We start from the raw sequence: 72,089 nt of genomic DNA on the forward strand, positions 1-72,089 counted from the left end.
GGAAGCCAAACTTTGGGAAATTGAGTCTTTTGTTCTAGGATGTTTGCAGTAGGATACACCATTGGTTGTGGTAGGGGTTCAGAAATTTTTGACGAAGGTTTGAAAGTGGGTAGATTTGGCTCAGGTAAGGCTAAGGTTAGGTCTAAGTTCATCTGAGATTATGAGGATGCCATGTATTTCTTAGCTTGGGAAATGAAAGGAAGTAAGAATGATTTGGTTTTCAAAAGCTTGGAATTGATTGTGTTCTAGTGTGTATGTGATGAATTTTATTTATAGAAACATGTGTTAAACTGTTGGGTCATTGGATCCTTGATTCTGGTTGTTTTCAAGATAAATATCACAAATTTTATCTTGTCTAATATGTATTACACTATCCTCTTTGATGACGAAAGTCAAACTTATTAAATGTTGTTGACAAAGGAATCACTTCGATTGATTTTGTGATCCTAATTTGAACATGGAAACAGTTTGTGAATTGTTGAATGAATCGAGGTGATGAATGTTAATTACTGAATTAATCTGTAGTGTGAATTACTTTCGGCGATTAAATTATAGCGTTCATCTACATTATTCTAAGAGTAAGTTAATGCATTTCTTGTATGAAGTGAAGACAGAGTATTATTGGTATAGGTGTTGAAATGTGACACGCCTATCTTGTTAGATATGTGGAAAACATTTTGCGTGAATGGGGTGGTGGATATGTCAATTAAGACTTTTCCCATGTTTTATTCAATGATAGGATATTAAGCTAAGTATGTGAATTTCCTAGTGGCCATAGTTATTTGCATTCTAGCATAGTATCAATACGCCCCTTATTATTTTTTATACATTTGTAAACAATTTTGATTTTTAAATGTTTTCTTAGAGAAAGAATGAGAGTTAGGCTTTTCTGAACTGGTACCTAATGGATGGCCTATCTTAATATTTCTCATTCAGGGCAAGAAGTCGGTTTTGACAATGGAAGGTTTTCACAGAGACTTGGTTTTAATGACTAATCTTCATTGGCTATTCATTTGATTTCTATTTATCCAATTTTTTTATGCCAATAAACTCTTTATTGAAAAAGCTTATTGCTCAATATACCCTCTATCATCAAGGTATAACCAGTCAATTACATCTTCTTTAAAATTGACTGTAAAAGATGAATCTCATGGATGTTTTCATGATGATTGTCATTTTCTCTTCTTGCGTTGTGTGGTATGTGTATAGAAGTATAAATGATGAGGATTCCTTTGTATTTTTGTATACATTCATTGTAATTTATACTCTTCTTATAGCTCCTTTTCTTTCTTTTCATATTGTAATTTACATGTGAGGTGTTTATACATCCTTGTCTTTTTGTATATGATAAGGATTACAAGCCAAGAATGAGTTTCGTTTTTCCGAGGTGAAACTAAGTGTTGTGTATAAAACTTTGTGCAGTGTGATGTTGTTCTTTTTATTAGTAATCGTAATTTTTCTTCTCCGACTATCCAATTTATTTTGAAATTTCGAGCAAATGAGTATATGTTCACTTCAAGCTCATGAAATTCATGTGTATGTGTATGCATGAGATTTACTTACTGAGTGTTAGCTCATTATGTTATTTTCCAACATTTTTCCAAGTGTGGCTTTAGATGTTGAGCAACTTGTGGAGCACGGACTCAGTAGCAATGCAATAGTGGTTTAGGGTTTTTCATATTGCTTCATTTAAACTTAAAGTATTCATACGTGTAATAATTTCTATTAATAAGTTTATATAAAAGTTTTAAATTTTTCTGTATTTCTTAGTATCATTTTATTTAATTCATTTGGTCAAGTGCTTATCATACTCGTAAACCTTGGAATTTCGAGTATGTTGCAAACGTACCCTACCTTAGGGACGTCACATTTGAAATAGTTGATTTTCATTATGAAAGAAATTAATGAATGAGCAACCGTGTTTCTAGATTTGATGAATGAGCAAGTTAACTATTTCTTTTGAATAATAAAGCTAGTTGTTATTTTTGAAATATACTTGTTCAACCTATTTCATCAATGAGCATAAATGATAATTATGAATTATAGTGCAAATCATAGATTTAGTAAGACATCTTATTCCAACCACAATTAAGTGAAACATAAATGTGAATTTATTTTTGAGATTGGCTTGTAAATTAATTAGATACATATAACAAATAAAAGACAGTCTTTTATTACAACCATTCAATGGTTCTCTCCATGTTTATATAATCTATTAATTAAAGGTAACCAAAAGGGGCTTTCTCTAATAAAGGCTCAAAAATCACATAATCGTTTTGCTAATACATAAAGATGTATATTATACCTTATAATGTTCAAAGCTAAAATAAAAAATAAATAGTAAGTCAATATTGATTGACATTTATTTATGAAATGTTTAAACTTTGATCAAATGAAAAGAAAATTTCAAAAAAAAAATCATGCAACATTCAAAGTAAAGTCACTTAGAGGCTTGTTTGATCTGATCAAAAGGAATTATAAACATGAACTTGGAATTCAAGTAGTTTGCATGTGAACTTGTAATTCAAATTCAACTCACATACAACTAGAATGCTAAGCGTAATTAGTTTTTTGGAAAAGGAATATAATCATATTAGATAAGATTAAGTAGATAATGAGTAGCCATTATCAACTTTATTATTTCTATAACTTTAACATTTGTTATACTTTGTACATATTTGATTGTACAACATCAAATAATTAGAAGTTGGGATTCATAAGTAGTTATGTGAATAAATTGAAAATTTTCTATGAAGTCATTTAGTGAAATAGTTTAATAATCATAAACAATTACAAAAGAGTTTGTATCTCTTTAAATGCTACTTCAATGAAGCATGATTATTATAATCACTGTATTTTCTAGTTAAGTTATACTAGAAATAATGACTTCAAGTCAAGTAAGCAAGTTACTGATAATTAGCAATTAGAAAACCAAAGAATATCACAAATTTTGTAAAGCATTGTTGCAGTGGGAGCATTAGTTAGTAACTACTCCATTACAAATGTAAATGTAGTTAAATTATGTGTAACACAATCTAACTATACTTCTTTCACATACTAGTATATGACATGAAAAAGGTTTTTACATAAAATAATGGTTGAAATACCATGAATCAAGAAACGGAATTTGGAATTCTATGACATCTGGATTCTTGAACATCCAACTAAAGTTCATTGAGCTTCAGTTTGAAACATGATATTCAAGATGAAGAGGAGAACAAAGGAAAGTACAGACCTTTTGAAGTTAGGTTAATTGTCATAGGCTATGAATAGAGAGAAAATTTTATTACTTGAATAGATGTCTTCTACTGTAACCAAACTTTAATCTTTTTACATACTCTTATCCACTGCTTTATGCATGGATTATGAGATTAATTTAAATGGATGTCTAAGTAGTCTTTACTGAATGGCTGACATGACAAAATCATTTGAAGATCTCGACCAGAAAGATTCTGTTGTGATTCTTATTCTTAATATTGAAAACATTATAATCATTGGGAATGATGTAAAGATGTCGTCAATAGAAAAGGAATGGTTAGCTGAACATTTCTAAATATTGGATTTAGAAAAGCCAAGAATGTTCTATACATTCAATTCTATAGAGAATGAAAGAACAACCCTTAGACTTAAATACTTTAGTTTACAAAAATCCAAGAAAGGATTTTTGCCTTCCCGGTAAGGAGGATGTATTATCTAAATAATAAATGTTCATTTATTCTTTTACTAGAAAAGAGGACATGAGAGAGTTATTCATACAACTCAGTGATAGATTGTTTAATGTATCGAATGTTATATTTTTTAATTGACATTTGTTAAACGGTGGGAATAGTCAGTAGTTATTAATCCATTATCGACTGACTCATTTAATAATTATAAGGATTTAGTTTTGACAATCTTAAATATAAGAGATTATATGTATGTGCATTTAGGCAGAGACATAAAATCCCAAAGGATGGATTAATTTTTAAATCTTCAAAGATTGATCAGCTTCCATAATTATGGAGCAGACACATTAATTTGGAAATGTGTTAGACATTTCAGATTTAAATGTTTCACCACAAAAGCCGAAATGTGACAGCTACGAGTAGTTAAATAGGCTATTTGATTTAGTTGAGTTCTGAGTCATTCTGGAAAGGGTTTCAAACTAGAATAATCAACTAGTATCTCATTACGAAAGCAATGGAGATGCAAGTATTCTAGAAGAACTAGAAATCATGAGAGGATAAAGCACATGAAATAAGGTATCATTTAATTCAAGACAATTTTACTTAATTGATGTAATGATCTTGAAGATAACTTCAATATAGTTCTTACAAAATTGTTATAAAAACTTTGTTAGACAAATTCGGTCATGAGAATATGATTGACATATTAAAAGAGTTGCCTCAATTTGCTTTAGGGCAAGTGGGAGATTGTTGGGAATAGTGCCCTTAAAGCAATTATAGTTGACAAATGTTTTAAATGAAATAAATAATTGAATTGAATTATTATACATATAGGCTATGTCCGATATTATATGATAATATTAAGTGAATATCATAAAATTCCAAAGTTTATCTATGTGGTTTTAAATTCATATTAGTGTGGGAGGATCAAGATTAAGATATTAAACTTAAATAGTTCGCAATGAAATAAAGTTATGGAATCGTTAGGATAATTACTACTAGTACGGTCCACAACTATTATGAATGCATGTGACCTAGTGTAACGACCCAAATTTACTAATAAGGCTTAAGGTCCTTGATTAGTGTACCAGGAGGGCATAATTGGAATTTATGCGATTTAATGATTAAAAGAATGTTAAATGACTATTTGAATATCTGAGATGCATGACTATGAGTATTAGTATGCATGTAGGCCCTAATTAGGTTAGAAGGGCATAATTGTAATTTTGGCCCGTAGGGGGCATAATTGTATATATATGTGATAAATTGTCGATACCACATTATTATGTGGATATATTTGTGATCTGTGATTCGAGACGATCCTGGTGAGCGGGTTAGCGAAAAAGTCACGGCGGGGATTTATACTCGGCTCGGGGTGAGCCTGGGGTATAAATGGGAATTTAGAGAATATGTTGGGGTCAATTTTGGCATTGAGGAATATAATTTGTGAATAATTAGGTGACGGGAAGTAAGCGGAAAATAATAGAGACACTCGAGGAATTAGCAGGAATTGGGTGAAATGACCAAAATGCCCCTAGGTGGATTAAAAGGTTTAAGAAACTATGGGAGGGTATTGTGGTCATTTGGTTTATAAAGGATAGGTATTATTAAGGCTTTATGCCTTAGTGGAACTTGTAGAAAAAAATAGAAGTCTGAAGGAAAGAAAAGAAAGAAAAAGAAGGGAAAGAAAGGGGAAGGAAAAGCAAGGCCTTTCCAAGGTCAGTTTGAGACCTCTTCATCATTTTCATCTGGGGGTTTGAGGCTAGAATCAAAGGAGCTTCAGGATGAGATTGTGAGCTTGAGGTCTTGATCAGATTGGGGAAATCTAGCTGGGTTTATTCATCAGTTGAGGTAAAACTTTGAGGTTTTCTTCTGTTTCTGGTTTTCATGTTGGTCTAAGATGTCTAAGCTAAATTTGATGGGATTTCTAGGGAATTCAAGCTAAGGGTTTGAGGAGGAATAATCCAAGGAGGTGTAGAGGCTAACCTAAGGTTGAATCCCCATTGAAGGTATGAAATTCTAGCTCTAAATTCTGAGGTTTTGGTTGTTTTGCTGAAGTTTCTGAGTTTGAGGTTCAACCATGGTGAATTTTGAGATTGGGAGTGCATGTGTTAAAATTTTATGTGGTTGGGATGCTTTGGATGAGTTAGACATGTTAGGAAGCTTGATTCTAAGTTTGGTTGAAGTTTGGAGAAGTTTTGGTTAGGTTTGGCTCGGGGAAAATCGAAGGAGGGAAAAACAGCATTTGCTGTTCTGTGACTAGCGCTACAGCGCTAGCCTTTGGGCGCTGTAGTGCTAGGCGAACCCTGGGATGATTTTGGGCTTTGTTAGTAGAGCTGTAGCTCCCTCCTTAGAGCACTATAGCGCTACCCTGTTTCCAGAAAGGGGTTTTTGAGTTATTTTCAAGGGTATTTGCTCGAGGGTTCGGGGTTCGATTCCACCACCCCATTTCGTGGGATTATAGCCTCCTGAGGGCTGGGGATTGGTCCTGAGGCTAGGTTTTGGACTTGAGGTTTGGTGATGATTTTGATCTATGGTTGTGACTAGGTGTGCGCTAGGGCTCAAGAGGGATCTTGCTCAATGATCCAAGTGAACAAAGCTAGCGAATCTAAAGGTAAGAAAACTACACCTAGTTATGTGTTTGTGATGGGACTAAGTGCTCCCGATATCTGTATAATTTCAAAGATGGTATTATTCCATGGGACATGTGATAAACGACCTAAGAGTGTCGTATACAATATTTGCGCACAAGGCGCGGCTTGGCCACTGGTAGCCGAGGACAGCTTAATATTCAATGAGCTCGGTTTAAGTGGGCCGGAGTCAGTGGGATAAACAGAGGGTGCGGCCTATGGGTGCTAACCCTAGTTATCATTTGTGAATTGATTATTGATATGCTTGGTATGCTGAGTACCTGATCGTCGTGGATGCTTAGTCTGTTTAGAACATGCTTTTGTGATATGAGATATTTGATTGTTTGTTAATTGTTTATGCTCTGGTATTGTGTTTTCTTGTTGGGCCATGGCTCATGGGTGTCGTGGTGCAGGTAATGGCAAAGGCAAGTTGGACCAATCTTGAGATGGAGGGCTGCAGGGCTGAATGTACATAGTCAGTTGTTGGGCCGCAATGGTCGATGAGTGGATCAGGACAAGGAATGCCTAACAGTCTGTTTTGCCTTAGAGTGGCTAATTATTGTATTTAAATCTTGAATCTTTGTAAATGATTCTAATCTTGTTATTTTTGGGATCCCGTGTAAACAGAAAATGTTTATTTAAAAGAAATGTGGCTCTTCAGACTAAAATATTTTAACCCTAGTTCCACTATAGTTCTAGTAACACGTTTTTAATTAAATGACTTAATTAGCAATTCTAGCACTTTTATAAACACACAGTGTAACGGTCTTGGCTATCCAGGGTGTTACAACTTGGTATCAGAGCGTCCTGGGTTTAAGGGTTCCTGAAGACTGGCTGGACATGTACATTCGTCGCGAAAGCCAAGCTCGACTCAGGGTTTGGTAAATTGTGTATATATGACTATGTGCTTAAATGATCTGAATTAGATATGATTGTTAATATCTGTTTGATTAATAAGGAGCATGAGATACTGATAGGGCCTGGCCCTTGACTATTGCATGATGATATTGAGGTGTACTTATCAACCCTGCTATGCATGTGAATAAATATATGGATGAATATTTGGATAAATTGCTATGAAATCGATTGCTTGTGAATGATTGGAGTTCCAGTGATGGATCATGAAAGGATTATTACCCTGTCATCATAGTCTGATTGCCGAGTCGTTGATTGTAGATTGACTTGGATAATTATGCGTCCAAGAAAATCTACGCGACTAGCCGGCAGGTCTGAGACTAGAGATGGTGATCAGGGCAAGACCCCTATGCTAGTCCCTAAGAACTGGCAGCAGCTGATGGTAGATTTGTAGGCTCGGCTGTAGAGCCAAGACGAATAGATCCGAATTCTGCGGCAGCAGGCTCCATCTGAGAGTGTTGCCCCCATTGTGCCACCAGCAGTGATACCTGTTGTACAGCCAGTTGAGGTTGGGAATAGATGGGAGTCGTTGTATGAGCGGTTCAGAAAGCAACAACCCCCAATCTTTGAGGGAGGACCTGATCCACTGAAGGCTAAATATTTGATGACTATGATTACTACCATCTTGGAATTTATGAGGGTAGAGGGACATGACAGAGTGGCATGTACCGCATATATGCTGAGAGAGGATGCCCGAATTTGGTGGGAGGTGGCATCACAGAACAGGGATGTTACTGCTTTAACTTGGGAAGGATTCAAGGACCTATTCAGTCAGAAGTATTATAATGTTGCCATTAGGGCAACGAAGATAAATGAGTTTATGGGGCTGGTTTAAGGCAGCATGACAGTTACAGAATATGCCCTAAAGTTTGACAGGCTTACAAAATTTGCACCGGATCTTGTGCCTACTGATGCAGCTAGGCAGGACAGATTTATCAGAGGGCTTAATGCTATGATTGCACGAGATGTGAGAATTACAACAATACCTGGAGGGACAACTTATGCCCAGGCTGTAGAGAAGGCTCTTACCGCTGAGCAAGCGGAGAATAAGATATGGAGAGAGAGTGTAGTGAGACGGGAGGGTCGCAGGATGGTGCCTCCATATGCTGGCTCTGGTAGGGGGCGGAGCCCCCAGTGATTTGAAGAGGAAGACTCCTGATGCTTCAATCACTCCTGGTCCTGGTAGGAGAATTCGGGGTAGTCAGGGTGGCCGTCAAGGAGGCGGTGATTCATGGAGGAATTATCCTGAGTGCACGAGGTGCAGAAGATGCCATCCGGGCGAATGTCGGGCTAAGGCTTGTTATGTGTGCGGGGTGGTGGGACACCTCAAGAAAGATTGCCCAACAGTGAAGAAGGGAGATGCGGGGAAGGTGGGAAGCTTGACTGCAGCTCGAGTGTTCACCTTGACGCAGGGGGAGGTCGAGGCTAGTCCCTCGGTAGTGACAGGTCAGCTTTCTAGTGCTGACACTTCTTTTACTGTGTTGATCGACTCTGGTGCTACACATTCTTTTGTTTCTAGTAAGGTGATTGATAGACTGTGTAGACCTAGTGAGTATTGTGTTTCAGGGTTTGGGACTATTTTGCCTACAGGGGAACTGGTAGTGTCTAGGAGGTGGATTAGAGCACTGCCAGTGATAGTTGATGGTGGAGAGTTGTCAGTAGATTTGATTGAGTTATGTATGGAGGACTTTGATATGATTTTGGGTATGGATTGGCTAGTTAGATATGGAGCTACCATTGACTGCAGAAAGAAGATGGTGACTTTTGAGCTAGAGGGCGAGGATCCCTTTGTTTTTGTGAGAGCGGTGAATGGACCCCACTTACCCAGGATATCAGCGCTGAGAGCCAGAGGTCTGTTACAAGGAGGGTGTATAGGTTTTCTGGCTAGTGTGGTGGATACCAACAGGGTTTCGCCAGCAAGACCAGAAGAGACCAGATTGGTTTGCGAGTTCTTGGATGTGTTCCCTGAGGACTTGCCGGGGTTGCCGCCGTGTAGGGAGATTCAGTTTATCATTCAGTTGGCGCCGGGGACAGAGCCAGTGTCGAGGGCACCGTACAGGATGGCATCGGCAGAACTGAAAGAATTGAAGATACAATTGCAGGAGCTTCTGGATTTGGGGTTTATCAGGCCTAGTTACTCGCCATGGGGTGCTCCAGTTTTATTTGTGAAGAAGGACGGAACTTTGAGAATGTGCATAGACTACCGAGAATTGAACAAGTTGACTATCAAGAATAAGTATCCCCTACCAAGGATTGACGACTTGTTCGATCAGCTGCAGGGTAAGACGGTGTTCTCAAAAATTGACCTTCGATCTGGTTATCACCAGCTGAGGATCAAGGATGAGGATATATCAAAGACGACCTTCCAAACGAGGTACATGAACTATGAGTTTCTGGTCATGTCGTTTGGTTTGACCAATGCCCCAGCAGCGTTCATGGATCTAATGAACAGGGTGTTCAAAGACTTTCTGGATCAATTCGTTATTGTCTTCATCGACGACATCTTAGTATACTCCAGTTCAGAGGTAGAGCACGAGCTTTATCTTTGACAGGTTCTTCATAGGTTGAGGCAGCATCAGTTGTACGCCAAGTTTAAGAAATGTGAATTTTGGTTACCAGAAGTGACATTCCTTGGACATATTGTTGGTGTAGATGGGATTAAGGTGGATCCGTCTAAGGTGGAGGTAGTTGGGGATTGGCCGAGACCAAGGAATGCCTCGGAGGTGCAGAGTTTTCTTGGTCTAGCGGGTTATTATAGACGGTTTGTGGAAGGTTTTTCGAAGAGAGCAGCACCGATGACAGAATTGACACATAATAATTTGAAGTTTATTTGGTCAGATAAGTGTGAGGACAGTTTCCAAGAGCTGAAACGACGACTTATTTCTGCGCCTGTGTTGAGTCTTTCTTCGGGGGAAGGAAAGTTTGTGGTCTATTGCGATGCATCGAGGTTGGGTTTAGGCTGTGTGTTGATGCAGAATGAGAAGGTCATAGCTTATGCATCACGACAGCTGAAGGAGTATGAGCAGCGATATCCTACCCATGATTTGGAGCTAGTAGCAGTGGTATTCACACTGAAGATTTGGCGACATTATTTGTATGGGGAAAAGTGCGAGGTATATACTGACCACAAGAGTCTGAAGTATTTCTTCACACAGAAGGACCTGAACATGAGACAGAGACGTTGGCTGGAGTTGGTAAAGGACTCTAATTGTGATATTCTTTACCATCCGGGGAAAGCCAATGTGGTGGCAGATGCATTGAGCCAGAGAGGCCCAGGTCAGTTATATAGTTCCATTCAGATCTCAAGGGAGTTAGCTGATGAGATGGTCAGAGCAGGGATAGAATAAATAGTGGGTCGGTTGGCTAATATTACTCTGCAGTCGACCCTGCTAGAGCGGATTAAAGAGGGACAGTTAATAGACACTTAGTTATAGGAGGTTAGAGAGAATGTCTTAGCGAGAGTAGCTAAGGGCTATTCTATTTCTGAGGCTGATGTGCTTCGGTATCAGGGACAGATTTGTGTTCCGCCTGATAAGGGGATCAGATGAGAGATACTGGATGAGTCTCATACGACGCCGTACTCACTTCATCCGGGTACCACGAAGATGTACCAAGATCTATGGATGTTATATTGGTGGCCCGGGATGAAGAAGGATGTGGTGGAGTACGTAGCCAGATGCTTAACCTATCAGCAGGTGAAATCTGAGCATCAGTGACCAGCAGGGTTGCTTCAGCCTTTTGGTATTCCCGAGTGGAAATGGGAGGATATCACGATGGATTTTGTGGGAGGTTTACCCAGGACTGTTGGGCTTCATGACTCAGTGTGGGTGATAGTGGACAGATACACCAAGTCAGCCCATTTTCTTCCAGTAAGATCGACATACACTGTGGATCAGTATGCTGAGTTGTATGTGAGAGAGATCGTACGTCTCCATGGGGTTCCTATGTCTATAGTGTCAGACGGGGATCCCATCTTCACTTCCAAGTTTTGGAGTGGTTTGCAGAAAGCTTTGGGGACTCAGTTGAAGTTCAGTACAGCCTTTCATCCTTAGACTGACGGACAGTCTGAGAGGACGATTCAGGTGTTGGAGGATATGCTCAGAGCGTGTGTGATTGACTTTGAGGGTTCAGGAAGTAAGTATCTTCCGTTGATTGAATTTTCGTATAACAATAGTTTTCAATCAACAATTGGAGTGGCTCCCCATGAGATGTTGTACTGGAGAAAGTGTAGATCACCCATTCATTGGGATGAGATGGGTGAGAGGAAGTTTTTGGGGCCAGATATGGTTCAGAGGACAAGTGAAGCTATAGAGAAGATCCGAGCTAGGATGCGCGCCTGTCAGAGCAGACAAAAAAGCTACGCCGATCCTAAGCGTAGGGACGTGGAGTTCCAGGTTGGGAACCACGTGTTTCTTCGAGTTTCACCTTTGCGAGGGGTGAGAAGGTTTGGAAAGAAGGGCAAGCTATGCCCTAGATTCATTGGACCTTTTGAGATCCTAGAAAGGATTGGTCAGGTGGCTTACAGATTAGCCTTGCCACCATCGTTGTCTGGAGTCCATGACTTATTCCATGTTTCTATGCTCCGGAAGTACGTCTCAGATGTAACCCATGTATTGAGGTATGAAGATTTGGAGTTATAGACAGATTTGTCTTATGAAGAGCAACCGATTCGGATCTTGGATCGAAAAGATAAAGTATTACGGAATAAGACGATTCCTCTTGTTAAAGTGTTGTGGAGGAATAATAGGGTCAAGGAAGCGACCTGGGAGATTGAGACAGCAATGCAGGATCATTATCCCGAGTTATTCAGGGAAATTTCGAGGACGAAATTCTCATTAGGAGGGGATAGTTGTAACGACCCAAATTTACTAATAAGGCTTAAGGGCCTTGATTAGTGTGTCGGGAGGGCATAATTGGAATTTATGTGATTTAATGATTAAAAGTATGTTATATGACTATTTGAATATCTGAGCTGCATGACTATGTGTATTAGTATGCATGTAGGCCCTGATTAGGTTAGAAGGGCATAATTGTAATTTTGGCCCGTTGAGGGCATAATTGTATATATATGTGATAAATTGTCGAGACCACATTATTATGTGGATATATTTGTGATCTGTGATTCGAGACGATCCTAGTGAGCGGGTTAGCGAAAAAGTCACGGCGGGGATTTATACCCGGCTCGGGGTGAGCCTGGGTATAAATGGGAATTTAGAGAATATGTTGGGGTCAATTTTGGCATGAGGAATATAGTTGGTGAATAATTAGGTATCGGGAAGTAAGCGAAAAATAATAGTGACACTCGAGGAATTAGTGGGAATTGGGTGAAATGACCAAAATGCCCCTAGGTGGATTAAAAGGTTTAAGAAACTATGCGAGGGTATTGTGGTCATTTGGTTTATATAGGATAGGTATTATTAAGGCTTTATGCCTTAGTGGAACTTGTAGAAAGAAATAGAAGTCTGTAGGAAAGAAAAGAAGGGGAAGGAAAAGTAGGGCCTTTCCAAGGTCGGTTTGGGACCTCTTCATCATTTTCATCTGGGGGTTTGAGGCTAGAATCAAAGGAGCTTAAGGCTGAGATTGTGAGCTTGAGGTCTTGATCAAATTAGGGAAATCTAGCTGGGGTTATTCATCAGTTGAGGTAAGACTTTGAGGTTTTCTTCAGTTTCTGGTTTTCATGTTGGTCTAAGATGTCTAAGCTAAATTTGATGGGATTTCTAGGGAATTCAAGCTAAGGGTTTGAGGAGGAATAATCCAAGGAGGTGTAGAGGCTAACCTAAGGTCGAATCCCCATTGAAGGTATGAAATTCTTGCTCTAAATTCTAAGGTTTTGGTTGTTTTGCTGAAGTTTCTGAGTTTGAGGTTCAACCATGGTGAATTTTGAGATTGGGAGTGCATGTGTTAAAATTTTATGTGGTTGGGATGCATGGGGTGAGTTAGACATGTTAGTTAGCTTGATTCTAAGTTTGGTTGAAGTTTGGAGAAGTTTTGGTAAGGTTTGGCTCGGGGAAAATCGAAGGAGGGAAAAACAGCATTTGCTGTTCTGTGACTAGCGCTACAGCGCTAGCCTTTGGGTGTTGTTGCGCTAGGCCATATACCCTGGGATGATTTTGGGCTCTGTTTGTAGCACTGTAGCGCCCTCCTTAGAGCGTTATAGCGCTACCCTGTTTCCAGAAAGGGGTTTTTGAGTTATTTTCAAGGGTTTTTGCCCGAGGGTTCGGGGTTTGATTCCACCACCCCGTTTGGTGGAATTAAAGCCTCCCGAGGGCTCGGGATTGTTCCCGACGCTAGGTTTTGGACTTGATGTTTGGTGATGATTTTGATCTATGGTTGTGACTAGGTGTGCGCTAGGGCTCAAGAGGGATCGTGCTCAAGGATCCAAGTGAACAAAGCTAGTGAATGTAAAGTTAAGAAAACTGCACCCGATTATGTGTTTGTGATGGGACTAAGTGCTCCCGATCTCTGTATAATGTCAAAGATGGTATTATGCCATGGGACATGTGATAAACGGCCTAAGAGTGTCGTATACAATATTTGCGCACAGAGCACGGCTTGGCCACTGGTAGCTGAGGACAGCTTAATATTCACTGAGCTCGGTTTAAGCGGGCCGGAGTCAGTGGGATAAACAGAGGGTGCGGCCTATGGGCGCTAACCCTAGTTATCATTTGTGAATTGATTATTGATATGTAATGATATGTTTGGTATACTGAGTACCTGATTGTCGTGGATGCTTAGTCTGTTGAGAACATACTTTTGTGATATGAGATATTTGACTGCCTGTTAATTGTTTATGCTCTGTTATTGTGTTTTCTTGCTGGGCCTTGGCTCACGGGTGCTACGTGGTGCAGGTAAAGGCAAAGGCAAGTTGGACCAATTATGAGATTGAGGGTTGCGGGGATGAATGTACATAGTCAGCTGTTCGGCCGCAATGGTCGAGGAGTGGATCAGGACAAGGAATGCCTAACAGTCTTTTTTGCCTTAGAGTGGCTAATTATTGTATTTAAATATTGAATCTTTGTAAATGATTCTTGTACGCCCTGGTTTTTGCACGGGCTGTTTAGCAGGACGAGCCTCGGACTAAACATGATTTAGTCCGAGGCTCCCACAGGCCAGAGGCTCTATTTTCAGGATGGGCCATTTCTAGCTCGAGGGGGTCCTGTTTCCAGCTCGCTCTTGTTGCACCAGGAGCTGGGAACAACATCCGGCGACCACTGACGGATCAGCTCGGGTTATGGATTGCTCCGGTAGCGAGCTTCTGAGGAAGCTCTGACCCTATGGGAAGTCTACACGCAAGATAAAAGTGCATAATCCTGCCATCACGTGTCCGATATCCCCCTGACTTCTCGGACATGCAGCAGGAACGTGCGTATTCAGACACCCACGGACGGGTTGGGCCGTGCGGCCCATTATCTCCTTCCATACTGATTAGACCACACTTGTGTGTCAGGTTTAGGAATTAATCATGAATATTACAGACTTGATATGACAAATGGTAAGTTCACGGGATGACCTCCCTACCAACTTCCAGGTGCCTTCTCCTATAAATATGGAGACCCTGGGAGTTGATAGGGGTTGGAAAAAAAGTCTTGTAAGAACTATATACTTTGTAAACCAATTACCCAGAAAAGATCAATAATATTGACTAGTGGAGTAGAAGGATTTTAACCTTCGAACCACTTAAAAACGTGTCTGGAGTCACCCAGTTCTTTCCACAAAGATTTCATATCTGTGACGGTTCTACTTTTAAGTACTAATCTCTTTCTCTTCTTCTCTTAATTATCTGTTGCCGAAGAACCGCGTCAACAGTTTGGTGCTTTCATTGAGAGCAAGTCCGATTAGTACTACCACAAACATACAACTATGGTGACCACTCGATCCAAACATGGCAACGAGACAGAACAGCATGATGGGCAGGAGGCCCGCCATGTTGCCCTCCCTGATGAGCAAGTTCCTGAAGTCCAGCAAAGGCCAGGAAACCAGCCGGCCGGCCAAGACGACACTGGTAGTTCGGCGCCCCAGCCGCCTAATCCGAATCCATGTTATTACACTGCGGTGGAGATGGAGAATGCTCAGCTGAGGAGCCAGCTAGCAGCAGCTGGTCAGCAAATCCAGGATATTCTGAGTCGACTACCCCCTCTCACAACCAACGGTAACGTTGGAGAGAGGCAAGGCGAGGCTCCTAAGTCTCGCCGGAGTAATCGATCCAGGCATAGCCGTTCGGGTAGACTCCCTGCAGCCAACTCCACCCCTTCAACGCACCATCAAGAGGCGAACTTCAGGGAAATGCCTCAGACCGAACAGCAGCAGTACAACCGTTCGGTTAGGACATCAACCCCTAGCTCTCAGCCTTCCTCGAGGACGCCCATAAGAGATCAAGGGAATTCCCAAAGGAGGGCCGAGGGGATCCGGAGACGTCAGCCCGTCCCCGAAGAACGTCCAGTTCCTCGTCCAGCTCGCCCAGCGCGAAACCATCAAGTTGGCAGGGCCAAGAGGGCCCCACCAAATTTAGTCCGTCCGGACGGCACTAGGATCGCCTCTCCGGTCAGGCATCCTCCTTCTCCCATCAGATATCCGTCTCCTCAGACCGTCTGAGACATCCCGACCTACGGAAATAGTAGGAGAGACCCGCCATCGGCCGGGCCTTCCCGGCGCAGCAGGGTGCCGGGGGAAGGATCAGGTCGGAGCCGCCAAAGACGCACCTCGTGCCTGTCCAGCAGGAGTCACTGGACCGGTAGTGCACGGAGTGATCTTTCGGGAGGAGACCTGCGACAGCCACTAAGTTCAGCACAAAGTCACCATACGACCCAGGGAGGCGACCTTCGAGATCGCCTCAACTCTCACAGAGAGGATCGAGTTAGGGATGGTAGCCAGGCCCGCTCAGTTGGGGTCCGATCCGAAGTACGTAATGGCGGGAATGCCCCAAATGACCTATCTCCAGATAGGAGGGGCAACAACCCGCCTAATATGTACAACGGGTCCGGAGCTGTTGAACAGCCCCGGAATAACCCAGGATCTCAGGACAAAACCCTAAAGCGCTTAACTCAAATGGAGGAGCTGATGAAGAAGCTCCTGTCGGAGAAAGAAAAAGACGAATATGATTCAGGGGATGAGATGGAGCTCTTCGCCCCCAACATAGCAGCAACGGCATACCCTTTTGGCTTTCGTATGCCTCACTTGTCAAAGTTCAACGGGGATGGAGACCCATCTGACCACTTAGGGATGTTCAACACCCTAATGATGGCTCATAACATCGGGCCAGAGCTTCGTTGCTTGATCTTTCCTTCCACCCTAACTGGACCTGCCAGGCAGTGGTTCAAACAAAGTAAAAGGCAGTCAATCAGCTCCTGGAAGACCTTTTCGGCTGACTTCAAGAGGGCATTCTGCGCCTCTCAGGCCGCCAGGGTCCAGGCCGACTCCCTAGCTAACGTGAGACAGCAACCTGGAGAAACGCTAAAAGCCTACTTGAGCAGATTTGCAAATGTCGCTGCTCGAGCCAGAGACGTCGACGACAGCTCCAAACTCATGGCTATGAGGACCGGGATCCTAGTAGGCGGAGATCTGTGGAAGGATATTCAAAGGAGGGGGGTCAGCTCAGTTAGTGAATTCCTTAACAGAGCCCAAGAGTGGATAAACTTAGAAGAAGCTGAAGCTTCAGCCGCGGGGACCAGCCAGGTCCTCGAGAAGCCCGCTGGGACGGGAACAGAGATCGTAGTAGCGACTCCCGACGTCACGCAGAGTAACCAGCCCGGTGGCGGCAAAAGAAAAGGGAACGGTGAAAACATCCAGCACGGTCAAAAGAAGAATAAGTCCGTGGATAAATTCAAGCCCGTGTTCACAACGTATACCGAGCTCACCCAAACCAGAGAGAATATTCTCCTGGCCAACGCTACGCGAGTCCCCTGGAAAAGACCGGAGCCAATAAAGCACCCTAAGGGAAAGAGAGACGCTTCCAAATTCTGCCGTTTTCATAACGACGTCGGGCACAATACCGACGACTGCAGGCACCTCAAAGATGAAATCGAGACTCTCATCCGAGCAGGTCCGTTGGCGCAATACTCGCGGAACAGGGTCCCGACAAGTCGCTCCGCTCCGGAGATCCCAGCCAGTCAACCTGGACCTCGAGTAGATCAGGACGTCCTTCCCCCCGTGGTCGAGGGAGAGATTTCCACCATCTCTGGGGGACCACACATGGCTGGCACGAGCAGAGGCGCCCAGAAGAGGTACATAAATGAGTTGAAGGCCCACAATGGAGGGGAGTTCGTCCCGGAACAGCGTCAATCAAAACAACAAAGATTAGAGAAACAACCGATCACTTTCACGGAGGAAGACGCGGGCCATGTCCAATTCCCTCATAACGATCCCTTGGTCGTAGCAGTCCAGCTCGCCAACCGGAGAGTAAGGAGGGTGTTAGTGGACAATGGGAGCTCGGTGAACCTCCTATTCCGTTCCACCTTAGAAAAAATGGGTCTGACCGTCTCCGAGCTGAAGGCAACCTCGATGATGCTATATGGTTTTTCAGGAGAAGGGTCAGCAGCGATAGGAACGATTGAGCTGGTGATCACCCTAGGCGACGAGTCCCGAACAGTGTCCAAAATACTCGAATTCGTAGTCATTGACTGCTCCGCTGCCTACAATGCAATTTTGGGCCGACCTACGCTCGTTGCTTTCGAAGCTATCACGTCCATCCGGCACCTCGCCATGAAGTTCCCTACTTCAACAGGGGTCTGCACTATTAAGGGCGATCAGCTCGCTGCCAGGGAATGCTACAGCATTTCCATGAAGGGAAAATCTAAACCCGGGCAGGTGACGATGGCCATTCAGGATGAAGAGGAATCACAGGGACCCAAGGCGGCCCCTGAGATTGAAAAACCTCGGGTTTCCGAAGACGAAAAGCTCGCCCTAAGCGAGGACATTGACCCCCGAGTAGGCGAGGACAGGTCCGAGCTCAAAGCTATTGAAGATCTCGAGGACGTAGGCATCGATGAACAAAACCCGTCACGGACGGTTAAGCTCGGAAAGAACCTCTGCGATAGAAGAAAGGCGGAACTGACTGCGTTTCTGAAAAAGAACCTGGACGTATTCGCATGGTCGCACGAGGACATGATAGGGATCAGTCCAAGCGTAATCATGCACACGCTGCACCTAGACAAAAGCGTCCCTGCCAAGTCTCAAAAGCAGAGGCGATTAGGGACGACCTGAGCCGAAGCCCTTGAAGAAGAAGTGGCCCGGCTCAAAAAATGTGGCTTTATCCGCGAAGCCAGATTTCCCATTTGGGTTGCTAATCCCGTGTTAGTTCCAAAACCCAATGGGAAGTGGCAGACCTGTATCGACTTTTCCGACCTGAATAAAGCCTGCCCCAAGGATTGCTTTCCGTTGCCGAGGATCGATCAACTGGTGGATGCCACGGCGGGGCACGAGCTCATGTCCTTCATGGACGCGTACTCGGGCTACAATCAGATCGCGATGAATCCAGCAGACCAGGATCATACCAGCTTCATGACCCCGACTAATGTCTATTGCTATAAGGTCATGCCGTTCGGTCTTAAGAATGCCGGGGCTACCTACCAAAGGCTGGTAAATAGAATGTTCGCGGATCAGATCGGGAAAAACATGGAAGTGTACGTCGATGATATGCTTGTCAAGTCAAAGATTGCCGGCAACCACGTCACCGATCTGGAAGAATGCTTTAACATACTGCGAGAATATGGCATGAGGCTCAATCCTCAATAGTGCACTTTCGGTGTCGCATCGGGGAAATTCTTGGGTTTCATAGTCAATACCCGAGGAATCGAGGCAAACCCCGACAAGATCAGATCATTGCTCGAGCTTCCTTCCCCCAGGTCGCGGAAAGATGTCCAAGGCCTCACAGGAAGGGTGGCAGCACTGAACCGGTTCATTTCCAAATCGACCGACAAGTGTTTACCTTTCTACAACCTGCTCTGCGGAAACAAGAGGTTCGAATGGACAGTAGAATGCGAAGGCGCATTCCTCGACCTAAAAACGCACCTGGCTGAGCCACCTGTGCTGTCAAAGCCCAAGGTAGGAGAACCTCTTTTCCTCTACATGGCCGTCACTGAGGACGCAGCTAGTGCCGTTTTGGTGCGAGAAGAGGACCAGGCTCAGAAACCGGTTTATTACATCAGCAAGAGACTCCTCGGAGCTGAGTCAAGGTACCCGTTGATGGAAAAACTGGCGTTCTGCCTAATCACGGCCTCGCGAAAACTCAGGCCATACTTCCAGTCCCACTCTATACACGTCATAACCGATCAGCCTCTACGGCAGGTTTTGCAAAAGCCTGAAGCCTCGGGATGCTTGCTAAAGTGGGCGGTCGAACTCAGTCAGTTCGAGATTTTCTATACTCCCCGAACTACCATAAAAAGTCAAGCCTTGGCCGACTTCGTGGCAGAATGCGCGGGATTCCATGAGATCCCATCGGAAGACTCACATCAGCTCACCTCCTCAGGTTCAGCGTGGAGGATCTTCGTTGATGGCTCATCTAACGAGAACGGCTCCGGGGCCGGAATCATTCTGATATCACCAGAGGGGCATAGATTCCACTCGGCGCTGAGGTTCGGGTTCAAGGCGTCTAACAACGAGGCAGAGTACGAGGCCTTGTTAGCTGGACTTAGGATAGCCAGCGAGCTAAAGGCAAGCTCTGTCTAATGCTTTAGCGACTCCCAGCTCGTGGTGAATCAGGTCCTAGGCGAGTATCAGGCGCGGGGTCCCAAGATGGCCTCCTATTTGGCTAAGGTAAAATCCGAACTGTCTACGTTTGGGCAAGGGTCGATCGAACAGATACCTCGGGAGCAGAACGCCAATGCAGATGCTCTCGCCAAGCTCGCCACCTCGGGAGAGACAGAAACCCTGGGGTTGGTGCCAGTTGAGTTCTTGGACAAGCCCAGCATAGACGGAGATCGAGCAGATATTGGGATGATTGACATCAGGCCGACCTGGATGACTCCCATTGTTGAGTACCTCGTCGAGGGCAAGTTACCCGAAGGGCGCAACGACGCACGGCGAGTCCTTTATCAAGCTCCGAGATATACGCTAGTCGAGGGGGTGTTGTACCGACGTGGGCATTCCTTACCCCTCCTCCGGTGCGTTCTTCCAAGTGAAACGAAGGCCATCCTGCAAGAAGTTCATGACGAATTCTGCGGAGATCACACTGGGGGGCAAAGCCTGGCCTTGAAGATCCTTCGGCAGGGTTATTACTGGCCGACTCTGTCCAAAGACTCGATCTCATATGTAAAAAAGTGCGACAAGTGTCAGCGGTTCGCCGCGGTTGCCCGAGCTCCTCCGACCGAGCTAAAAATGATCTCGTCTCCCTGGCCCTTCGCCATTTGGGGGATAGATCTAATAGGCGCCCTGCCCACCGGAAAGGGCGGGGTCCGTTACGCCGTGGTAGCCATTGACTACTTCACCAAGTGGGCCGAAGCAGAGCCGTTGGCGACAATAACATCGAAAAAGGTGCTAGACTTCGTGGTTAAAAGCATCATATGTCGATTTGGCCTACCCAAAAAGATCGTCTCCGACAATGGCACTCAATTTGACAGCGACCTGTTCACCGAATTTTGCGAAAGGCACGGAATTGTGAAAAGCTTCTCGTCCGTGGCCTATCCCCAGGCGAACGGCCAGGTCGAGGCTGTCAATAAAACTCTGAAGGCAAGCCTCAAGAAGAGGCTAGATGAGGCAAAGGGGATCTGGCCAGAACAGCTCCCCCAAGTTCTGTGGGCCTATAGGACCTCACATCGGACTCCCACGGGTCACACTCCTTTCTCCCTAACCTTTGGAAGTGAAGCTGTCCTCCCCGTGGAGGTGAGGGTCCTGTCGCACAGGGTCCGGTCCTACGACCAAGACGAGAACCACGAGCTCCTATGCCACTCCTTAGACTTAGTGGATGAAAGGCGAGAGGATTCACAACTCCAGCTCGCCTGTTATCAACAGAAAATCACTCGCTACTTCAACACTAAGGTCAAAAGACGTGCCTTTAGCGTCGGCGATTTGGTCTTGAGGAGAGTTTTCCTGGCCGGGAAAGATCCCAAAGATGGGGTTTTGGGACCAAGCTGGGAAGGACCATACCAGGTCATCGAGGTCATCAAAGAGGGAACTTATAAGTTAGCTCGACTTGGTGGAGGGGCGGTCCCGCGGACTTGGAATGCTATCCACCTAAAGAAATATTATCAATGAACATTTGTAAGGCCTAGAAGGTCACCTTCCATGTATAAATAAAAATCAAATGTTTCTCGTTATTTGCAAGTGTAATTTTAAAATAACAACGAAAGACCCTTTCCCAGTTACTTGGGGGGCATATGGTACCCGGATATCTCCAGGTCTCCTTAACGACTTAGGTGTTAATTTTTATCTACGGATAAGAGTTATCACAAACTAAGTCCTATCCTGGTCTTAACCAGGTCATAAAACTTAGAAGTTAACAAAAATTTGTTGACCGCGGTTCTTCTTTAAAGAGCCCGGGATACGGATAAAAGTTGACGCGAACTAAGTTTTTTCAAAATAAGTTCCTGGTCTTAACCAGGTCATAAAACTTAGAAGTTAACAAAAATTTGTTGACCGCGGTTCTTCTTTAAAGAGCCCGGGATACGGATAAAAGTTGACGCGAACTAAGTTTTTTTTTTCAAAATAAGTTCCTGGTCTTAACCAGGTCATAAAACTTAGAAGTTAACAAAAATTTGTTGACCGCGGTTCTTCTTTAAAGAGCCCGGGATACGGATAAAAGTTGACGCGAACTAAGTTTTTTCAAAATAAGTTCCTGGTCTTAACCAGGTCATAAAACTTAGAAGTTAACTAAAATTTGTTGACCGCGGTTCTTCTTTAAAGAGCCCGGGATACGGATAAAAGTTGACGCGAACTAAGTTTTTTTTTCAAAATAAGTTCCTGGTCTTAACCAGGTCATAAAACTTAGAAGTTAACAAAAATTTGCTGACCGTGGTTATTCTTTAAAGAGCCCGGGATACGGATAAAGTTAACTCGAACTAAGTTCATAAAAATAAAGAGATGAATTCTGACCAAATGCATAAAAATATATATGTAAAACTGGCTGAGCAAATTGTCTCGAGGCGGAAACGCCTCACATAAAAAGAAAATTACAATAGAAAGAGTTCAAAATTCGTAAACAAGAAGTGTCCTAAGCCCCATCAGTTGGCCCTTTGGAGGTCGCGGTCTCATCCTGCTCCGCCGCGGCAGAGGCCTCTCCAGTCTCCGATGGAGGGACCTCCTTATTCAGCCGAGCTTGAAGCTGCGGCAACAAGAATGCCCAGAGGTCCGGTGGCATGAAAGAAAAGTCCGCGTCCGGATTGTGGGACCAGCAGTGATAGAACAGGTTTTGTAAGGACTGCTCCGACACGACCCGCTCGTCTTTCAGGGCGGCCTGGGAGGCCTGGGCTTCGGCCTTCGCCGCCTCAAGATCTGTCCGCGATGCGGCCAGGGAGTTTTTAAGCTCCTGGTTCTCGGAGCGGATCTTCTCTAGCTCGGACGCGGCCAGGGAGTTTTTAAGCTCTAGGTTCTCAGAGCGGATCTTCTCTAGCTCGGCTTTAGAGGCCGCCAGAGCGTCTCTCGCCTCCTGAGACTCCTGGAGGGCGGTCTGGCGATCAGCTTCCAAACCCTCGAGCTGGGCCTTGGTCCTAACAATGCCTCTATAGGCGGCAGCCATGCCCTGCAAGAAAAGAATGATAAATTAGCAAACTGGAAGGGAAAAAGGCGGCATGTGAGTGTTAAAGCCTTGAAAGAAGGGGGCACTTTACCGTTAAGGTCATGTCCATAGCAGACTCTATAACTCGGACCGGGCTCGTTGTTTCGATGGCCCGGAGCTCCTTCTCCCTGATATTGTAATAGTGGCTGACGGTGTAGCTAGCCGACTCATACACCGTACCCCGGAATGCTTCGGGCATCTTCTCCAGAGCCCCGAGGTCGACCGGGATACGCACGTCCGGGGCTGCCGCGGCCAGATTCCCGACCTCTATTACCCCGTCCTGGGCGGCCAGTGGAGATCGTTGGGGTGGCGGGTGCATGAGTCCTGTCCTGGCGACGGGGAGGTTCGCCCCCGCGACCTGGGATGGCGGGGCTTTCTCCTTCTCCTTAGCCAGGGATTTGGTGGAGGCCCCGGCCGAGCTCTTGGACTCGCGAAGCCTCTTTAACCTCGGCCCCGCTGGGGGATTCCCACCGAACACAACGCCCCGCAGACTATTCCCGGGCTGAGACATCTCTTCTGCCAAGAACAAAAAACACGGTTATTAGCAATCATACAGAAATAAAGACAAAAGGTCCAAAGGCAATAAGAAAGCAAATACTAAGGGAGCCCTACCCCCCGAGCTGGAAGAGCCTAGGACGATTATCTTGCGAACTGGCGAAGGTTCTAGGTCTGGTTCTGAATCGGGGCTGGACTCTTCTACGTACTGCCTAATCCCCGGAGCATAGATGCCCCTCTGGAGCGCAGGCCACGTGCGTAAATTGGTCCCGTACTCCTCAAAAATGGCCGACCTAAAGGCTAGGGTATTATCTACTACTACGGTACCCTTAGGCCGACTCTCTTGGTTGTCCAGCACGAGTTGGACAACGCAGTGGAGCAGGAGCGTGTCCAGGTCCGGATTCCTTGGGTGACGATGGACGAGCTGCCTAGGGTTGAACCTAACCAGACGGGGGTCTGCAGTGGCCCTATCTACGTTCTTAAATAAGTAAGAGTTACCTTGACAGGAAGGACCCGCGGCTACTCCGGATTGGGCCCTCTCCTCGCTCATCCCCTGGGCGACCTCTAAGGTCCTCTTTCTGTTCCTCACCAGAGGAACTTCCTCACCTTCTTCCTCGCCTTCGTCGTCTGCGACCTCCTCCGCGACGATCGGTCTGTTGTCGCGAGCTGGGGGAGGCCCCCGGGGCCTTTTCAAATTCAAAGTCTGATTTGGGAAAATCAGCTTGCAGAATACCATCGTCTCGTCCGTCACGAGCGCGCGGTAGTCTTTCTCACTGGGGGGCAGGTTCGCCAGTGTATTGTATTGACCCCCAAGGGTCACAGAATTTTCGGTCCTCGCGTAAATGGCTGCAAGGTTGGTTGAAATCAGAAGTGGAATAAGGGACGAGCTAAAATAAGATAACCGTTAAAAGGCGAGCTAAATCAAGGATCACTTACGAGGGCGGTTGAAATAGTGATGATCGCAGTTTCGGAACCCAGTTGACATAAAAAACTGGTCTTTGAAGTCGTTTGGATGGGTCGGCAGCTCGATCACTGCTGCTGTGTTAGGGAAGCGGGTTAAGTAATAGAACCCGTCGCCTCGCCCCCGCTGGTCCGGGCTGGCTTTGAGGCAAAAGAAATATAGAATATCAGCAGGAGTGGGGACCTCCCACTCATGCTTTTGGAACAAATACCTCAGTCCCGCCAGTAGACGGTATGAGTTGGGGGGGAGCTGAAATGGGGCCAACCCCACATAGTTCAGAAAATCAGCAAAATACTGATCCAAGGGGAGGAAGGCCCCTACCTTGAAGTGTTCCCCGCTCCAGGCCGCGAACGACTCGTCGAGCGGCATGCAGCTCCGCTCCCCATCCGCAGCAGGTCGGGCGATCACGGAGGCCACCCCCAGGGGAATGTTGTGGTTGAGGAAGATTTTGGTGATCTTTGCCTGGCTGGTTATCTTCGAGACGATTCTCTCCGCCTCGAAAAACGCGTCAGGGGCCACCTCGGCTTGCTTCTCCACCGCCGGCCCAAAGTGAGGGATTGGCGAGCTGGTCACCACCGCCTTTCCTTTATCCTGCTGGGAGGACGAACTTACCACATTCTTCTGTGGCAGATTTCTCTTTGGAGCCATCTGGTCGCCTATCGAACAAAAGAAAACACTTTAGAAAAGGCGACCCAAGCAGGAGGGTGAAGCAAGTATTATGTACACGAGCTGGGGTAAGCCCAGCCCGTGGAGAGTGGTGCCACGCGTTCCAAGGAACACGCGCCTATGCCCTCAACAGATCCCAGATTACTCGGAATTCGTGTGTCAGAGGACTTAGAGTCAAAAAATTGCCTTGGGGGGAAAGTTTCAACAGGCAAGGCGTGGCAAAACCGCTTTTAAGGCGTATTCCCTAAGCTACCCGGTTTTTGCACCCAAAATTTCTAAGGACCCTACCCAGAAATTGTTCCTAAGAGAGAACCATGGAACCCATATTCTAGGACGATGTCCCATGGCAAGTGTGCCCTAATCTAAGAAGGGCTGTCACCCTCCATATCCGCGCGACCCAGAAAACCTCTGCATGTGGCTACAGTAAAAAATTTTGCCTAAGCTACAGTGGCATGCTTTCAAAAATAAACAAGGACAGGAGACTTACAGTATATGGTTAGATGGTGAGTGAGGTTGCTGCGCTGGTAGGAGCTTCGTTGGCACAGTGGTCTCCGAAGTTTTAAAGGAACTCGTGCGCTTAAGCTTCGTGAACGAAGAAGATGAGAGCAATGGAAATGAGGGTTTTGTTCTTCGGAAGGTCAGAGAAAACAAGGAAAGTTGAGAGGTTTGGAATGGTAAGGTGGCCCGTGCGTGGCATGACCACCCCTTTTTATACACGGGAGGGATCACGTGTAAAAGGCCCTTGGGAGACCCCCCACTCGAAATGTGAAACGACGGCTGGACAGTAGGCTAGGCCATTTAATGCGGTTCTCGTAGAGTGTACCGTCGCCACCCACGGCATTCCACGTATCAGACGCATGCGAAAAGCATGGAATGCAAAGGGTTGTGGGAGAAGCCTAAAAGCCCCTACTGTGGTCTCCCATATCTGACGTCATGAACCACGAGCAGGAGCTTGGGGGGCAGATGTACGCCCTGGTTTTTGCACGGGCTGTTTAGCAGGACGAGCCTCGGACTAAACATGATTTAGTCCGAGGCTCCCACAGGCCAGAGGCTCTATTTTCAGGATGGGCCATTTCTAGCTCGAGGGGGTCCTGTTTCCAGCTCGCTCTTGTTGCACCAGGAGCTGGGAACAACATCCGGCGACCACTGACGGATCAGCTCGGGTTATGGATTGCTCCGGTAGCGAGCTTCTGAGGAAGCTCTGACCCTATGGGAAGTCTACACGCAAGATAAAAGTGCATAATCCTGCCATCACGTGTCCGATATCCCCCTGACTTCTCGGACATGCAGCAGGAACGTGCGTATTCAGACACCCACGGACGGGTTGGGCCGTGCGGCCCATTATCTCCTTCCATACTGATTAGACCACACTTGTGTGTCAGGTTTAGGAATTAATCATGAATATTACAGACTTGATATGACAAATGGTAAGTTCACGGGATGACCTCCCTACCAACTTCCAGGTGCCTTCTCCTATAAATATGGAGACCCTGGGAGTTGATAGGGGTTGGAAAAATAGTCTTGTAAGAACTATATACTTTGTAAACCAATTACCCAGAAAAGATCAATAATATTGACTAGTGGAGTAGAAGGATTTTAACCTTCGAACCACTTAAAAACGTGTCTGGAGTCACCCAGTTCTTTCCACAAAGATTTCATATCTGTGACGGTTCTACTTTTAAGTACTAATCTCTTTCTCTTCTTCTCTTAATTATCTGTTGCCGAAGAACCGCGTCAACAATTCTAATCTTGTTATTTTTGGGATCCCATGTAAACAGAACATGTTTATTTAAAAGAAATGTGGCTCTTGAGACCAAAATATTTTAACCCTAGCTCCACTATAGTTCCAGTAACACGTTTTCACTTAAATTGCTTGATTAGCAAGTCTAGCACTTTTATAAACACACAGTGTAACTGTCTTGGCTATCCAGGGCTTTACACCTAGAACCAGGTTACTAGTGTATTAGGACACTTTAGTGGAGGTACTTTGCATCCTGAGAGTATGTAGAACTGGACCAGATGTGCTTTGTTAATACTTGTTTAAACTTCGTTTCATAGTATTAATCAAATGCATCAAACTATGATCATATACACGATGATCTTAATCATGAGGTTACTATGAACTCATATATATGTCATCTGATCCTTTGATTCATGCGTTAAGGTTTGTCAGAATGATCAGGCTAAGAACAATTGTTTTGGGGACTCAATGGTGTATATGGATGGGGACGTAGTTTAACAGATATGGATTTTATACCTTCTTATAGATTGAATAATGGTTCCCTATTGGGTTGGCTTTCGGAACTAAAAAGGTTATGAGCACTCACGTCGCAAACTTGTTGTGACACAACCTTCACTAGTAAAGTCAATGGTACTCTTGGAACAAGATATAGCTAAAAAGGTAAAATAGTAGTTTTATTCCCTTTTAATTATGAACCATTAAAAGAGGATTAACGTTGTATGTAATGATTATAACAATGGACACTTTATTCTTTAATAAAGTCTCAGTAAATATATGTCTATAATTATCAAGAGTTCAATGTCATATTTTTAGTGTAGTAATCATGAGATTAATAAATATGATTATTAATTCGCCTGACGCCACGGTCCAACACCTCCTGCCGAGCCAGTTAGAAAGCACCACGTGGCCTCCTTGTCCCCTACTCCACCAACAACCACTTTTCCAAAGCCAATCTGAGCCTGACAAGTGTCCCACTTGTCCCATTTTCATTAGCTTTTTGAGCCATTTTCCCATTTCTTTTGTGCACGATTTTACACATTTTGGGTCTTATTTCCACTATAGATAGAGAGCCAAATGTAGGGAAAGATCATAAGATTTTAGAATGGAAAAATACACTTTGTTATTTTGTTGCTTTTCTTATTTCTAGCTTACTTTTGATTGTTTTTTGTGACAAAAATGAGTGAACTATTTTAGAAATATTGGTGAGGTTATAGTGTAGTTTTTGTACTTCTCATTCCTAATATTGATATTGATTCTTCTTATGCGGCATATCAATATCTCATTAATTATTTTGTTTCTCATCTTCTAATTTCTTTTCTAAAATTATTTAGCATCTTTTACATAAGTTCAGTCATGTTTTTCTTATGTAACTTAGATTGTTAATTTATTTTAGTATATTTGTTATATTTTATGTCTTTCACTTCATTCTGCCAGTGGTATTTTGTCACTCTTGGATATATAATATGATATGATATGAAATTAGGAGTTAGATTGAATTTAATCTAGATTATTTAATTCGTGCTTTTAACATATACATCTTCCAGTTGCAATTAATGGTGTAGAATTTTAACTGTGTGTTGAATTAATATCAATATTAGAATAGGATTTATAGCATTGCATCTTTACCTTGCCATGCTCTTTATCTGATCAATTTCTCTAATCTATCATTTTAATTTCACAAAATCCATCTCTTCAATTTTACTTTATTTTTATCTTTAACTTTACTAATCTAATCTTTAGTTGTGTTTGCCTTTCTGTAGATACAACATAGCCCGATTACTACTACGATCGCTTAGGAGTTTATTGGGTGATATCAATTTTTGGCGTCGTTGTCAGGGAGGTGATTCTACAATTAAAGGTTTGCATAGTAATTTAATTTGTTTTATTTTAGAAAAAAAAAGTAGTATAATTTTTCTAATTTCTCTTTTAATTTTTTTTTCCTTAGTAATTTTTAATTTTAGTTTCTTTTTTATTTATATATATTTATTTATTATTTTATTTATTTATTTTACTTGTAGGTTTAGAATTTTATTTTCTAGATTTTGGTCGTTTTTGGAAAAAACACATAAAATTTTGAATCATAAAATTTTAAAGCATAGAAAAACAAAGTATGGAGTACATTTGTTGTACCACCCTGGTTACTCCAAGACAATTACTGTGAGCTTTGAACCATGCTTAACTCGCTAATCGAGTTGGTTATAAATGTGCATCTAGGTATTATTAATAGGTTAAGGTAGAAAACCAATCAAAAGGAAATGATACATCATATTTAAAATATAAAACGTACATGGGCCCATAAAAGCGTTTACGAGTTATTTACAACACAAAACAGTCATTACATTGTAAAATTTACAACCCGCCGACCTAAGCGGCAAAAATAGGGTTAACCCCCTAGTTCCTCCGAGAAACTCCTTGGCCGTGGTGGTCAAGCGGGCGCATATGTACACATCACCACCTAAGCTCTCCACTCAAGGTTGGGTGAGCTTTTCTTTTCCTTTACCTGCACCACATAGCACCCGTGAGCCAAGGCTCGGTAAGAAAACTCATTACTGCATGTATATAAATCAAATGATGATCATGATAATTATACAAAGCTTCTCGCCCCAAACAAATGAGTAACAGATGTGTAAGTTACTAATGTGGGTTCCGCACCCTTCACAAATGAGTGACCGAGTCACTAGCTTAAACCAGATGAGTAACTGATGAACAAGTCACTAATGTAAACCAAATGAGTGACCATGGAGTCACTAGTGTGGGTTCCGTACCCTTAACCATGTGACAATGCAGTCACCTGGGCCTTCTAGCCCTGGCTCTGAGTGACTAGTAATGGAACTAGACAAGCGCTTTTAGTTTTCATCGAAGTTGGGGTCGGTCTGGCATTAATGATCATGGTGAGTCATTCAATGCGGATGTCGATTATATCTAATCTTTTCGGCTCTGCGTTCATGACGGTTATCTCGCTCTTGACTCATAGGTCAATGACATACGACCAGTGCTCAGTACTACTGTTGAACTTGACTAGTAAGTCACAGCTTCACAGTCAGTTTTGACACCATTTCCGATTCTGACTAATAAGTCAATGCCATTCACAAGTAAGCAAGATTTTCTAAGCATTTGATATGCAATCAATGTCCACATTTAAACACTCAACATGCCTCATGAATAACCATGCATGTCACATATGGAGTGCAGTTTTCTTACCTCTGGTTCGAGCGAGAAATAGTTAAAGAATGACGCTTGAGAACGATTGACCTTTTGATTCCTTAGCGGTTAACTAGTCATAACCAATGATAACTCCATTAATGAAAATCAACAATAAAAGGGTTTTGACCTAAACCTCACTCCCGGGACCCCGAATTGTACCTAAATAATGAGTAGATTCGATCCCGAGCCTTAGGAATTGATACCCCGAGTCAAAAACCCTTAAAAATGCCCTAAACATGATTCTGGAAAAATAGGGTAGCGCTACCCCTCTAGCGCCCCAACACTCTTGGTAGAGTTGAAACCCCTCAAGCTAGCGCTGTAGCGCCCATTGATGGGCGCTGCAGCGCTAAAACCAGGGTTTTCAACCCTGATTTTTCCCTCCTTCGACACCACCATTTCAAACCTGAATAACAAGCTTCCAAACCTCATTTTAAGTCCCAAATGCACCCAAAAAACATCTACACATGTCCTAGACATCATAACCCAAGTAACCCTAGCCAAAAACTCCCATCAATTCTCATTATCCAACCTAGAAATCCAAGCTGAAATCCAAAACAGAAACAGAGCAAACCAGAGTTTTTAATGGCTAGAAACTTACCTCAAGCTCAGTTTAGAATCCTCTTCAATGGTGGAACACAATCCTAAGCCCTCAAGTTCCACTTCCCTAGCTTGAATCCTCAAAAGAGGCTAAAAGCTCCAAAGAGAAAATGAAGAGAAATGATGTACGGGAGAGAAAGAACTTGCTATGTTTTGGCTAAGCTTCTACAACCTTCAATGGCTTAAGTATATCTTAGGGTGAAAAGAGTAAACTGCCCCTAGGTCATTTAAAATCGTCCTTTCCCGCCTATTTCGTTAATCATAATTAACTCCCTCCAATTCCCGTTATCCCTAAAATTCTCAAATACCAATAATTCATATCCTGTCACCCTTTAATTCCCGGCAATTATCTAATCACCAAACTACCCCGAGACTCACCCCGAGCCCCGAACATAATCCTGTTATGACCAAACTGCTAACTTGTTACCCAAAGAACGTCTCATGCCGAATGGCTCGAACAAATCCACATTATAATGTGGCCTCATCAATAGTTCACCAACATGCATACAAATATACAATTACGCCCTCATTGGGCCAAATTACCAAAATGCCCCCTATAATTAAATGTGGACCCACATGCATGCATTTAACATCATATTATAATATAATTCATATAAACATGCATAAAATAATTTAATGGAATAATAAATCATTTATGGCCCTCCCAGCCTACTAATCCAGCCATTAAACCTCATGAGGGATTTTGGGGCATTACATTTGTGTAATTTTGGAAATCAGTAAAAACCAAACTTGTTCTGTCTTACAAAAATTGGTTATTAAATAAGTTATGTGTTATCATTACCTTCCAACCTTCTCTAAGAACCTCGGGGAGTTCTAGAAAAGCTCTTGGGCCTAAAGTGGTACCTTGGCAGCCTTCCCAATGGGCCTGGGAACATTTTTTGGTGTATATGTGTTCCACTATTACACACTTGCGCTTATAATACTTACAAAAAATAAATAAATAATTAAAAAAATAATGAATGAATGAAGAATATCATCGACGTTTTGAGTACTATTATCCAATCCAAAATCTAGTACTACTGAGGGTACTAGCATATTTAGAGGTGCCCACCAACTTAGCAAAAGAGAGTACCTTAAATCTGAATTAGAATTCTTGACTAGAGAATTCGAAAACTTGAAAGCTAAGTATGGTCGAGAAAGTAACGAGATCATAAGGGTAGAGTATAATGAACCATATTTTGACTGTGAAAGAGTCGACCTTTTGCTCAAGATTACTCAACTCTTAGAGATATGGAGGAATCCTTTCAATACTATTCTTACTGCAAGAACAATAATCTTAGTCGGAAAAACCTTGTTGCTTCAAGTTGAAAGTCTAAGTACAACTACCGTCCAATGATTGGTTGGGAATTGGCACCATCTACTAGGAATGTTGAGCACGATTTTTCTAACTCTTACCATGAACCTCCACATAATGTTTGGACGAATACGAATTCTTTAGAGAGAACATTATACACATTTATGGAGGAACAAATAAACTTTGTTGAACACATAAGAAACATTACTAAAAACATGATGGAGGAACTTAGAGAAATTCATACTCAATTTTTAGAATTAGCCGACAAAGTTAATTCACATTATTTCAGCCAATTCCAATCAGATGAGGAAATAATGACACCAACCTATAATCCTATTTCATACAAATTTGATGAGGATGATGCCATTACTATTCAGAGTGACAATATTTCTCATGCTGAAATTCTCTCAACAACTCCGAATGAAAACAAGTGTTATCATACTGATGTGATAAACTTTATTGTGGAGGAAATTTGCAAACTTTTCTCAAAGACTCAATCACACTATTTCCTCCACGATACTAAAAACGAACATTTTCCTTATCCTAAGAATGTTACTAATAATTCCATTTTTTAGACACAGGATGTAACGCCCCACGTCATTATTGCTGCTTCCTGGAATGACGACTGACCCTACAAACCAACACGAGTCTTTCCGGCGTGCTTTGTCCTCACTCACACGCTTCCTGGGAAAACTTTCCAAGAGGTCACCCATCATCAGATTGCTCCAGGTCAAGCACGCTTAACTTTGGATATCTCAAGTGATGGGCTACCGAAAAGAAGATGCATCTTGTTCGCATAGGTAGTACCCATCAATCCATTTAAGCCATCTTCAACTATGTTGTCCCATACCTACACAGTCTTAGAATCATCACACTTGACCTTCCCCAGGCGGTGTGTGATTGCACAACTTTACCCAGTCTTTCCCCTTACGGATCACGGGATTCTGGCTGTCACACAGGATAAAAGAAAATTCATTTTTGATACTAGATAATCAAGAATATTGAGTTGGTGAACCAACCTGTGGAGACTTTTCTCCGATTTGCCAAGACTAATAAGGTTTTATCTTTCCTTGCTTTTCTTTATTTCCAGTATATTTTATTTTTTTTATTTATTTAGTTTTTCCATTTCATTATTTTATTATGATAGTTTGTCTTGTCATTTATTTTTCTTTTTCTAAGAATCAATATCATATCATTTTTCATTAGCTCACTCTCTACGTGTTCTCATTTTACACTTCTCGTGTATATATTTTTAAACAATGACGACATTTTCTTATTTTGGTTGGGGGAGGTGAGCATATTCATGCACATTCATTTTGATTTTTTTCATATTAATATTTTCATAATCAAATTTTGTAAAAATTACTTATTTATTCTTGTAGAATGTTACTTTTGAGTCAATTTTTGTTTCTTTATTACTAAGATTTTCTCTAGAGTTACCTAATGCACATGCCAAACATTGTGCTAAGATGGTTGTTAGCACATATTTGCTTAGAACTTTTCCATGTTTAAGAATTCATTCTTTTCTGTGAGAGTTGAGATTTGTGAAAACAACTTTTGAAGTTTTTATTGATTCTTAGAAATAGTTATAATTATTTGGACAAGGTATTGTGGTATGCTTGGATGATTTTTAAGGGATAATAATTTCTATAGACAAATCTCATTAAAGAGCCTTTTTTCGTTATTTTTCTTATGTTCTTCATCAAAAAAAAAAAAAGAAGAAGAAGAAAAAAAAATAGCACAAGAGCAATAGTTCTATCATTTTCAATTATGTCTCTTGTGTTTTAAAAAGAAATGTGTGTATTATTTTTGGCTCTTAGAATAAATGTAAAGATTGTCTATTTAACTTAGAAATCCTGAAAAACTAGTATTATGGTACTCTTTATGGTGGTTGTCCAAATAGTTTATTTCCTATTTTCGTTTCAATAATTATTTAAGAGTTTATCCTAAATAGATATCCATTTGATGAGTTCTTACTTCTTTATTTCCAACTCCATGAGTGAAACCCTTAATTTTAAATATTTTCAATTACAAGAGAGGTTAATGGAGTTGAGTCTTTTACTAGGCATAATTTCGAAGGCTTTATGTGCTATGGTTTGCAGTAAGAAGGCACAAGTTTGGCGCACACTCAAATTTTCAAGAAATAAAATGTATTTTGACACAAAGAAAAATGAAGAAGAAAGAATAAAAACAAATGGAATTTTTAAAGACAATTGTTGAGAAAATTAGGCCCAAAACTGAGCCCAAGCCCAAAGCCTTCAGCAGCCACTCCTTCTTAGCCACGCGAGCCAGCAGCCCAGCCAGCCAAGCCGCCTAAAGCCTCCATGATGTGTGCCTACCACAATCTGACTCACTGTCCCATCCGCCTAATGCCACGGTCCCACGCCTGCTGCCGAGCCAGTCAGAAAGCGTCATGTGGCCTCCTTGTCCACCACTCCACCAACAACCACTTTTCCAAAGCCAATCCAAGCCTGACAAGTGTCCCACTTGTCCCATTTTCATAAGCTTTTTGAGCCATTTTCCAATTTCTTTTGTGCACGATTTTACACATTTTGGGTCCTATTTCCACTATAAATAGAGAGCCAAATGTAGGGAAAAATCATAATATTTTAGAGTGGAAAAATCATAATATTTTAGAGTGGAAAAATACACTTTGTTATTTTGTTTCTTTTATTATTTCTAGTTTAGTTTTGTTTGTTTTAGGTGACAAAAATGAGTGAACTATTTTAGAAATATTGGTGAGGTTATAGTGTAGTTTTTGTACTTCTCATTTCTAATATTGATATCGATTCTTCTTATGCTTCATTTCAATATCTCATTAATTATTTTGTTTCTCATCTTCTAATTTCTTTTCTAAAATTATTTAGCATCTTTTACATAAGTCCAGTCATATTTTTCTTATGTAACTTAGATTGTTAATTTATTTTAGTATATTTGTTATATTGTATGTCTTTTACTACATTCTTCCAGTGGTATTTTGTCGCTCTTGGATATATAATATGATATGCTATGAAATTAGGAGTTAGATTCAATTTAATCTAGATTAATTAATTTGTGCTTTTAAGATATACATCTTCCAGTTGCAATTAATGGTGTAGAATTTCAACTATGTTTTGAATTAATATCAATATTAGAACAGGATTTACAACACTGCATCTCTACCTTCTCATGCTCTTTATCTGGTCACTTTCTCTAATCTATCATTTTAATTTCACAAAATCCATCTCTTCAATTCTACTTTACTTTTATCTTTAACTTTACTAATCTAATCTTTTTTTGTTTGCCTCTCTGTGGATACTACATAGCTCGATTACTATTGCGACCGCTTAGGAGTTTATTGGGCGATATCATAAGGTAATATAAATCTCTATATATATGATATAGAAGAATAAGAGAATAAAATACACAGACATAGAAAGAAAACACACAACAATGCAGAGATAATTCAGAATAGTTGTCTAAGTTTTTGTCAGACAAAACTCTTTTTCTTTTTCTTCTTCTTTATTCTAGTTATTCTCATACTATAATCAAAGTTCTCATGTGTTGAGAAATACTTGTGATTCCTAAAATACAAACTCGTGTTCTCTATATGCCCACACACATCTTGAGGTGTAGAGAACACTCTAGAAGATCGTGATTTGAGTGCTCAAAGCTTTGGAGAGGAAGATCGATAATAATACGAAAAACTCAAGGGCACTTGATAAGCTTCAAGAGGTAAAAGTTTGTGTTCTTGATTTTTTATGTTTATATGTTGTATAAAAATATATTGTATATTTATATATATATATATATTTGTTGCATGATTAATACTATTGTATGATAATGTTTCTGAATTATTTTCTTGGTCATATAAATTGTTTATATGATTAATGCTTTTTTTTATTGTTGTTGTTCCTTATAAAAACAAAAATGGGTCTACCATGCAAAGTTTCCGCTGCGTGCTCTGAAAGTTTTCCAACAATATAGCCAACATCATTATCAATGGTGACATTAATAGGCGATGAGGCAATTGTAAATGTTTATCGTTCAAGTAAAATATCATCGCTCCCAGACTCTTTGAGTAGATAATTTTTCAGTTTACTTGTTAGGATAACTGACCATCGAGCATCTACTGGATCACTCACATAAAATAATTTCTTGGCTTGTGATGCCATTATAAAGCGGTCAGATTAATGTCCTATTGACTTTAAGTCCACCAATGTGAATCCTAACTCATGTATTTTGACTTCGTTGTAACTTTTCACCCCATCACACAAGAAGATAGGAATCTAAAAAGTCACATTATCTAGTTCCCAAATTTCTTTGATCATCCCATAAAATGTCATATCACATTAGATAAGATTTTTATCTTTTGAACTAGATATGTGAATAGTTTGGGCGATAATAGTAACACCACTATTCTGTGTCTTTCTAATATTATCACGGTCCATGGTGTTAAATTGAATACAATTAATATAATAACACTGATACTTAATTACACTCATTCCAGGACCTCGTGCTATCCATTTTAGTGTTTCAGACACTTTGTTTGCGGTGTTATTCAAAACCTAGAATAGACAACGTAAAACCAAGTCTATCAAAATGTAACAAGTTAAAATACAATAAAACTCAAACAAGAACAACACAAGTACTTTACTTCATTCTCTAACCAAGTGCTGAAATTTTGATAATGTTCATCTTGTACCCATTTTTTATTCCAAGACTTATTAGGATAAGTAGTCTTGATCCAAGTGAAATATTCTCTTAAAAAAACCATTTATATCAAAATACTACATTAATTAACAATATAATGAAATAGCAGAATAAGATTCTTCATGCATATGTATAGAAACTGTGACAGTCAGAATCATGTGATCCACAAGGGGAAAGACCGGGTAAAAGATGTGCAATCCCACATTGTAACGACCCAAATTCACTAATAAGGCTTAAGGGCTTTGATTAGTGTGCCAGGAGGGCATTACTGGAATAATTGTGATTTAATGAGTAATTGTATGTTTAATGATGCTTACATGATAATTGATTATATTATATGATGATGTGATATAAATGTTTGAGATATATGCGAGAACCACATTATGATGTCGATAAATCTGCAGCCGGCGACTCGAGGCGATCCTAGGGCTAGATAGCGGGAAAAGTCACAACGGGGTATTATAATTGATTTTGGGCAAGTCAGAGGTATTTTAGGTATCAGGTAGTGATTTAGACTATCGGGTGATGGAAATAAATAATTGGAGATATATTTGAGGTTAGGATGTCTAGGCGGGAATATTGGGGGATTTTACCGTTTTGGCCTCGGGGACGTTTCCGGCACCCCGAGCCTTGGGATTAACTTAATGGATAAGTTAGACTTAAGGAAGTCTTTAGAAGAAAACACAAACCGACTAAGTATGTTTCTCTCAGCTCACTTTCACGCTCAAAGGAAACCAAAGGAAGGAAAAACAAAGGAAAAACTACTGAGTTTGAGAGGGAACTGCTGGGATTGAGCTGTGTCTTTGGGAATTGAAGGAAGTAATCTGGAGGATTAGTTCAGTAACTGATCAAGGTCTGAGATAGAGCTAAGGTAAGTTTTGAATTTTCGTTTTGGGGGTTAGGAACTTAAAGAAATGGCTGAGTTTTAAATGGTTATGGTTTTGACATTCAAGGTGGAAATTGAGGCTTGGGACCTTGAAGATAGGCCAGGGGACTCTTGGAGAATCGATTCTACAACTGAGGTAAGGTTTAAATTATAGTTTGATGGTTGAGTTTGGGGGTTATCATGGCTGGTTTTAAGTTCTTTGGGTTTGGATTTCAGAAGTTGGAAGGAAGAGATTGAAGTGTGTTGGGCTGTGTTTTCTGGGGAATTATGTTGCTTAGATCATGTTAAAAAGGTTGGGAGTTAGTTGGTTTTGGTTTGGGGGCTTTGGGATAGCTTTAGGTGAGGTTTGGAGGTTGAAAATGGTGGTTTTTTCTGGGTTCGAAGGGTCGGGCCGCGGCATGGTTCTTGGAGAGCCGCGGCCCTTCAAGGGTGTTGCATGCTGAGCAAGAAGGGCGGGCCGCGGCATGGTCCAAGCAATGCCGCGGCCCTTACCTGTTTTTGTGCCTTGGATGGCTCTATTTGGGGGCCATGCCGCGGCATGGGTGGCCTATGCCACGGCGCTTAAGGGATTTTGGGATTTTGAGATTTTAGGCTTGGGAATTTAACCTAGGGTGCTCGGGGTTGAGTCTTTTACCATATTTGGTGAAGTTCAATGTTCCGAGTACTAGAACTTGGCTTGGAAGCTCATTTAAGGTTGTTAATGGTGTCTTTCTTCATGGTTGTGACTAGGTATTAAGCTAGGGCTCGAGGATCGGATCGCGCTCAAGGAGTATCGCCCGTGACTAACTCATTTGAAAGCTAAAGGTAAGAAAACTGCACCCGGTTGACTATATGTGACGGGACTAAGGGCTCCCTATTGTAAAAGCTTGAGAGGATGGTATTATGCCATGCAAGCTATTTAATGAGCCAACGGCCTAAGGGTGCCAAGGGTCTCACTAGCGCATAGGGCGCGGCTCGGCCACTGGTAGCCGAGGACAGCTTATTATGCACTGAGCTTGGTTTAAGCGGGCCAGAGTCAGTGGGTTAAACAGAGGGTGCGGCCTAAGTCGTCGGCCCTGATTATTATGTGATATGAGCAATATATGTGATGGAATGTATCTTGTATTGGATTGTATATGCTGATTATCTGTTGTGGATTATCTAATGAGTATATGTGTTTATTGAGCTATTTGTTTGTTATTATTGTTTGAGTTATCTGTGATGTTTTCTTGCTGGGCCTTGGCTCACGGGTGCTACGTGGTGCAGGTAAAGGCAAGGGCAAGTTAGATCAGCCCTGACTGGAGAGCTCAGCGAGCGGAATGTACATAGCCAGGTGCTCGGCCGCCACGGTTGAGGTCTAGGCAAGGACATGGAACCTAAAGACTGTCTGTTTTGCCTTAGAATGGCTAGTGGATATTCACATACTTTTGGGAGTCTGTAAACTTATTTTAACTTTGTGTTTATGGGATCCCTTGTTTACTACAGTTTAAATATATGAAATGAGTCTTTTGAGACCAAAACCTTTTAATCATAGATCTTGCTGGTTAGAGACACGTTTTCAAATTAATGACTTGATTAGCGAGTCCTGCACCTTTACAAGTACACAGTGTAACGGTCTTGGCTATCCAGGGCATTACACACATTGTCTGGGGAAGGTCATGTGTGATAATTCTAAGACTGTGTAGGTATGGGACTACACAATTGAAAAGGACTTAAATAGATTGATGGGTACTACCTATGCCAACAAGATGCATATTCTTTTCGGTAGCTCATCACTTGAGAACTCCAAAGTTAAGTGTGCTTGACCTGGAGTAATCTCATGATGGGTGACCTTCTGGGAAGTTTTCCCAGGAAGCGTGCGAGTGAAGACAAAGCACTCTGGAAAGACTCGTGTTGGTTTATAGGGCCAGTCGTCATTTCCATGAAGCAGCCATAGTGACATAGGGCGTTACAAATGGTATCAGAGCCTTAACCCAGCTGAAAGTGTGGCCAACGGGGACGTCGGACCCCTAACGTAGGGTGATTGTGACAGAAAGAATCCTGTGATCCGCAAGAGGAAAGACCGGGTAAAAGTTGTGCAAGGTCATGTGTAATGATTCTAAGACTGTGTAGGTATGGGACTACACAGTTGAAGATGACTTAAATGGATTGATGGGTACTACCTATGCCAACAAGATGCATATTCTTTTCGATAGCCCATCACTTGAGAACTCCAAAGTTAAGCTCCCATCACTTGAGAACGCCAAAGTTAAGCGTGCTTGACCTAGAATAATCTCATGATGGGTGATCTCCTCGGAAGTTTTCCCAGGAAGTGTGCGAGTGAGGACAAAGCACGTTGGAAAGACTCGTGTTGGTTTGTAGGGTCAGCCGTCATTTTCATGAAGCAACCATAGTGACGTGGGGCATTACAGAAACTTGTTTGATGTATTGTTGACCATCATCGATATTTTTTAATACTAGGCGATGTACTTCATCTCTATCAGATTTATTTACTTTAGAAACAACACCACCTCTTCCACATTTACTTATTTCAAACTCAATTATCGGAGAACACAATCCAATACTCCATTGTTTCTTCAACGATGTAGGATTCAACTATGCAGCCCTCAGGTCTACTTCTATTTCATACATAACCTATTAAAATCTTCATATACTGTTCAAATGGGTACATTCATCTCAAGTATACTGGTCCACACAATTTTACCTCTCTCACCAAATGAACTATTAAATGAATCATTATGTCAAAAAATGAAGGTGGGAAATACTGCTCCAACTCACACAAAGTTATAATGAGATTTGTTTGGAGATTGTCTAACTTTGATGCATCTACCACTTTACAAAAAATAGATTTAAAGAAAAAGCATAATTTGGTAATTGTATATCGAACTTTTTTGGGCAACACAGAGCGAATAGCTATCGGTAGAAGATGTTCAAGTAGTGTATGGTGATCATGAGACTTCATTCCAGCTAAATTCAAAATTTTCATATCTACCAATGCAGAAATATTTGAAGAATAACCTTCTCGTACTTTCACATTCAACAAAGAATGATGTGCCATGTGTTTCTCTTCTTTAGACAAGGTATAACACGCATGTGGTAAATAGGTTCATCTCTCACCAACCTCTCGTTGTAACTTTTTGCGTATACCCATTACTTTTAAATCCAACCGAGCTTTAATTCCATCTTTAATCTGACCAGTATTATTCAACAATGTATCAATTAAGCTATTTGACACATTTTTCTCAATGTGCATCACATCCAAGTTATGTCGCAAAACAAAATGCTCCCAATATTCAAGCTAAAAAAATAGATTTCTTCTTCCAACAACCAATAGCACCATCTACAACCTCCTTTGTTTTTTCAAGTCTAACATTTTTTTCTCTTATTTGTAAAATCACTAGGCTTACCGAAATTACATTGGACTTTTTTCAACTTTATTAACAATTGTCCTCCAAGTAAAGGTGGTGGAGCCTTCCCAAATTCAGGTTTATCATTGAAGGCAATTGTCCAACATCAAAATTCATGTTCTTCGGGTAAGAACTTTCGGTATCCCATATAACAAATCTTTCTAAAGTGTTTTAAATATTCAGAATGAGTTCCCTCTTCACAAATGGGACATGTCTTATACCCTTTAACACTAAATCCAGAAAGATTACCGAATGCTAGAAAATCATTCATGATCCACAACAACACTGGTTTAAGATTAAAATTTTCATTCCTATAAGCATCGTAAGCATTAACCCCCTTATACCACAATGTGCGTAAATCGTCAATTAATGGAGCTAGGTATACATCAATATCATTTCCAGGTTGTGTTAGGACCTAATATCAACAAGGTCAACATGGTAAACTTCCTCTTCATATATAACCATGGCGGAAATTATAGATTACTAGCATTATAGGCCAAAAACTATATTTACTACTAAGGAAAGTGTGTGGATTAAATCAGTCAGCAGAAAGACCCAAACGAATATTCCTCAGTTCATTGCCAAATTCAAGCCACTTCACATCAACTATTTTCCAAGCTGGAGAGTCAGCTGGATGTCTCAACTTACCATCCTTTACTCTATCTTTGACATGCCAAATTATTTTTTTAGCATGATAATCATTTTGGTACAACCAAACCAAACGAGGTATCAGTGATAGATACCGTATAACTTTTGCAGGGAAACCTTTTCAACCTGCATCAAATTTTTTTTTTCTTTTGCCATCTAGACTCACCACATGTCGGACATGCAATTCCAACAACAAATCTCTTTCAATATAAGATGCAATTGTTAGGACAAGTATTTTTTTTTTATATTGCATGCCTAACGAACGCAATGTCTTCTTTGCCTCATAAAATGAAGATGACATTTCATTACCTTCTGGTAATAAATCTCCTAAAAATGATAACAACTTTGTCATTCCCTTATCACTCCACCTATGTTTGGCTTTTAAGTTATACAACCTAAGCTATGCTGATAATTTAGTGAACCTGTACAATTAGAGAAAATGAGTTTCTCAGCATCTTCTAAGATATGGACTGAAATTTAACTAGATCCACATGTGATTCATATTGTGCATCATCAATCATTTTTACAATATCATCAACTTCATAATCCACATCAAAATACTTATTATTCTTATATGGTCCCTCGTCAGTGACTTTGATTCTTTCTCCGTGCAAAAACCACACTTTATAACTTTTGTCTATTCCGTTCCTAAATAAGTGATATTTTATTTAAACAATTGTCATCCTGACAACATTACCACACTTAACACAAGGACAATGAACACTATTAGGAGATTGAGTATTCCTACACAAAATTACAAGAAAAACTCAACTTCATTCCTATATTTCATTGATAACCTATCCGATGACATCCAATCTCTATCCATTGTCAAACTTCACACAAACAAAAAAAAAAACCAAACAAACAAAGCAAAGAACATTAACAATTAAGTTCATGAATTACCTAATTGACAAGTAAATAAATGAAACAATATGTAAAAAAAAATTGGGCAGCATTTCCCCTATTTCTATCACATTTCCCAAATTTAAAATGTACATGTATAGAACACATAATATACACAAAAGTATTCAACAAATCAATCAAACATGCATAATTCTCATATTACTAAATATATATAAAAACAATTGGGCAGCATTTCCCCTATTTCTATCACAATTCCCAAATTTAAATGAACTTATATTCATCACATAAACACAACAAACAAATTAATCACTCAAACATGCATAATTTCAGTCTTATATCACCACAACACATAGTCCCATAACCTATCTCCACTAATTTATAATTCCTTACATTCCACTAAGTTCAATATCTTAATTATATATTAAGGTAAAAAATATTGCCTCCAATATAAAATGCTCCAAAGCTTGATCTCACCAACAAATTCGTTAACAGAAAACCTATTCAAATATGCTAATAAAAAAATGAAAAAGTTAACAAAATATAAAGACAAATTTACTAAAACTATTCTAACTAAATAAACAATAAAATTGAACTTAAAGAAAACACATAATTAATTATATATACCTATTTAAATACTTAAACCTGAAATTAAATAATTTTTTTTTCAAAAAAAGTCAACAAAACATAAAGAAAAATATACTAAAATTATTCTAACTAAATAAATAATAAAATGGAACTTAAAGAAAACAAACAATTTAATATACATATATATTTAAACTATTAAACCCAAAATTTAAAAAGTTAACAAAATATAAAGAAAAATTTACTAAAAATATTCAAACTAAATAATTAATAAAGTGGAGCTTATATAAAATATTTAAATTAATATTGTTGACCTGTTAAATTTGCCAACAGTCATATGTACAATATACAACACCTTTTGAATGATATAAATGTAAATATACGACAGAGTACAAATATCTAAACAAAACACACAGAAATTTAGCCCTGTTTTGATGAACAGTAATAACCTAATCCACTTAGTATTTAGTATTGAATCACTCAATTGTCAATTACAAAGATGAAATGAAGAGTTCACTCGTCACAGATTTTCCCATAAGTTCATCCAAATGATCGATCCAAAAGTCTCTCCTCTAAAAAATCCCCCTTCAAATGAAACCCTAGGTCCTTTATTTATAGTACCCAAGGGTTGTTACATGATCAGCAAGACTGGGGATCGTGGTTTGGTACACGATCATTGGGAGTGGAGATACATGTCCACCTTCCCATGATTATGAGATTGTGGGTCTTCTCGTCTTTTCTCTGGATCGTGGTTGACCATGCACGACTAAAACCTTTGGGAAACCGCTAGGTCTTAGTTGGTCCATGAGACTTAGGTGCTATGTCTGTTGATCTTCTAGGTGCTAGGCCTGTTGATCTTCTAGGTGCTAGGCCTGTTGATTTAGCTTGAACGAGCGTGAACTTTATCCAACAAAGTGTATTTAGGACTTTAGGCCGACCACCTTATGAAGAATAAGGTGGGCCAACCAACCCTTGTGGTTCTTAGGCATGCTAGGCTGACCACCCTTAGGGGTTGGGGTCAGGCCGACCACCCCAAGGGGGTTTAGGCTTGGTCGCTTTCCTATAAGCCCTGGACCTATCCATCTTTGTTCATCAGTCATTTTCAATACTTTGTCACTTTTTTCCATGACTTGTGGTGCCACGTGCCGCTTTCTCATTTGCCACGTCATCTCTTGAATATTGAGGGATACAAATATATATACCAATTTACATAATTAAACCCGAAATTAAATTTAATAAAAACAAATTGAAAAAGTTAAGACAAAATAAAAAAATTACAATAAAAAAATTCTAAAAATTCTAAAATATTAGAATGCAAAGTTTAAACCTAAAAAAAAATTAAATAATCATCAATATAAAACTAACAAAAAATTAAAAAAATCTGAAATATAGCTATTTCATAAAGAAAATCACAAAAATTAATAAAATTGTACTTACTTGTGGTAATTGAGTAATGTGGGTTCTTGAAGTAGCAAAACTCAAAAAACTAAGAAAGTTTTTGGGTTTTCAAACAATAATCTTAAAGAATAAAAAATATACACAAAAAATAAAATAAAAACTATGTATAAGGTTCATAAACATAAAAACTCACCAATTGGGTCATAGGTTTTGCCAAAGTGAAAGACGTTGGATTATTTCTGGTGGAGGATTGGGGAAGACGTTGGATTATTTCTGGTGGAGGACATGTGCCAGTGCCAAACTGACGATAACCATCTGTTTGCGTTAGTTGGACACTGATGCGAATGTTTAAACAAAACGCGCTGACCTTAACAGTATCGTCATGCCACTGACGCAAACATGCCCAAATAAAAGTGTTAGTGTTCTGACTCAAATGCACTTTTATTTGTGGCAGTACCCAACTGCCACAAATGTTGATTCTCAGTCAACGACGTCAGTCAATTGCGTTGACTAACGCGTTTGACTGACACAAAAGGGGTATTTTTGTGTAATGTAATATTTTTTTTCGAATTCTTATATAAAAAATATGATAAACTATTTAAAGTATCACAATTTCATTTCTCTCTTTCTTTTATCTCATGTAATTAGCACATAAATCATTATAAAATAAAATAAACTAATATTATAGCGTCTTAATTTTCTTTATTATCTTGAACTTATTAACGTGTTAGATTGTCTTTTTTTTTCCAAATGAATTCAACATCACCACAACATATAATCTTTGTACATGTCTCTTCAAAAATTGTGAACGTTAATTTTTTTTTTAAAAAAAATAAGTCATACAATATATATGTCTTTTTGTTACACTATATATTATCCTTACAAATTTAAATGGTATAAATGTATATAATACAAAATTTTAATATATATATAAATATATATCACCCATATAAAAAAATATATTAATTTTAATATTGATATAAATTTGATAAAATCAAAAATTATAAATAATTGGGCAAGATTTTATTGATCAATCACCCATAAAAAAAACTAATTGTTGGATAAATCAAATTGAATGAAAAAAATACATTATTTATAGCCTACAACTATAACACCTACAATAGTTTGTAAACCATGTCAGATCTGACAAAGTGTTAGGAAAATATATGTTATTTCAATGAAAATTGGTAAGAAATATTACAACTCTAGACAAAATAATACAAATAAATAATATTGATTAAATAGTATTACAACTCTATGACTGAAAATACAAATAAACAATAGAAGAATTAGAAGAAGAGAATGGAGGAATACAACTCTAAACAAAAAGATACAAATAAAGCAAAAGTGTTTGTAACAAAAAGAAAATATTACAACTCTAAACAAGAAATACAAATAAATAGAGAAAAATAATATGAAGATGAAAAGCAATAGAATAAAAGAAAAAAACAACAAACAAAAAACAACTCTCAATCACACTACCAAAGTGTGAGTTAGTAAGTTGGGGCGAGTTGGTAATATAATATTTTAAAATTCTTCCTTTTTTCTTTCTTTTATATCTAATCCATTTTTTTTCTGGCTCGGCTAAGTGGAATAGCCGAGCCATTCCACTTATAATACTGAAATTAATAAAATAACAAAACTAATATATTCACCAAGAAAAAGGAGAGAGGAGGATTCGAAGAGTGTTGGGGATCACCAACTTGAACGAGGTTTGAAACCTTTATCCAAAATCTTATTTCCCCCTAACTCAAGCACTAAGGGATCTCTCACAGATTTTGGAAATTTCTTTCTGGAATAATCAAGTCTCTAGGTATTTTCAAGCCAAGTGCTCTAATGGATAGAAAACTTGTGTCTTACAAGTGAGCAATAGGCTCCTATTTATAGAGTTTAGAGACACCCTTTGAATTTCAAATTCTACCAACCTCCATGGTTGTTACCAATGATTAATTGGATGTTTATGGAATTAAAAATGATATTTGGGAGTTATTTGGGTTTTTGGAGTCGTTCAAAAAGGTTGGAAAAACTGAAAAAATTGGTCAGGCAGCACCTGTGGCCGCGGCCACTGGTCTTTGTTCCCTAGGCCGCAGCCACCAACATTCCTGGCCACGGCCACTGGCCAATTTCAGTACATGAAAATGTGTTGTTTTTCCAAACGGTTCCAATCCACTCCCAAATGATTTTGTAACCCCCAAAACACATTATTGGGGTTAAAATCATATCTCTAACAGCCATTTCACATATGGCTTTAAGAAATTCATCCCAATATTGTGTAACAACAAATCTACACAATAATGAGCAATATTTGGAAGTTACAAATTTGTAATTGAATTTGTAACACCAAATATGTTACATATTTGGATATTCACATATATGTAAATATTGTAACTTTCTATTATATGTTACAATATGTGACACTCTTTGTCACATTTATTTAATCTAAAACATTATCTTATAAAATAATATAATATTACATTATATTATAAAATAATATAGCATTCCCCCACTAGATTAAATAGTTATCTATTGTAACACTCATTCAATCAATCAACATTATATTTTAAAATATAACATATGCCCCACTTGATTAAATAATAACTCTCTCTTATATGAGTCATTGCATTGGTGCATAAAATAAAGCGTTTTTCAACTTGTACTTTTTTTTTTTTGATGAAAGAAGAAATATATTGAACCACAAAAACAACAATACAAAACAAGCTCAAAAGAGCCCCTCCAACCGAGGATTACAAGAGATTAACACTCTCAAGAAAAATTACATCCTTACTAGAAAGCTTAGATCTAGGCAGGTTTTTAACTCTAGCAAATAAGCTTTTTTTCAACACAGCAAAAACTGAGTTCACAGAGAAAGAACACTGATTATATAAGCATTGATTCCTGTTCCACCAGACCAAATACACCACAGCAGCTAAACCAGTAGCTAGAAGCTTTTGCTGAATTCCTTTCGGTTTCCCCTTCATCCACTCAAGCCATCCCTGGTAATGGATAGGCCAAACATCACAGTTCAGCCAAGAAGCCACTCTCTGTCTCACCATTTGAGAGAAAGGACACTGAAAGAAGAGATGTTCATGACATTCTTGCTGCAATTCACACATAGGGCATAAAGCTGAAGATAGCTGTAAATGACACTTTAGTAAGTTGTCTCTAGTAAGTAAATGCCCCAAAGTAGCTTGCCAAAGAATAAACCTATGCTTAGGCATAGATAAATTGCACCAGACAACATGATAAAAATGAACTCTTTCCTTTTGAACCAACAGGCCATACAATTTACTGGTGTTTAACTTGTTCTTCACTGTTGCTTTAATCAAAATCTCTGAGTTGATAACAGTAGATAGCTTAATGAGTTTACGCCAATACGAACTCACATCCACTTGAAGCTTATAATCCCAAATAGATTGTCCTTTAAGGTAAATGGCATCTATCCATTTGACCCAAAGAACATCCTGTTTAGAAGAAACAACCCATATATATTTGGCAAGTAAAACCATATTCCATTTAACACTTTCCTTAAAGCCAACACCCCCCATCTGTTTAGGAAGACAGACTTGGTCCCAATTTGTGAGATGTAACTTACTCCTGTTATCATTCCTCCCATTAGTACCCCACAAAAATTTCCTGCAAAGATGGTCAATTTCAGCAATGACTTAATTAGGGAGAAGGAAGATACTCATCCAAAAGGCTCTTATCCCCAAAAGCTCAGAGTGTATCAACTGAGTTTTTCCAGCGAAGGATAAGTGTCTGTTAGACCAGTGAAAAAGCTTCAGCCTTATCTTCTTTTCAACTTGAACTTTACTATAGTGTAATTATCACAAAATTTGTTGAAAATTTGGTTGCACTAGTCATTGAATCATCTTTCCATGATAACAAATCGGTGATAACACACACACATTTTCCATGTTCACTTGATACCTCTATGTCTCACTTTGCACCATTAATGGCCTTGTGCACTTTCCATTCATAGATTTTCTTGAGAATACTCTCAATTCTCATGAGAGTCGGCACCACCCCTAGGTCCATATAGGTAGATTTCTTATAGTATTTTGTTACCAAAAATACTTGTCTTCATAAGACTAAATTCTATTAAAAAATCTCTCGGTTTTAACCCTCAATTTGGTAACTCACATGTAACGACCCAACTATTCTAGACTTTGGACCACTAATAACTACTATTCATAGATACTAATCTTAAGAAAACTTACATACAAAGCCGTCGTAACTTTATTAAGAACTGTAAAACCAAGGTTAAAATACATAAAATTTAGTTAGGATGTGGGATCCCATTGTTTGAAAATAAAGTAAAACATAAGATAAATAAATTGGTTACAAAATTAAGTGCGGAAATACATAGAAATCATAATTTAAAAGACTTAAACAACTTCATCCTCGAATCATTCGTGCAGTCCATCGATTTCCATTCTCCCTCAATACACATTCCCAAGCTGCCAAGAACCTTCTCGCCACCATACTATTTTCCTGCACATATAAAACATAGAGGAATGAGCCTAATGCCCAGCAAGGAAAATCTACTACAAGCATGAAACATAATCATACACATAAACTATGAACATATATCATATACTATAACACATGTACATGGTGATTATTGGGGTTTGCTAACTAAGCAACTATAAGCCTCAGACTACAATGAGGTTTACTAGTTAAGCAACTATAAGCCCCAAAAACATAAAAGTGTTGGGATTTGCTATATAGCAACTATAAGCCCCAAAACATAAAAGTGATAGGGTTTGCTATATAACAACCATAAGCCCCACACATACATATATCTTAACACATAAGGTCATACTATAGCATAATCATAACACTTTTATATAAACATAGCACATATCACATAAGAACTATCCTATTTTCCTTACAAAAAATACCGTGATGATGAGAACAAGGTCAGGATTTTGGAACACTCCTAAAAACCATTAATGGAGAGGTGAGTATTCTAAAAGAAAAGAGATGAAAAGAATGAACTAAACCATCGAGAAAATACTTACCAATGAGAACCTCAAGTTCAAAGAACGTAGATGCCTAACTAGAAATAAATAATACTAAGTTAGGAAATTGAGTAGAGAAAAACTATAAGAACTTAACAATACAGAAACGAACTAAGAATAGGGATACCTTTGAAATTCCTATGACCGAACTACACCTCGAAACCAAAATACACTATAAATTTTACTTCCCAAGTGTTTGATAAGCTTATAATGATAAAGCTTATAACCCCAACCCAAGTGTTTAGCACTCCAAAGTAAACCTAGCAGCTTGTAGACTCTCAACTCAGCTTGATGAATGAATAAATGGATGGGCACTAGGTCCTATTTATAGAGTTCAAGAATGAAAAGATATTCATTTAGCTTGAATAAAATAATGTCTTTTTAATTGAAAAACATTTGAATAATCGTTCAGCAGAGGCTGAAGACTCGGTCAAAAAGATTCTGGACTTATCAAGAGGTTAAGGATTAAAATGAGCTCGGTTTCAAAATCATTTGAAAATGCAGCCCTAGAGTCGATATATCGCCTACCATAAGAGATATATCGACTGGGCTCATATGCTCGAGGCTCGTCGAGGTGGTCGTGCGAAGTTACGTATTTTTTGTATCCCCGTGTGGCGATATATCGCCCCCTAGAGCTGCAATATATCGGCATACATTGAAATATTATACACGTAATTACACTTTTTCAGCCTAATTTGAATTGAGTAACCAGCCTTGACTAAGCCCTTTAACAATTTCAAAGCTGCTGGCAGACTCTAGGATTTTCAAATATTACTCTTAATAAACTTACTCCTCAAAAATACTTAATTTCTCATTAAACATACACATGACAAGTGTTAATATCTTATTGGGTCTATCTAAACCTTATAGTATAATAATTATCATCTTCATAATCAGTCATATTAATCAAACCTTAGGTTATAATTAATATTCTTAAACTATAGGTTAAACTTATAAAATCTACAAGTGTTGCTATGAGTGTCCAACTAAGTCCCAGCTTCAACCAAAATCCACAGTAATAAACATACTATAACTACTACTGGCTATTACTATTACTACTACTATCTAACTAGCTAAGTAAAGTTCTTGGACTCTACATCACAAGTACTCAACATCTCAGATGGGACTGTTTTGAGTACAAATAATATTCACTTGATTGACTTGTTATTTCCTATTCAATCTAACACTAGTTAAGTAACTAGTGTTAATATAGGTTACCATCAATCGTGAATCTCTTTAGGGAGTTTATAAAATCTCGGTAGTGACTTAGTGAAAGGATCTAGCAGGATTTCACTTGTTCTCACATAGGATATTAAGATGACTCCTCTTTGAATCAAATCTCTTACATATCCAGGTCTTAGACTAATGTGTCTAGACTTCCCATTATACACTCTGTTGTATGCTCTAGCCAAGGTTCCTTGGCTATCACAATGTATCGATATAGTGGATACATTCTCTTTGATTAGGGGTATTTCTATCAATAGATCCCTTAACCATCCGGCCTCTTTGCTAGTAGCAGCTAGAGCTATAAACTCTGCTTCCATAGTGGAATGAGATATATAGGTTTGTTCCTTGGAACCCCAAGAAATTGCACCCCCACCAAGTGTAAATACCCAACCAGTTGTGGACAGGTTGTTCCCAAGATTTGATATCCAGCTTGCATCTGTATATCGTTCTAAGATTGAAGGAAATTTGGAGTAGTGAAGGCTTAGTCCTTTGCTCTTTCTTGAGATAACCTATGTAACATCCCAAATTTCCTAATATGGCTTAGTGCCTGGATTAGGGGGCCGGGAGGCAATAGTTGAGTTAATATGTGAATTATATTATAATATAATTATGCTTGTATGTTAAAGATATTAAATATGTGTATGTGGGCCCATTTCTTATAAGAAGGGTATATTAAGTGGGGAAATACATAGAAATCATAATTAAAAGACTTAAACAACTTCATCCTTGAATCGTTCGCACAATCCACCGATTCCATTCTCCCTCAATACACAATCCCAAGCTGTCAAGAATCTTCCAGCCGCCATACTATTTTCCTGCACATATAATACATAAAGGAATGAGCCTAATGCCCAACAAGGAAAATCTACTACAAGCATGAAACATAATCATACACATAAGCTATGAACATATATCATATACTATAACACATATATCATAATTCTAACCCATGTACATGGTAACTATTGGGGTTTGCTAGCTAAGCAACTATAAGCCTCAAACTACAATGAGGTTTGCTAGTTAAGTAACTATAAGCCCCAAAGCATAAAATTATTGGGGTTTTCTATATAGCAACTATAAGCCCCAAAATATTCATAACATATAAAAACATACTATAACATAATCATATAAACATATAATATTATCCTATTTTCCTTACAAAATACTGGGATGTGAGAACAAGCACGGGATTTTGGAACACTCCTAAAAAAACCATCAATAGAGAGGTAAGTATTATAAAAGAAGAAGATGAAAAAGGAAATAAATCTAAACCACTGAGAAGAAGAACTTACCGAAATGAGACCTTAATTTCAAAGAACATAGATGCCTAACCATGAATAAAAACAGCGAGTTAGGAAATGAGTCGAGAAAAACTATAAGAACTAATGAAACAATACAAAAAGGAACTAAGAATAGGAATACCTTTGAAATTGCTATACCCGAACTACACCTCAATAACGATAAACACACTATGAACCTTATTTCCCAAGTGTTTAATAAGCTGAGAATGATAAAGCTTATAACCCCAACCCAAGTGTTTAACACTCTAAAGTAAACCTAGCAGCTTGAAGGCTCTGAACTCAGCTTCAAGAATGAAAGAAATGGCCGGGTACTAGGTCCTATTTATAGAGTTCAAGAATGAAAAGATCTTCATTTAGCTTGAATAAAAATAATGATTTTTTAATTGAAAAACATTTGAATAGTTGTTCAGCAGAGGCTGAAGACTCGGTCAAAAAGATTCTAGCTTATCAAGAGGTTTATGGAATAAAATGAGCTTGGTTTCAAAATAATTTGAAAATGCAGCCCTAGAGCTGATATATCGCCTAACATAGACGATATATCGCTTGGGCTCATATTCCCGAGGCTCGTCGAAATGGTCGTGCGAAGTTACGTGTTTTTCGTATCCCCGTGTGGCAATATATTGCCCCCTAGAACTGCGATATATCGGCATACGCTGAAATATTATACATGTAATTACACTTTTTCAGCCTAATTTGAATTGAGTAAACAACTTTGACTGAGTCTAATAACGATTTCAAAGCTGCTGGCAGACTCTGGGATTCTCAAATATTACTCTAATAAACTATTCCTCGAAAATACTTAATTTCTCATTAAACATACACATGACAAATGTCATTATCTTATTGGGCCTATCTAAACCTTATAGTATAATAAATATCATCTTCGTAATCAGTCACATTAATCAAACCTTAGGTTATAATTAATATTCTTAAACTATAGGTTAAACTTATAAAATATACAAGTGTTGCTACGAGTGTCCAACTAAGTCCCGGCTTGAACCAAAATCCACAGTAATAAACATACTATAACGACTACTAGCTATTACTATTACTACTATTATCTAACTAGCTAAGTAAAGTTCTTGGACTCTACAATTCTCCTCTATTAAAAAGAATTTTGTCCTCGAAGTTAACTTACCAAATAATTCTGGATACCGGCCTTGCATGTCTTCCTCCAACTCCCACGTTGCCTCTCGTTCAGAACTATTACTCCATTGGACTTTGACTATCGGAAAACTCTTGGACCGTAACTGCTTCATCTCTCTATCTAGGATGCTAATCGGCCGTTTCTCGTAACTCAAGTCTTTCTAGAATGCTATCGTATTGTACTTGAGGATGTGAGATGGGTCTGACACATACTTGCGTAGCATTGAGATGTGGAACACGTTGTGGCTATCTGCTAGGGCTGGCGGTAGGGCTAATCTATACGCAACTGCTCCCACTTTTTCCAATATCTCAAAAGGACCTATAAATCGGGGACTAAGCTTGCCTTTCTTCCCAAATCGCTTCACACCTTTCATAGGAGATATCTTCAGGAAGACTTGATCTCCGACCTTGAATTCCACATCGCGTCGCTTGGCATCCGCATAGCTTTTTTGATGGCTTTGAGCAGCAAGCATATGCTGTCTAATCAGCACTACTACTTCTTGAGCCTTCCTAACAGCTTTGGGACCAAGAAGCTGCCTTTCTCCTTCCTCGTCCCAGTGTAGCGGTGATCGACACCTTCTTCCATAAAGAAACTCATAAGGTGCCATCCCGATTCCCTATTATGGTTAATGGCTGGATTAGTAGGTCGGGAGGGCCATAACTGTTTAATTGTTTCATTAAATGTGTTTATGCATGTTTATGAGAATTATGTTATAATATGATGTTAAAAGCATGCATGAGAGTCCACATTTGTTTACAGGGGTATTATGGTAATTTGGCCCGTTGAGGGTATAATTGAATGTTTGTTGTATGTTAATGATATAATGTGAGACCACATTATAATGTGGATTGGTTCGATAGTTTCGACATGAGACGATCTTTAAATATGATTTATCGATTTGGTCATAACAGGTCTGAGCTCGGGGCTCGGGGTGAGTCTCGGGGTGATATTAAAGGTTATAGCGTTACCGGGGATTTTAGGGTAACGGGTTATGAAATATTGGTGTTTGAGGATATTGAGTTTAGCGGGAATTGGGAAGCGTTAATTATAATTAACGGGTTTAGCGGAATGTACCAATTTTGCCCTTGGGGTGGCTTTGGAGGCTTAAGATGACTTAAGGGGTATTTTGGTCTTTTTGGAAGGATATATGTGACTAAATAACTTAGAAGGCTGTAGAATAAAACAGAGTAAAACAGGGGTTCTATCTTCTCTTCCCGTACCTTCCCATAGCTTCATCTTCTTCATTGCTCCTTTGATGGGTTTGTGTTCTTGGTGATAGTTCAAGCTAGAGGAACTTAAGGGCTGGATTGGAGACTTGTTTTAGCTTGTGTGGGAGGTCCAAAATCAATTCTAAGGTGAGTTTTAGCCACTGGTTTTTATACATGCTCTGTTTTTCTTATAGTTTTTAGTTCATGGGTTTTTGATGTGGGAAGTATGAATCAAAGGAGGTTTTTGGTGTTAGGTTGATTGGGGTTTAGTGTGAGTGAGCTAAGGTTGTTATATGGGGGTTTAATTACATATTTGGAGGAGGTTTCATGATGGTTTGAGAGGCTGGTTTGAGAGAAAAACGCACAGGGGGAAAATCTAGTTCGTGCGTGGGCTAGTTGCTGAACTGGGCTGGGTGCCGCGGCACAGCTTTTGTGTGCCGCGGCCCATGAGCGTCTGGAAGATAGGGCTTGGGGGCGTTCCGCGGCACGGCTTTTTGGGGCCGCGGCCCATAAGGCCAAAATTTGCTAAAAGTGGTTTTTAGCTTAGGGATTCAAACCATAGGCCTCGGGGTTGGACCTAGTACCCGGTTGGGTAGTATTTGAGGTCTCGGGGCTGGGATTTGGTTTGGGAACCCTCAGTTATCATTTTTATTGACGAATCCTATATCTTGGTTATGACCAGGTGACCATCGAGGAATTTAAAGGTTGATCGTTCTCAGGAGTCGTTCATATAATATTCTCACTCGAACCGGAGGTAAGAAAACGGTGTTTGAATACAGTTGCGCCCTGTATAGGTATATGACATGCATGATTTGATACTTGAGGCATGTTGGTTGATATATGTGGACATGGATTGCATATTAAATGTTGTTGAACGTTGTTTACCTGCTTGAGACACTGACTAGTCAGGGACCGACTCTAAAGTCGAGAATCACGCACTGAATGGCTCTATAGCATTAATGCCAGACCGACCCTAGGGTCGAGAATCTTACAAGCACTTGCCTGGTCTACGACCAGATGATTATAGCCAAGGTATATGACCCCGGTGACTGTTGGTCACAAGGCTAAGGGACGTTGTCCATAGTTTCGACTCTAGAGTCGTGAGGAAGGTTATGTTGGTGACCAATCACCATGCACCTGTCCTGAACAAGCTTATGAAAGAATCACCTATCATTTAAGCTCTGGTGAACCTATCGTCACATGGCTAGAGGGAGCGATGCTCATTATTGTGACTTTTGGCTATTGTCACCTATTTGTTGGACTGATAGTCCTGAATGGTTATTATGATCGTTGTTGATATTATATCATGCTTTATTGTGTTTTCTTGCTGGGCCTCGGCTCATGGGTGCTATGTGGTGCAGGTAAAGGGAAGGAAAAGCTTGGCCAGCCTTGAGTGGAGAGCTTGGGCGATGTAATGTACATACAGGGCCGCTTGACTGCCACGGTCAAGGAGTTCTCAGAGGGACTAGGGGTTTACCCTATTTTTGCCGCTTAGGCCGGCGGGGATTGTATATTTGGAACTGTAGCAACATTTTTGTAACTTGAACTACTTGTAAACATTTTAAAAGGCTCATGAGCATTTTACTTACTTAGTGAAAAGTGCCCTTTCCTTTTTACTGGTTTTACACCTTAACCTGTTAATGACACTTAGATCACATTTTCAACCAAAGGACTCGGGTAGCGAGTCAAATTTCCGGTTCACCGTTCTCCGTAACTGCTCTGGGGTAGCCAGGGCATTACAACTACTATGTCCTTCTTCATCCCTGGCCACCAATATATTTCATTGATGTCATGTGTCATCTTGGTCAACCCTGGGTGGTCTTAGTATGGGGTACTGTGTGCTTCCTCTAAAATTGTCATCTTAATCCTTTGATCATTTGGTACGCATACCAAATCCTTATATTTCAATAACCCTTGACCAAATATTGAGAAATATGTGGCCTTGCCTTCTCTGACTGCATCCATATGTGTCGCTAGTGTGTCGTCATGCCCTTGCCCATTTTGTATATCTTCTAGCAAATTTGACTGGATAGACAAGTTAGCCAGCTTGCCGACAACTACTTCTATTCTGACATTGATCAACTCCTACTGTAGCGACTTTTCTATTCCGGCTAGTGCTGCTAAACTTCCATAACTCTTCCTACTTAGCGCATCGACAACTACATTTGCCTTTCCCGAGTGGTATAGGATTTCGCAGTCGTAATCCTTTACTAACTCTAACCACCTGTGCTGCCTCATATTGAGCTCCTTCTGAGTAAAGAAGTACTTTAAACTTTTGTGGTCCATATAAATCTCGCACCATTCTTCGTAAAGATAATGGCACCAGATTTTTAACGCAAAGACCACCACTGCCAACTCCATATCGTGAGTTGGGTAGTGTTGCTCGTACTCCTTTAGCTGCCTTGAGGCGTAGGCTATCACCTTGTCATTCTGCATCAGCACACAACCCAACCCTTGCTTTGATACATCGCAGTAAACTACAAACTTGTCATTGGGTGTTGGTACACAGAGTACTGGTGCTGAGCACAGCTTGTCCTTAAGCAACTGGAAGCTTTCTTCACATCTATCATTCCAGTTGAATCTTTGATGTTTCCGAGTTAGGATGGTGAGCAGAGTGGCTATCTTAGAAAAGCCCTCTACAAACCTCCTATAATAACCTGCTAATCCCAGAAAGCTTCTTACTTCGGATGCGTTCTTCGGTCTTGGCCAATCCTTCACGACCTCTACCTTTGATGGGTCTACTGCAACTCCGTCCTTGGATATAATGTGCCTGAGGAATGCCACTTGCGAAAGCCAAAACTCACATTTTTTGAACTTGGCGTAGATTTGATGCTCCTTTAGTCGCGATAGGATTAACCTCAATTGTTCCTCGTGCTCGACTTCGTCCTTGGAGTATACTAAGATGTCGTCGATGAACACTACGACGAATTTATCTAAGTAGTCCTTGAAGACCCTATTCATAAACTCCATGAACGCGGCTAGAGCGTTGGTAAGACCGAAAGACATAACTAAGAACTCATAATGCCCATAATGAGTTCTAAAAGCTGTTTTAGGAATATCCTCTCCCCGCACCTTGAGCTGATGGTACCCAGACCGTAAATCAATCTTTGAAAATACGGTCGCACCTCAGAGTTGGCAAAACAAGTCGTCAATCCAGGGTAGCGAGTACTTATTCTTAATCGTTACCTTATTCAGCTCGCGGTAGTTTATGCACATCCGCATGCTTCCGTCCTTTTTCTTCACGTATAGCACTGGTGCTTGCCATGGCGAATGGCTCGGTCTAATGAAACCCAAATCTAGGAGTTCTTGTAGCTCCATCTTTAACTCCTCGAGTTCTGTAGGTGCCATCCAGTATGGTGCCTTGTAAATAGGCTCGGTACCCAGTACTAATTCTATCATGAAATAAATTTCCCGAGTCGGCGGCAATCCTGGTAAGTCATCGAGAAATACTTCTGGGAATTCTTGTACAATGCGAATGTCTCCAACTTTAAGCGGTGTTTCCTTTACTACATCTGTGATGCTGGCTAAGAACGCTTGACATCCTTTTTCTATCATCCTTTGGGCTTTGAGAGATGATACTAGCGGTGTGTGTAATCCTGAAACTTGTCCCATGAGCATAGTCTCTGGCCGTCAGGAGTCTCGAACGTCACTTTCTTGCGTTTGCAGTCGATGGTCGCGCCATGTTGTGCTAGCCAGTCCATACCTAGTATCACGTCGAAGTCCTTGATCTTCAGTTCTATCAGGTCTCCTTCTAGTTCTACGTCCTCAATCTTGATCGATACGCCTCGTACTATCCATGATGATAGAACTACTTTTCCCGAAGGCAACTCGGTTACAAACCTAGTTCTAAATCTTTCACAAGGTTTGTCTAGTTTTTCTATCATTCCTAACGAGATATACGAATGAGTGGCTCCTAAATCAAATAATACAGAACATATACTATTGAGGATAGAAACTTGACTTGTGACCACCTTATTGCTAGCATCAACCTCTCCTTGGGTTAAGGCAAATACCCTGGCAGGAACCATCTTATCTTCCTTTTTCCCTTCTGTCTTGAGCTGAGGACATTCTTTCTTCCGGTGTCCTTCTTGACCACAATTGTAACATCCCTTGGTGTTTGCCTAGCATTCACCAGGATGTTTCTCCTGGCACTTAGTGCACTATGGGTACTCTACATAACCTGACCTACTGCCTCCATTATTGGTCCTTGCCCTTTTATCGCTATTGGACTGCTTATTGTCAGGATGCCTTCTTTTCTGACCGTTATTGTTGTTGTTGGACTGATTGTTGTTGTTGTGATGGTTGTTGTTCTAACTAGTATGAGGTTGATTCTACTGTCTAGGCTCAGGCTTACTGGCTTCTTCTTTACTAACATTAGCCTGCAACCTTTCTACTTCTATTGTTGTCTCTAGAACATTGTCATATGTAGTATTTATTGGGTTTGCTAGCTTAACCCCTAGCTCGATCTTCGGTCGAAGTCCTCTAACGAACTTAGACACCCTCAGATAGTCAGTTGGAACCATTTCCAGTGCGAACATAGCTAATCAGTCGAAATGTCAAGCATACTCTGCCACTAATAAACTCCCTTTCTTCAAGTCAGCGAACTCCTCAACTCTTGAAGCGAGTACAACCGAATTATAGTACTTTTTGTGGAACAGCTCCACAAATCGGGTCCAAGTCATGGTGGCAACATCATGCGTTTGCTGGACTAAGTCCCACCATATCCTGGCATCCTTCTTGAGCAGAGACGAAATGCAGGATATGCGGTCCGCGTTGCCTAGATCATGTGTGTCAAGATTGCCTCCACGTTTCTTAGCCACTCTTCTGCCTCGAAGGGGTCTGTAGTCCCTTCAAAGTTTGGAGCGTGTTGCTTACAGAACCGCTCATAAACTGGCTCCATATGCTGAACTGGATATGGTGCATAGTTTTCCACTAGCCATCCCCCATATGGACCAACTTGTTGGGGTTCTGAAGCCATTTGTTGTGGCTGTGGTTGCGGAAGAGGCAGAGGCTGAGTCTGAGGCTAAGCCTGTTGTCGTTGTTGATGCAATAGTTCCTCGACTTGTTGTCGTAGTCTGGCGATCTCTGCAGTGTTATCAACTGGCGGTGTCGGCGGTGCATTGCGGCTGGCAACAACATGCACTCCCCTTCTGCGAACCTGAGGGGCTTCATTGTTCACCAGAGCAGCGTTGGAGGCATTTCCGTTGGTACGAGCAGATCTTCGAAGTGACATCGCTGCAGAGTTCTAACAGTTGAGAGAAACATGTTAGAACTTTACCCTAATAGGCTCTAAGGCAAAAACTTAATCTAAACAAACATAACTAGGACCTATTGATTATGACTTCTTATGAAAATTATATAAGTCTTCTTCATTATTAGAGTGGGTTTCCATACTTAGAAAAATAAGCCATCTTTATCATTTTCTAAGTTTTTTTCTAATCATCCTATATGAATAAATTCTCAGGCTCGAAACTCATCTTTGTTCCAAAGTTAACTATATTGAGGGAGGGCTGGGATCAGTAAAATCGTTCCCACTACTATGGCCCCCTAGCTCTCGATATAGAAACTTGGTTCATTGATTTGTATCCACCCTCACCGAACTTAGTCATTATTTATTATGATTGCAAAAGAAAAATCAAACTCATACCTGGTAAAAAAATAACCATGATATTAATTTGGAAAAAGTTTTCACTATTCTAAAAATCGGGATCTTCTACATCCGATCCTTCATCTAGCATATCGTCTTCTATCTCTTCATAGTCATCATTGTCTTGTGCCTCAAAATGCTCTCGAGGAAGATTCGTAAAAATTCTATGTTTTTTCTCATTTGCAAACTAAAATTCTATTTTTGAAGTGAACCTAAGTACGAGAAAATAATATCTCATAGCTACCGACAATTCATCTTCGTCATCTATCATCTCCCATATTTCTTCTAAGGCTGCAGTCATAGTAGGATAATCTATAAAAAGTCTAAGTACTAGAACATATTGCTCGGTTGATCTCATCATGATCTGCTTAGATTCTTGGAGGTGACCTTTCTCCCTGTGGAACAAAAGTAGCCTCTGAGTGATTCTCTCTAACACTCCTATGGTGTTTCGGGGTGACCTAATTCTTTTTAAAGCCTTAATGGCTCGGATATCCTCATAAGTTAATGCTCCGTTCATTCTTAACTGAAAACATAAAGACTAAAATTGTTAACTATACTTATAAACATAATAACTATAACTTAAACACTTACTTGGCGGTCAGATTCGGAGCTTTGAGTGTGTGTATCGAGGAGAACTTCATGCGAATGAAGCGTTTCTCTGATACAAACTATAATGACCCAACTTATTCTAGACTTTGGACCATTAATAACTACTATACATAGACACTATTCTTAGGAAAACTTACATACGAAATAGTTATAACTTTATTAAAAATTGTAAGGCAAATACATAAAAATTTGGTTAGGATATGGGATCCCATTTTTTTGAAAATTAAACATAACATAACTTAAATCTTAAATAAAATGGTTACAATATTACATGCGAAAATACATAGAAATCATAATTAAAATACTTAAACAACTTCATCCTCGAATTGTTCGCACAGTCCATCGATTCCATTATCCCTCAATACACAATCCCAAACTGCCAAGAATCTTCCCGCCGCCATACTATTTTCCTGCACATATAATACATAAAGGAATGAGCTTAATGCCCAGCAAGGAAAATCTACTACAAGCATGAAACATAATCATACACATAAACTATGAACATATATCATATACTATAACACATATATCATAATTCTAACCCATGTACATGGTAACTATTGGGGTTTGCTAACTAAGCAACTATAAGCCTCAAACTACAATGAGGTTTGCTAGTTAAGCAACTATAATCCCCAAAGCATAAAAGTATTGGGGTTTGCTATATAGCAACTATAAGCCCCAAAATATTCATAACATATAAAAACATACTATAGCATAATTATAACATATAAAAACATACTATAACATAATCATATAAACATATAATACTATCCTATTTTCCTTACCAAATACCGGGATGTGAGAACAAGGACGGGATTTTGGAACACTCCTAAAAAAACCATTAATAGAGAGGTGAGTATTCTAAAAGAAGAAGATGAAAAAGGAAATAAATTTAAACCACCGAGAAGAAGAACTTACCGAAATGAAACCTTAAGTTCAAAGAACTTAGATGCCTAACCATGAATAAAAACAGCGAGTTCAGAAATGAGTAGAGAAAGACTATAAGAACTAATGAAACAATACATAAATGAACTAAGAATACGAATACCTTTGAAATTGTTATACCCAAATTATGCCTCGATAACGATAAACACACTATGAACCTTATTTCTCAAGTGTTTAATAAGCTTAGAATGATAAATCTTATAACCCCAATCCAAGTTTTTAGCACTCTAAAGTAAACCTAGCAGCTTGAAGACTTTGAACTCATCTTGAAGAATGAAAGAAATGGCTGGGTACTAGGTCCTATTTATAGAGTTCAAGAATGAAAAGATCTTCATTTAGCTTGAATAAAAATAATGACTTTTTAATTGAAAAATATTTGAATAATTGTTCAGCAAAGGCTGAAGACTCGGTCAAAAAGATTCTAGCTTATCAAGAGGTTTATGGAATAAAATGAGCTCAGTTTCAAAATCATTTGAAAATGCAGCCCTAGAGCCGATATATCGCCTGGGCTCATATTCCTGAGGCTCGTCGAAATGGTCGTGCGAAGTTATGTGTTTTTCGTATCCCCGTGTGGCGATATATTGCCCCTTAGAATTGCGATATATCGGCATACGCTGAAATATTATACACGTAATTACACTTTTTTAGCCTAATTTGAATTGAGTAAACAACTTTGACTGGGTCTAATAACGATTTCAAAGCTGCTGGCTGACTCTAGGATTCTCAAATATTACTCTAATAAACTATTCCTCAAAAATACTTAATTTCTCATTAAACATACACATGACAAATGTCATTATCTTATTGGGTCTATCTAAACATTACAGTATAATAAATAATATCTTCGTAATCACTCATATTAATCAAACCTTAGGTTATAATTAATATTCTTAAACTGTAGGTTAAACTTATAAAATCTACAAGTGTTGCTACGAGTGTCCAACTAAGTCCCGGCTTGAACCAAAATTCACAGTAATAAACATACTATAACTACTACTAGCTATTACTATTACTATTACTATTACTACTATTATCTAACTAGCTAAGTAAAGTTCTTGAACTCTACACTTGTTTGGGTTGGTTCTTGGACCCAAGGATGTCTCATTACCCTTCTTGTCTTTCCCTTTGTTTTTTGGATGTTTTGGTTGTGATGTTGTATTTGCTTTGGAAGTCTCTCCATTAGACCCCTCCACAAGTTTATCTCTACAAATCGATTCCTCCTCGATTCGAATATGTTTTTGGATTTCCTCTGAAGAATAATCCTCATTTTTATGAAGGATTCTTTTCCTATAGTTCCTCCAAGTTGGTGTTAATTTAACCACTATAGCACCAACTTGAAAGGCCTTGGGAAGCTCAATCTTCAAAAATTTTAATTTGTTAACAATTATTTGCAATTCATGTATTTGGGGAAGAATAGGTTTATCACCAAAAATCTTGAAATCAGTATATTGAGATATCAAAAACTTTTTGGTACCTTCCTCTTTCGCCTTGAATTTTGTCTCAAGTGCATCCCATATTTCCTTTGCCGATTTGGTCTCGATGTAGAGGTCATAGAGCCTATCGAAAAGGGAAATGAGGATATGACCCCTACAAAGGAGATTGTCCTCTTCCCTCTTCCTTCTTTTCTCCACCTCCTCGAGAGTGTCCTTGTCGGATGGCGTTGGGAGAGGTTCTAGGGTGGACTCTAGAATGTAGGCGATCTTGAGAGTGGTCAAGAGAAATCTCACCTTGTCTTGCCATCTAGTAATTGGACCCATCAAACCTATCCAACCTCACTAGGTCTTGATTCATAATCTTGATAGTCTCACCTTCCATTTAAACAAACAAGGGGTAAGCTTTTGAATGTTAGGAAAATATATGTTATTTCAATGGAAATTGGTAAGAGATATTACAACTCTAGACAAAATAATACAAATAAATAATATTGATTAAATAGTGTTACAAATCTATAACTAAAAATACAAATAAACAATAGAAGAATTAGAAGAAGAGAATTGAGGAATACAACTCTAAACAAAAAGATACAAATAAATCAAAAGTGTTTGTAACAAAAAGAAAAGAAAAGATTACAATTCTAAATAAGAAATACAAATAAATAGAGATGAAGAATATGAAGATGAAAATCAATACAATAAAAGAAAAGAACAAGAAACAAACAACAAACAACTTTCACTTACACTACCAAAGTGAAAGTGTTGGGGATCACCAACTTGAACAAGGTTTGAAACCTTTGTCCAAAAGCTTATTTCCCCCTAACTCAAGCACTAAGGGATCTCTCACAAATTTTGGAAATTGCTTTCTGGAATAATCAAGCATCTAGGTGTTTTCTAGCCAAGTGCTCTAATTGATAGAAAAGTTGTGTTTTACAAGTGAGCAATAAGATCCTATTTATAGAGTTTAGAGACTCCCTTTGAATTTCAAATTCCACCAACCCCCATAGTTGTTACCAATGATTAATTGGATGTTTATGGAATTAAAAATAAGTTTTGGAACTTATTTTGGTTTTTGGAGTCATTCAAAAAGGTTGGAAAAATTTGAAAAAAATTGGTCAGTCAGTAGCTGTGGCCGCGACTAGGAGTATCAGTGGCCACAACCACTGTCTCTGGTCGTGGCCACCGGCCAATTTCAGCACATGAAAATGTGCTGTTTTTCCAAATGGTTCCAATCCACTCCCAAATGATTTTGTAACCCCCAAAACACATTATTGGGGTTAAAATCATATCTCTATTGGCCATTTCACATATGACTTTAAGAAATTCATCTCAATATTGTGTAACAACAAATCTACACAATAATGAGTAATATTTGGAAGTTACAAATTTGTAACTGAATTTGTAACACCAAATATGTTACATATTTGGATATTCACATATATCTAAATATTGTAACTCTCTATTATATGTTACAATGTGTGACACTCTTTGTCACATTTATTTAATCTAAAACATTATATTATAAAATAATATAACACAAAGAAAATCATTACTTAGCATATACATATATATAATACTCAAATTCACCTAAATTCTAATAAAATAGATAAAATAGTTCTAAAATAATTATAGAATTCTACATCACATCTATCACATCTCCAATAATTTCCTTTATATATTTATAGATATATAGTTTTCCAAACATACTCAATATCACCATTCCATATTATATTTTATATGTCTCTTCTATTTGTGTAGCACATAATTCTTCAACATTTATTGTATCAAGTCACAGGTGCCACTCTTCTTGTTTAATGGTTTTCTTCATGATATAGTGTTCATGTTTTGATAATTCGATATTGCTTTCTAAACTTAAATGATGTTGAAGCTTCCAAATATATATGTATATATTATAATCGTACTATAAAGAAATAAAGGAAGGAGTGGAAAACTATATTTTTCATATTCATTAAAGGTTATGTATTTTGTGTAACACCCTAATTTCTCATAAATTATCGAGAACACAACGTTGGATCATAATCATATATATTGATCTTTTATTGAATGAAAACTTAAAAAGAAGAATATGAATTCATGGTTTTACAAAAAATGAAATAATTGTTTTTCACATATTAAAATGAGCAACATTAAATAAAACTTTAAAATCAAACATTCTTTAATAAAAATAAATAGGCCCGCTTGATCTTCCTCGACTATATGGTCCCCACGAGTACATCACGAAGCTTGTAGGTCCCACTCACCGCGACCTTTTCATCTTTAATTGCCTGAAATAACAACATCATAAGGGGTGAGCTTCCAAGCCCAACAAGAAAAATACAAAGAGTTAGTCATATAATCATATAATCATATAATCAAACATATCATAAATTTCACAAGAGTCATAACAAAACTTATTTGTACTAATCATACAACATCATAAAACTCTATGTCATATCATAGTCTAAGTCATAATTATAAAATCTAAATCATAGTTCATATTCATAAGTCAAAATAACAAGTCAGATATAATAAAAAGATAAGTACTTATACAGGGGTGGCAATTAAGCCCCGAACTATAGTCCGTCATACACCGGATACCAACTTAAGTCTGTCATAAAATTTTTGGCAACCGAGCCTACCGGACATAAGTCCGTCATACATCATTGGACACCTTAGGTCCAGACACACTTACCCCTTTATTGTACCTGAAATGTTAGGTCATACAAAACATAAACTAGATCATAAACTAAACTACCTAATTTTCCTTACCAAATCTGGGATATTAAAGACAAGTGCGGGATTTGAAACTCCTAAAACTAAACATAAAGAAACCATAAATCCTCTAGAGAAAATAAGTTGAAGAGAATATCTAATCCATCGGAATAAAGACTTACCAAAAACCTTAAGTTTCAAAGAAATTGAATACCTAACCAAAAGTCATTATAACAAGTTAGGTTTTGAAATAAAAGGAAAGAATAAGAAGAACTATAATGAACTAAACCCGATAATAAAAATACCTTAGATAGATTAGAACTTCAATCTACACTGCAATACCAAAATCACACTCTATCTTACTTCCCAAGTGTTTAGAAAATCTTTAGATTTGAAAGCTTTAACCCCAAAACCCTAGTGTTTCTCTCAAGAACGAACTTAGCAGCTTGGAGGCTCTGAAATGTGCTTGAAAGATGATGAAAATGGCTAAGTGAAGGGTCCTATTTATATAGTTCAAGGAGTGAAACTAACTTCCATTTCAATGAATAAATAAATTATTAAAAATAATATTTTTCACTCAACAGATACTCAGAACTCGGTCAAATTTGTTCAGGAACAAGTTAAAGTTGTTGAGAGTTGTTTCTAGCTTCAAATTCCATGAGAATTCAAAAATGGTCACTGGAGCCGATATATCACCTGATATAGGCGATATATTGCCTACACCATAATCCTAAGGGTCCGTAGTTTCATTCATGCAAAGTCGACTTATTTTTCCGTAAGAGCATAGGCGATATATCACCCCCTATAGCTGTGATATATCGGCATACGTTGATATATTAAACACGTTTTTGCACACTTTCAAAGCACTTGAAGTTTGTTTAAACAACTTTGATTGAGTATTACAAGAACCTAACAGCTGAGGAAAGGTTCTAGACTTCCTGGGTTTATCCTTTATTAATTTATTGATCTAAAATCCTTAAATCCTTAATAAACATGCATGTGACAAGTGTCATTTTCATAATTATTCTATCTAAACCTCAGGTTATAATAAATAATATTCTTAGGAATATCTTCATTAATCAAACCTAATGATAAAATTAATATTTCTAAACTATAGGTTAAACTTATAAAATCCATAACTAGCTCTACGAGTTCATAACTAAATCTCGGCTTTGAACCAATATCCACGAAAACTAAAATACTACAGCGTAAAATAATACTATCTAACTAAGTAAGAATCCGAGGTGCTACATCTTGTCATATATATATAATAATTCTTGTACCATTGACTATCGTTTTAAAGGAAATTATATACATTTATATTTATGTAAATTCTTCCAAAATAAAAGGCATAGAACTTCTCATAGATCCTTCTTCTAATGTAAAAAAAATAATTCAAAATCTAAATTCATATAATGTGGGAAGACAATGGTCTTCTTCTTCGAGTTGAACCATCTCTACTGCATATGACAAAAGGGTGCTGGTAGAAAGAGTAGGACTAATAGATGACTAGGAAACTTTTTATAGACGTGTCATTTTTTTTATTTGTTGGACAGAGAAAAGAATATGGATTCTAGACCAGAAGATCCTTGTTCTCCTCTTCTTCTTCTATGCCATTTTCTGCTTGATTGAACAGACCATCCAAAGTCTGCAATAATGTCCAATCGACCTTACAAAGTTAGTTTATTTTATCATTGAATTGAAACTAATCACACACAAGCACAACCTCAAATTACAAATTCAAATCACTAAACAAATGTTGACAAAAAATTGTGAGTGGGAATACTATCCTGAACCATCCTCAACTAAGTTCATAAACTCATTGGTCTTCGTAGTTTGAATTGCATCATGGTAATATCTTTCATCGCATAATTTTCTGAATTCCTCCCAACCCATCATGACAACATTCCAGGTCTAGGCTACTGCTTCCCATCGTGTCCAGTCATCCTCTCGGAGCATACGTGTGACACAACTATTCTATCATGGCCTACCCACTACTACAAAAACACCTTTATAGGACACTCACCTAAATGCGAGTCCTAAAAAAGCCTCCTGGACTTTTTAGGACTCGGGTTGTGAGTCCTTAAATAATTTTTTTTAGGACTCGCGGAGCGAGTCCTAAAAACTATGTGTGTCCTAAAAGTTTGAATTTTTTTTAAAACAAACACTTCCTGGACTTGCGAATCCTAAAAACTTATGTGTATCATAAAAATTTTAATTTTAAAAAATTTCAAATTCCCTCCAATTTTTTTAACAAAAGTTCTATCATTATTTATTAAAAAAAATCACTCAGCCCATTTTTCACTCTATCTCCTCGGTTCCCTCTCTCTCTCTCCCAAACTTCATTCTCTCTCCTTCTCTCCCGAAGTGTCAATGCCGAACAGCCGTCATCCTGTCTTTGGCCACCGCCACACGCCGGACCAGTGGAAGCGTCATCCCCCAAAACCCTCGACACCTGGAATTGGCGACCTCACGCGTGGCCTAAGGCCCTCAACGGGGCACTTGAAGTACGGTCGTTCATGGGTTTCTCCCAAACTTTCCGAGCCTATTCCGGCCACCTCGAGCCACCACGAGCTGAACCACCACCACCGACATACTCCTTGCTTCTTGGGCTTTAAAACCCAATAGTTTGTTTTCCGAACCACCACCTTTGAATGGTGGTGCTGCCACCGTCACCTGAGCCCCGCTGCTGGATTCAAAACCCACCAATTAATTTTTTAAAAATAAAAAATAAAACTTTTCAAGACTCACATTGTTTTTAGGACTCGAAACGCGAGTCCTAAAAAACCCCAGTTTTTAAGGTTCTCAAATAGAGGACTCGCACACTGCAAGTCCTAAAGCCTTTGTTGTAGTAGTGACCAACCTTCCTCGAAAACTGGAGGATAATGCTTCTGGAGACTTTCATACAATAATTCTCATATGTTTCCACCGTCAGGTTGAACCAATACTAGTGCCATCATTGTCAAGATAAACGAAGCAGCATTTCCTCGACATAACCTGCTGTCTCAACCATCTAATCTCCTCTTCCTGATCAAGTCTTGCTTGCATACCAGCAAACATCTGCTGCAAATTCCAAGGGCAGATGGACGGTTCAGACCCCAACTATCACCTGCAACCCCCATACCAACGAAACCAGGTACTGTCTTGAATACATAATTTTTTAATCTGTCCGCAGTCAATGACTTAACCTCTCAGCCCTGATACCCATATTTAGAACTATCCCACAAGCAGGGCCAAACAACATAATAATCATACACACAATATGCATATCAAAACACAAATCTACAATGTTCATGCATCAATGATCAAGTACTATTTCCACCAAATACGTTCATACATATCATGATTTCTATCCAAAGAAAAGACTATTTTCTTTGGATAGATCTTGAAAAAATATCAAAGTTAAAAAAAAAAACAATCAAAACGGACAACCGAGCAAAAAGTTATGCTTGGTAAAAGTTTTGAAAAATTACACTACTTTTCTCTGCGGTTTTTTCAATAAAACCGCGGAGAAAAGTCTTTATTTCTCTGCGGTTTTCTAAAGAAAACCACGGAGAAAAGGTTCCAGACCTATATATAAACTCATTCTTCCCCACAAGGTTCATAAACCTACTTCATTCCGCGAAAAACTTCTTCAACAACGGCGGTATGTCTTTCAACCTTCATCTTACTATTTTTTTTCATCTTTTTTAGCTAAATCTTAGTTAAAAACTGAAGTTGATGCTTAATATTTGTCTATTTTCAGGTTTTTAGTAGTAAAAATGGTTAGGATTTGGTCGAAAAATTGTCCATTTTCACTATATTTTTGGGCATGCATTGTGTTCTTGAGCTTCAAAATAGGTAATGATCTATATATCTTTGTTTGTATAGTTTTTTCTTTTTTTTCATCATTATTTTTAGAGTTTATTTTGTGTGAAATAGACAAATAGAAATCAAAATTTTGAGAGGATTTTCATAAATCATTAATTTGGTTGCTGAATTTTTTTTTTTCAGATTTTTCGGTGACAAAACCTGAAAATTTTGTTTTTTTTTTTTCAGGTTTTCAGGTTTCTTTTGTATTCAGCTAGATAGATCTCGAAAAAATACCCAAGTTAAAAAAAAAAACACCAAAAACGGAGAACTAAGCACAAAGTTATGCTTCGTCAAAATTTTGAAAAATTACACTACTTTTCTCTGCGGTTTTTTCAATAAAACCGCGGAGAAAAGTACATCTTTCTCTGCGGTTGGCTTACTACAACCGCAGAGAAAAGTGACACTTTTCTCCGCGGTTGGCATACCACTTTTCTCTGCGGTCGAATACACTGCGCTTTTCAATACTCTCGAAAACCGCAGTGTATTGAGTAAAAAAACCGCAGAGAAAAGCCTTTTTTGTAGTAGTGTGGAGATTAGAATTATGACCCAAAGTTATTTTAATGGATTAGAATTTGATGGGTGGAATTGTTAATGCGTTGTGACTAGGGTTTCGGCGAGGCTCGGACTAGGGAACTGTGCTCGGGACATCGGTGCCTGGAAAGCTCGAGACATAAGTAAGAAAACTACTGTTCCCATAGAGCTTATGTTGCAGGGCTCGGCCCTATACGATTGAGTTACAGGGCTTAGCCCTATATGATTGTGTTGCAGGGCGTGGCCCCTTTGATTGCATTTATATGTGTTTGAATACCTATTCAGTTATGTTATGTGTGTATATAAATGGTGGAATGGCGATAGCTCAGAACGGCAAAGGCCAGGAACGGCGAAGGCCGAGAACGGCAAGGAGCCGGGAGTAGCGTTTAGCACGCGGAGTGCGAGTTGTCAGGGCGAGACCCTAAAGGATACTTGGGATATCCTTACGGTATAGACCGCGGACCCAAGGCTTAGGAAAGCGCCTGGGACGGCATGGCCATACGTGTATAGCCTAATGATGGCTTGATTTTATATTAAGTGTTTTATATGCATATATTATCTACTTAGGAGGATTTTCTTGCTAGGCTTTGGCTCACGGGTGCTCTATGGTGTAGGTAGAGGCAAGGGGAAAGTCAATCAGCCTTGAGTATGGTGAGCATGATGAGCGGTGCGTACATGTCTGGTCTGCCTGACTGCCACGGCCAGGGATGTTTATGGGAGATGATTGTACTAAACTTGAATTTTGTCGTTTAGTCGACTATGGTTATATTTTGAATTGTAAATATTTATAAACAATATTTTAGGGATCCCAAATGTTAAACGCTTTATACTTTTCAATGAAAGGTTTATTTTCAAATTTATGACTCTAATTATGGTTTTATTACATCTTTTGTCCTAAAACCTCGATTAGCGAGTTAATTGCACATTTTAAACTCACTTAGTAACGGCTCTAAGGCAGTAGGGCGTTACAACTTGGTATCAGAGCGAGCCAAGGTTTATGGTTTCTGGAGAATGACCGAACATGTACGCTCACTGTCAGTGGCAAGCTCGACTCAGGGTTGGTTGGTAATAATTGAATTGTATGTCTGATTATGTGCTTAAATGCCTTGTTTCCCTGCTTTTTCCATATAGAGCATGATGAATGATTTAATGTATGCATGATGTCAGGGCATGGCCCGTTGTGTGTTATATGCTATCTGTGTGTTATGTGGATTGTTGCTTATGGATGACTGATGTGATTGGGAGGTGGTTTTGGATGTTGTTTTCATGCCTGATGAGCGGCGTCTTTGATTGCAGGCATATTTGTTTAGATGCCTCGTCAATCATCTAGACTCCACGGCAGTCAGGTCAAGGATGATAACCAGGGTCAGGACCCTCCACCTGCCCCACAAAATTGGCAGTAGATGTTTGCCAAAATGGAAGCAAGACTGCATCGTACAGAAGAAGAACTTCGACAATTGAGGCAACAGGCCCCTCCACAGGTCACGGGGTTGCCAATTCAGCAGGTTATGGCGCCGGCGCCAGTCTAACTTGTTGTGGAGAATAAGTGGGAACCTCTGTTTGAGAGGTTCAGAAGGCAGCATCCTCCCACCTTTAAGGGTGAACCAGATCCACTGCGGGCAGAGCAGTGGATGAATATGATTTCCTATATTCTCAACTTTATGAGGGTTGAGGGGAACGAGAGGGTAGCTTGTGCAAGCTACATGTTCAGAGAGGATGCCCGCATCTGGTGGGATGTTTGTAGTTCAGAGGAGGAATGTGACAGTTATGACCTGGGAGGAGTTCAGGAACATTTTCAACAAGAAGTATTATAGTGTTGCAGTCCGAGTTGTGAAGGTTGATGAGTTTATCAACCTGACCCAGAACCGGATGACTGTGACAGAGTATGCTCTAAAATTTGACCGATTGGCAAAGTTGGCGCCAGATTTAGTGCCGACGGATGTGGCAAGAAGAGACAAGTTTGTACGGGGATTGAATGTTTTGATTTCCCGTGATGTGAAGATCACCTTGGATCCAGAGACTATTACCTACGCTCAGGTTGTAGACAAGGCCCTTACAACTAAGGGGGCCGAGGACCAGATTTGGAGAGAGAGCGCCGTCAGGTG

Source organism: Humulus lupulus, chromosome 7, assembly GCF_963169125.1.
Source record: "Humulus lupulus chromosome 7, drHumLupu1.1, whole genome shotgun sequence".
Taxonomy (NCBI): Eukaryota; Viridiplantae; Streptophyta; class Magnoliopsida; order Rosales; family Cannabaceae; genus Humulus; species Humulus lupulus.